Here is a 72,089-nt window from a genome sequence, read left to right on the forward strand (position 1 = left end):
TGGCATCAAGAAAGCTGAATCCTTTCCAGAAGGTTTTGTATTTACTTTGCCCAGATCCATCAGAGGAATCACTATCCATGGAAGCTATAGCCTTATGAAATGTGTTTTTCTTTCTTTCTTTTGTTTTTTTCTCCCCTCCCCCAGCCTGAAGTGTATTTTTGAAATAGTTAAGATTTGAAAGTCAGAATGGCTCCTTGATCCTTGGCTGCAGCATGGATATTTGTTAGCGGGCATGAAAACAATGCTAATCTCTGCATATCTCCCACAGAGCTCTTGGGTAACCTGGTATATTGTCAATGAGCAGTCATATTTTGAAAGGAATTTTTTTCCCCCAAGCAGCAGGTCTCAACAGTGGGCTTAAAATATACAGTAAACCATGCTGTAAACAGATGTGCCATCATCGAGGCTTTGCTGTTGCATTTGTAGAGCTCAGGCAGAGCAGATTTAGCATCAACTTCAGAGTCCTGGGATTTTTGACATGGTTAACGAGCATTGGCTTTAACTGAAAGTTACCAGTTATATTAGCTCTTGACAAGAGAGTCAGCCTGTCGTTTGATGCTTTGAAGCCAGGCATTCAATTCTCCTGTCTAGCTAGGAACGTCCTAGATGGCATCTTCTTCCAATAGAAGGTGGTTTCAATTACACTGAAAGTCTGTTGTCTAGTGTAGATCAGTCATCAAGGATTTTAGCCACACCTTCTGGATAACCTGCTTCAGCTTCCACATCAGCAACTCACTGCCTCACTTTCCACTTACAGGATTTGGAGCCAACTTCTTTCCTTAAACCTTATGAACCAGCCTCTGCCAGCTTCCTGCAGCTTCCACACCTCTCTCAGCCCTCACAGAATTGAAGAGAGTTAGGGCCTTGCTCTGGAACGTGTGTTGGCTTAAGGAAGTGTTGTGACTAATGTGATCTTCTATCCAGATCACTAACACTGTCTCCATATCAGCAATAAGGTTGCTTTGCTTTCTTATCATTTGTGTATTCACTAGAGTAGAATTTTTAAATTTTTTTCAAGAGCTTTTCCTTTGAATCCATAGATTGGCTAACTGGGGCAAGAGGCCCAGCTTTCAGCCTGTCTCAGCTCTTGACAGGCCTTCCTCACTAAGCTTAATTTCTAGAAGTATGACTCCTTCTTTCACTTGAACACATAAAGGCTGTTGTAGAATTATTAATTATTGTGTCTCAAGGAATAAGGAGGCCAGAGGAGAGGGAGAGGGACAAGGTAATGGCTGGTCAGTAGAGCAGTTAGAACACACACAACATTCACTAAGTTCATAGTCTTATATCAACATGATTCATGGTGCCCACAAACACTTAGCAATAGTAACAGCAAAGGCCACTGATCACAGATGACCATAGTGGATATAATAAATAATAAAAAGGTTCAGGCCAGGTGCAGTGGCTCATGCCTGTAATTCCAGCACTTTGGGAGGCCAAGGTGGGCAGATCATGAGGTCAGAAGGTTGAGACCATCCTGGCCAACAGGGTGAAACCGTGTCTCTACTAAAAATACCAAATTAGCTGGATGTGGTGGTACGTGCCTACAATCCCAGCTACTTGGGAGGTTGAGGCAAGAGAATAGCTTGAACCAGGGAAGCTTATGTTGCAGTGACCCAAGATCGCACCACTACACTCCAGCCTGGCAACAGAGCTAGACTCCATCTCAAGGGGGGAAAAGGTTTGAAGTATTATCAAAGTGTGACATAGAGACAAGTGAGCAGAGGCAAGAAGTGAGCAGAGGCTGGTGGGAAAACGCCACTGTTAGACTTTCTAGACACAGGGTTGCCACAAATCTTCAATTCGTAAAAAAAAAATACAGTAACTGTGAAGTGCAATAAAGCAAAGCAGCATAAAACCAGTAACTTTATATATACCTCTATTTCCATCTTATATTCTGAATACAAGGCTGTTTATTGAGAATGTCAAAATACCAAAGTAGTATGTATAATACACTATACAGAAACAGGAAACACTTCTTTGAATAAGCTACATACTTAAAGTATGGTATCTTTAAGACATATTAATTAATTTAATACATTTGCTTGGATGCCTCCTGGGTAAGGCACTCTGCTAGGAGCTATGTGTGCAGTTGAGTAGGCACAGCCCTGCTCCTGAGGAGCTTACAAACTAGCAGGATGTGTAAGACACATGGACACAATGAGAGCTAGAAGCGATTTCTAATGTAAAGAGCAGCGAATGCTTTCTGCATGGAGTGTGAGTTTAGTTGTCTTTGCACAGGCTTCTTTCTTTTCATAATATGTGGCGTCATTCACAAACACGGGGTGCATGGTACAGTCTCTGCCCAGTGGGATCATCTTCCTGTCAAGAGTTAAAAACATGGGATCCCCAGGGTGCAATGGTTTCCAGTCTTGATCCTCAGGAAACAATCAAAATAAATACGTTATATTTGGCTTTTCTCCTTTAAAAATCTATGTCAGACTCTAGACAACTAACAGATTACAGTATTCTACTCTGTTAAAAGAGGCCCTTGAGAGAGACATCGAGATTCAGGCAAGTGGTCTGACTATGCTGACATTGGGGAATGAATTTTGGCAGTACTTTTAAGAGTTCTTGCCGGGTGTGGTGGCTCATGCCTGTAATCCCAGAACTTTGGGAGGCTGGATCACAAGGTCAGAAGTTCAAGACCAGCCTGGCCAAGATAGTGAAACCCTGTCTGTGTTAAAAATACAAAATTAGCCAGGCATGGTGGCAGGTGCCTGTAATCCCAGCTACTTGGGAGACTGAGGCCTAGAATTGCTTGAACCTGGGAGGTAGAGGCTGCAGTGAGCCAAGATCGTGCGACTGCACTCCAGCCTGGGTGACAGAGGGAGACGTTTTAAAAAGCTCTGCAGGTCATTCTTATGTGGCTTGAGTTTGAGAAACACTTCTTGGCTAGTTTGCAGTGGGTTCCAGGCTTTGGGAGGGCATCCCCTCAGTGATTCCAAGGAGCATCCTTACTAAGAACTACCGCTGTTAGGACAAAATCTAGACTCACAACCTGCGTGTTTTCCAGGCTCTGCCATCCGCCATTCACTCCTGCTCTCCATGGACACAGGTATTCTTGCTGTGCCTCAAGTGCTCCAAGTTTGTCCCAGCCTCAAGGCCTTTCACTTGCCTTCTGCAAGGCCGGCTTCTCATCTTCTAGGTTCCAACTTCAGTGTCACCATCTCTGAGATGGCACTTTGTGACCACTCCATCGAATTGGAACCTTTGTTACCCTCTGCTGTATCATTCTGCTTATTTCTTGTATAGCACCCATTACAGTTTGAAATGATTTGGTTTATGTATTATTTATTTATTCATGGTGAGTTCTCCTCACCCATTAGCATGGACGCTGCATGAGGAAACTTCCCTATCTTTTTTTTCCTGTTGCACAGGCTGGAGTACAATGGTGCAGTCTTGGCTCACTGCAACCTCTACCTCCTGAGTTCAAGCGGTTCTCCTGCCTCAGCCTCCTGAGTAGCTGGGATTACAGGTGCCTGCCACCACACCCAGCCAATTTTTTGCATCTTTGGTAGAGACAGGGTTTCACCATGTTAGCCAGGCTGGTCTCAAACTCCTGATCTCATTATCTGCCCACCTTGGCCTCCCAAAGTGCTGGGATTACAAGTGTGAACCACTGCACCCAGCCAACCTTCCCTATCTTGAATCTCAGGGCCCAGAACAAGCTTAGTTGTCATTGAAAAATATTTGTTAGAATACTTGAGTGATCAATCCCTCCTGTAGAATCCTGAGCCATTTCTTATTGTCCATGAAATCAAAGCTCTCCTTCCTCACTTTCAAGACCTCCCGCTGACCTCATTTGCCACTGAGCTCATTCCTCTCACTTCCCAGCCTCCCCAGGATTATTTCTGTAATCCTAAAGAGTATCCTAAAACTTGAAAAATCCTGCTTTAGCCTGTCATGACATCATCACCTTGGCCTCTGTTTCTTGTATTTGGTATTTTTGTCACCAGTGGTGGTTTCTTCCTTTCTCTCCCCCCATCTTTCCCTTTCCTTTAAAACACTGCCTAAGACTCCTTCTTCTTCTTCTTCCTTTTTTTTTTTGAGATGGAATCTCACTTTGTCACCCAGGCTGAAGTGCAATGGCAAAATCTCAGCTCACTGCAACCTCCACCTTCCAGGTTCAGTTGATTCTCCTTCCTCAGCCTCCTGAGTATCTGGGATTACAGGTGCTTACCACCACACCCACCTTCTTTTGTATTTTTAGTACAAATGGGATTTCACAATGTTGGTCAGGCTGATCTCGAACTCCTGACCTCATGATCTGCCCACCTCGGCCTCCCAAAGTGCTGAGATTACAGGTATAATCTCTACTAAAAATACAAAATTAGCTGGGCATGGTGGCACATGCCTGTAATCCCAGCTACTTGAGAGACTGAGGCAGAAGAACTGCTTGAATCCAGGAGGTGGAAGTTGCAGTGAGCTGAGATTGTGTCATTGCACCCCAGCCTGGGCAACAAGAATGAAACTCTGTCTCAAAACAAAAGAAGTATTTATTGAGCTACTGTCTGAGCATCTTCCCTACCCTCAGTGTCTTTGAGAGCATCAAATGAGAGAATGTACACCAAGTGCTGTATGAACTGTAAACTTCTACTCAAAGACACAGCATTATTATTTTCAATATTTAAAAGAAAGAATAAATGTTACCTGCAGATTAGGATGGATGATAGGAGCAATTTCTCCATTTTCATTCCTGGGATAATCCACTTTCTCCATAATTTTATAGACCTCAAGTGCACAGGAAGGAAATTCTTTTCCTATGACAAAAACAATATGTATAAATGCAAAGTAAAAAAATCTCTGGGCCAGGCGCAGTGGCTCACCCCTGTCATCCAAGCACTTCAAAAGGCCAAGGCTGGTGGGTCACCTGAGGTCACGAGTTTGAGATCAGCCTGGCCAACTTGGTGAAACCCCATTTCTACTAAAAATACCCAACCATGGTGATGGGTGCCTGCAGTCCCAGCTACTCAGGAGGCTGAGGCAGAAGAATTTCTTGAACCTGGGAGGTGGAGGTTACAGTGAGCCGAGATCATGCCACTGCACTCCAGCCTGGGCAACAAGAGTGAAACTCCATCTCAAAAAAAAAAAAAAAAAGGAAATCTCTGGAAAAAGGGAAATTGATAATGTAAGGAAGAGACAGTAACAACAGCGGTAACAAAACGAAGAGATTGATGGGGAGAACAAATCACGTTTGGTTAAGGATGTTCACAGGCAACACTCAGCAAAAGATGTTCTTCAGTTATTCCTGTCTGCTCTCTGTCCACAATGGCACTGATGGACAGAGGTAGAAAACAGAATTTAAAAAGCCAGTTTGGGAGAAAAGGAATCTAGGACTGGGAGTCAGAAGACCTGGGCTCTAATCTCCTGGCTCTGTAGTCTCAAACAAGATGCTTAGCTTCTTGAGGCTCACTTTCTTTCTTTTCTTTTCTTTCTTTTTATTTTTTTTAGAGGTGGGGTTTCACCATATTGGCCAGGCTGGTCTCGAACTCCTGACCTCATGATCCACCCATCTGGGCCTCCCAAAATGCTGGGATTACAGGTGTGAGCCACTGCACCTGGCCGAGGCTCACTTTCTTTTCTTTCTTTTTTTTTTTTTTGAGATGGAGTTTCACTTTTGTTACCCAGGCTGGAGTGCAATGGTGCAATCTCGGCTCACTGCAACCTCCACCTCCTGGGTTCAGGCAATTCTCCTGCCTCAGCCTCCTGAGTAGCTGGGATTACAGGCACGTGCCACCATGCCCAGCTAATTTTTTGTATTTTTAGTAGAGATGGGGTTTCACCATGTTGACCAGGATGGTCTCGATGTGATCTCTCGACCTCGTGATCCACCTGCCTCGGCCTCCCAAAGTGCTGGGATTACAGGCATGAGCCACTGCGCCTGGCTGAGGCTCACTTTCTTTATCTGTCAAATGAAAGTATTGGATTGGCTTATCTTGGAGGGCCCTTCCAGTCATGATATTTTATGACTGCATATTTTCAGGAGGAGTTCCAGCAACTTAGGTGACTTCGGACTTGTGCTTTTTTGTTGTTGTTGAGATGGAGTCTCACTCTCTTGCTCAGGCTGGAGTGCAGTGGCGTGATCTTGGCTCACTGCAACCTCCGCCTCCCAGGTTCAAGGGATTCTCCTATCTCAGCCTCTCAAGTAGCTGGGACTACAGGTACATGCTACCATACCCAGCTAATTTTTCTATTTTTAGTAGAGACAGGATTTCACCATGTTGGGCAGGATGGTCTCGATCTCTTGATCTTGTGATCTGCCCGCCTCAGCCTCAAGTGCTGGGATTACAGGTGTGAGCCACCATGCCTGGTCTCTTTTTCTTAACTAAGTACGCTAAACACTGGGACAGCTCCCAAGCAATGAGATCTTGGGATGCAAGCAGGCTGCCAATGGTGGAGACAAACTTTTAAAGATGCAGCAACATCAAACAACCCAATTCCCAGAAACCTGGAAAAAGAGTGGTTTTTATATATACCAGGCTATCTCTGAGCAAACAGAATGAACTTTTGGTCCAATGTAGGGCCCACAGCGTGTTATGGCCACAAGTGAAAGGAAAGGCTTCCTTTGCCATTAGAGCAGAGTTAGAATGGGGATACCCAGTGATCACTTCTCTATCAGTTAGCTTTTGCTGCATAACATACATATGATCCCAGAATTCGGTGGCTTGAAACAATCACCTCTTGATTTAGTTCATGAATCTATGGGTTGGTTGGGAAGTTCCTTTGGTCTACACTGGTTTTGTTGATTTTGTATTGTTTCGTTCATGCCTTGTGGTGAGCTGACAGCTTACCGGGAAGCTGGACCATATGGGATGACCTGACTCTTACGTCTGTCAGCTGGAGTTGCATGACTGTCTGTGAGGATGCCTGAGTTTTCCACTTCATCGGCTTCCATCATCCAGCAGGCCAATGTGGACTGGTGCACATAAAGGTAAATGTATGGGGCTTCCAAGGGCAGGAAGAGAGCAAGCTGCAATGTGCAAGTGCTTTTCAAGCCTTTTCCATGGCACAAAACAAGTCACGTGGCCGAGCCAGACAGTCAAGGAGTGGGAAAATAGACTATCTCTGAACAGAAGGATGTGAAACCTCACACTGCCAGGATGTGGATTCAGGAAAGGGAAGAATTAAAACCTTCCACACCTTCCAAGATGAAGATGGGAACTTACCAGATCTCATGTCTTTAAACCAGAAAGTTTGATAGGAAGAAAGTAAAAACTGATGGAACACAGAGGAGTATGTTTTTGCTACTCAGAGTTAGAAGGAGGCTTGAAAGCCTAACTTCCATCTGTGTTTGAGTATTCTCCATACTGTTCTGGCCACATAGTCATCTTACTTCTGCATGAACAGCCTCACAAAGTGTGGCCTGTTTCATGGCTGCTCAGATTTGTTAACAAGATTTCTGTCTTGCCAGGCACAGTGGTGCTGGCTTGTAACCCCAGTGCTTTAGGAAGCTGAGGTGGGCAGATTGCTTCAGCTCAGGAGTTCAAGACCAGCCTGGGCAACATGGTGAAACCTAATCTCTACAAAAAAAAAACACAAAAATTAGCTGGAGTGGTGTCACTCACATGTAGTCCCAGGAACTCAGGATGCTGGGTGGGAGGACTGCTTGAGCCCAGGGGGTTGAGGCTTCAGTGAGCCATGGTCACACCACTGCACTCCAGCCTGGACAAGAGAGTGAGACCCTGTCTCAAAAACTAAAAAGAAAAAAAGAGAAAAATTTCTGCCTCTAGGTAACTATCTCATTGATTCTCTTCTGCTCTCTGAGTCACAGAAAATATGTCTAATTTATTTCCAATGTAGACTTCTTTCTTCCCTTTTTTTTGAGATTGTCTCACTCTGTCACCCAGGTTGGAGTGTAGTGGCACAATCTTGGCTCACTGCATCCTCCACCTCCTGGGTTCAAGCGATTCTGATGCCTCACCCTCCAGATAGCTGGAACTACAGGCATGCACCACCACACCCAGTTAATTTTTGCATTTTTAGTGGAGATGAGGTTTCCCCATGTTGCTCAGGCTGGTCTTGAACTCCTGACCTCAAGTGATCCACCTGCCTTGGCCTCCCAAAGTGCAGGATTACAGGCATGAGCCAGGAATTATTCTCATCATGGTTTTCAAGCTCTTCAACATTCTCAATGTCTCCTTGGCTAAATTCCTCTTTATAGACATTTCTCTTGGATTATTGATTTACAGTTTTCCAGTGTTGTTTATTCAAGGCAGAAAAAAGACCATTACCTTCCTTACTCTGGGATTTTTTTTTTAACGTAAGAGCAAAACTTTGTCCCTGATGTTGTTAACCTTTAATGTTTGGTTTAAAAGATTGTTAAAGATTGTCAGGACTCCTGGGATCTGCTTTCTCAAGCAGGGTGTTTTCCTGCTACCTTCCTGTGACCTGTCACTCAGGTCACTAACTATAATTCCGAGTAGTACAGAGTCAAGGATGAAGCCTTTTACACACTTTTTGAGACTTTTCACTAGGTGGGTCTGATTCATTTGTCAGCATTCTTTGGATTCTGGTGCTCAGTTGAAAATCCACCAAGCTGTATAGTCTAAATGAATTGTGGTTGACAATTTTTAATTGCAGAATCATTTGCTTAAATGAAATATTACACAGAAGAGCTATGACATACAGAACAACTCGGTTGACTCAGAGATAAGGGGTAAGGTATTCCAGGAACTGCTTTTCTCCACCCTGTGAGAGGATTCTATGGACCATAATCTGAAAATCATGTTTTCCACCCAGATTTATGGCCTTCTATCTGGATGTATCACTTCTTAATATATTGTAGTTCTACACTTACTATTCAGAGGATTTATTGCAAATATGTTGTGATCTTCTTAAAACCAGTTCCATTTAACAGTACAGAACCTGCCCTCAGACAAAGATGGTGAAAATCAAATGTTCAATTTTCATGATTTTGGAGTCCAAGGATTCCCAAGCACAAAAGAAAAGCCTGTGATTGCAGCAGGTTGCACCATCCAAGGCAAAGGAATTTACTCCCCAGAGACACTGAAGTACTAACCAGCTCTGTTACTATCATTACCCATTCCTCAACAGCAATTCCAACTTGGTCTGCTGGAATAATTATTCACATAATGCCTCTTTGATTTTAAGCAATTATTTTCCATCTTAAATTTATTTTTAATAATTAATAGGCAGTTTAGTGCAGTTTTAGATTTACCAAATGAATTACTTAATAAATAAATGAGCAGATAGTACCTAGGGTTGCATATATGCACCTCGTCCACCAGTCTCCATTTAATTTATTTTTAATTACAGAAATAATATATGAATGCATTATTCTTATTGACTATAATGAAGGCAAAATTAGCCCGGGTCTTTCCTCCTCTTCCTGGTAACCACTGTGATCATTTTGGAGTGTTTTCTTCTAGGACTTTTCCTGTGATATGTTAACATATATAGTATCCTAGCAAGTGATTATTATTATAACCATTATTTTAAAGCCAATTAGTGTCCTGAATGTCTTGGTCTAGAGCTTGCTTTCTGCTAATTACCAATGTGTTTTGAAGATTCTTCCATGTTAGTTTATTTATCTGTCCACCAACAGATAGACATTGGTGCTGTTTCCATTCTTTTGCTGTTACACATGATGCAGAATCACAGTCTTTGTAAACAACATGTTGGTTGTGCTTGTTTTTCTCTGAAATGTGGAATTGCTGGGTAATAAGATTGGTGTTTTGTTTTGTTTTGTTTTTGACTCAGAGTTGCCCTTGTCCATCTGGCTGGAGTGCAGTGGCGTGATCTCGTCTCACTGCAACCTCTGCCTCCCAGGCTCAAGCAATTCTGCCTGCCTCAGCCTCCCTAGTAGCTGGGATCACAGGCACCTGCCACCATACCAGGCTAATTTTTGTGTTTTTAGTAGAGATGGGATTTCATCATGTTGACCAGGCTGGTCTCAAACTCCCAACCTCAGGTGATCTGCCTGCCTTGGCCTCCCAAAGTGCTGGGATTACAGGTGTGAGTCACCAAGCCTGGACTAGTGGTGTGTTTTAAGAAATGGATACTGCAAAATTAACCTCTAAAATGTCTTTGCCAATCTGGAAAGATAAGTGATTGCTGTAAAACAAAAAATGTCTTTACCAACTTATATGTTCACCAGCAGGGATTGAGAGTGTCCCCTTTCCTGCACATTTACCAACACTTAATATTGTCAGAATTTAATATTTTCCCAACATAATGGGGGAAATGGTTTCCTACTTTAATTTGCATTTCTCTATAATTACTAGTGATGTTGAACATCTTTTCATATGTTTACTGGGCATTTGTATTTTCTAGCCTTTCTTTTCCTTTTAAAATGGAGATTAATAGGAAATAAGGATTTAATTTGGAGGCTTTATTTGGTAGCTGCTTTTCTTGAATGTGTCTATTCTGGAATGGCTGAAGTAAACAAAAATTTTTTAAAGCACGTAATATCATTAGCATGGCAAATTTGGCCTAGGTTACAACTGTAATTTAAATGTTTGGTGGTTAAATTTTATATATATTACCTTTATTACTTACCTACCTTCATTGAAATGATGTATAAAATCAAGAGCATGTTTAATCATTTTTCTCATTTGATCCAAGATATCAGCTCTCAGAATCCCTTGAGGCTGAGGACCAATTTCTATACCTAGGTACAGAAGGAGAGACAGTCACATTAATACCAGTAATAAAATATATTATAAAACTAAGCATCTTAATGTACCAAGATTTAGAATTATGTTCTTCAAAATTATTAAAAAGGTGAATCATGTACATTACGGAAAATATTTGAGGTGTCATGTTTGGCAAAAGGAAAGCAGAACATTTACACGTGTAAGTTATATGCATAGTGAATAAAGACCAGGAGAGAACATGGATGAAAAATCAGTACTGTTAGACATAGGAAACTCTGTGTTTTTTTCCTTTAAATTTCCTTCAATATTGCAAAATATTTAAAAATCATAACATAGTAGAAGAGGTGAACAAGTTTATGCTGACAAAATAAGAGGTGGACATGAAGAGAAACTGTTAAGGTTTGACATTTAGCTTTGACGGGAGGAAGGACGTCTATTTAGTCACAGAAATCTAGACAAGATGAATCATGGATGTAAGTCAATGTGACAATCTGTGTGACCCTTCAGCAACAATTTTTTTGTGGATGGAGTCTTGCTTTGTTGCCCAGGCTGGAGTGCAATGGCACTATCTTGGCTCACTGCAACCTCTGCCTCCCGGGTTCATGCGATTCTCCTGCCTCAGCCTCCTGAGTAGCTGAATTACAAACATGTGCCACCATGCCCAGCAAATTTTTGTATTTTTAGTAGAGGCAGAGTTTCACCATGTTGGCTAGGTTGGTTTTGAATCCTGACCTGCCTGCCTTGGCCTCCCAAAGTGCTGGGATTACAGGAGTGAGCCACTTCACCTGGCCAAGCAACAATTTTGACCTTAACATAATTATCCATCCTAATACAATAGTGCAATGGTTTTAATTTTTCTTTCTTTCATTTTTTTTTCTTTTCTGAGATGGAGTGTCACTCTTGTCACCCAAGCTGGAGGGAAATGGCGTGATCTTGGCTCACTGCAACCTCTGCCTCCCAGGTTCAGGCACTTCTCCTGCCTCAGCCTCCTGAGTAGCTAGGATTACAGGCAAGGGCCACCATTCCTGGCTTATTTTTGTATTTTTAGTAGAGATGGGCTTTTGCCATGTTGGTGAGGCTGGTCTTGAACTCCTGACCACAGATAATCTGCCCTCCTGGGCCTCCCCAAGTGCTGGGATTACAGACATGAGCCGCCATCATGCCCAGCCTGGTTTTAATTTTACGTAGGAAAAATGTGTATTCATTTCTCATGACTCATATGAAAGGATGCCTGTCCTGTTGGGTCTACTTGGTATGACTGTCAAACATCCATCCTGACACCTACAAAATACTCTTTCTGTAAACTACTTCTGTAGACCTTTCCTTCCTATTCAAGCCTCCCACAAAGCCACCTCCCCAGCCATCACCTTCGCCATTTATCAAACCATTTACCAAATGCACAGCCCTCATTCTCTCCCACCCTATTCATGGACTACATTCTTTTCCACTCCTCCTATTTTCACCCACTTCTGTTATTTCCCAATACACAAAATCCCATCATATCCTCTTGCATCAGTTCTTGTTTGTTGTGCTTAGGTTTCCTGCATAAATGTATGAACATATATTTAAGTATATGGTGTCATAAATGCATGTGTGCATAAATGACTTATGCAAATATGTGAAAAAGTGTGTTTGTAGATATGTCTGTAGGAATACTACAGAATACGGTGTTGTTTGCCTACCCAAAATCCACTTCACCTTCCTCCTTTTTCTAATAGAATCCTGGTTTTAGTTGGGCTTCCAATCTTCAAGGTAGGTAAATTTTTCTCCAGTTGAAGAGTTAATGTTGAACAATTTAAGTCAATCATAGTAATCCCCTAGTCAATGATCTAAGAATGAAGGAATCTTTATTATGCACAAAAGTATCAATACTTGAAGTAAGGAATTGGTGTAAGCTAAATACCCAAATAGAGGCAATTAGCTGAAACACACCAAAGGCTTAGCAATAAGAGATACAGATCCTGTTTCTCTGTGACACCAAATAAAAGCACAAGCTTTCCAAACTTTCAAATATCAGTCTTGGTCTCTGATATTTGCAGGCAATGCTACTCTTACCCAGAACAAACATCTGCTGATATGTTTGGCCCTTATGAGTTGAGCCAAATCTTTAAAATGTTTCAATCTGAGGGAATATTAAGCTCATTGTAAATAATTAGAAATGTTATATGCTCTCCTTTCAACTTTGCGGTTTTATTTGGATGATTTTTATCTCATGCACTCATTGGAAAATAAAGCATGTTTAACATCAGAGAGACAATTTTTCTGAGTCAACATTTTATGACACACTAAGAATATTACTGCATACAGATTTGCTTTAACTTCTAGTTGGCACTTACAAGAACCACCTTTGCATTCTGTTCCCAAGGCAGAAGAAATGTGACAGGATATTCTAGGTAAACCTTATCTTGGAAAGAAGCAGTGTACTGCAGCCAGTCTTAGGATCATGCAGAGACACACACACACACACACACACACACACACACACACACGGAAAGCAACTGGACGCAGCCTACTCCTAATTTTCTCAGATCAACGATGGTCTCATTTGAGACTTAGAAAGTTGTTTGTGTAACCATTATTCATTCAGCTCCACCCCGACTCTGCCATAGCCATAACCTACAATCTAAATATTCTGCTCTGATATGAGATCTTGTAGCGAAAACTTAACTTTTGGTTTGGACAATGTGGTCACCAAAGATGGCCATATAAAGATCCCTTTATTATGCACAAAAGGATCAATACTTGAATATCCAGAATAATTTTAGATTTTTATTTATTTACATTGTTTGCCAACCTGGTTTTAAATTAAATTACTCTTAGCTAAGCCATCTGAGATTTAACAAAACTATTTTAAGTTGTAATTTTAATTGTAGTGTAGTCTGCAGATAACTAATTATGCTAATGGGGCACTCAGGAAAGAGAATGGAATAGATAAGAAAGAGCATCTGTTGGAGAGGGTGCACCAGAGTGTGGGGCTGCACGTTGGAAGTACCAGAAGGTAAAGATGGACTCACAGCCTAGTAACTGGCCGGGTAAACAAGAGAACAGATGACAAACAGTTCATGAAACCTCTATTGCAAAGCAGGTGACAAGAGGGATGTGGAGAGAGGATTCTTCATGGGTCTTTTGCATTTCTGCAAGTCTCGTGAGCAAGACATTAATTTTTTTTTTTTGAAACAGAGTCATGTTCTGTTGCCCAGGCTGGAGTGTAGTGGTGCGATCTTAGCTCACTGCCACCTCTGACTCCTAGGTTCAAGCAATTCTCCTGCCTCAGCTTCCTGAGTAGCTGGGATTATGGGCACCCACCACCATGCCCAGCTAATTTTTGTATTTTTAGTAGAGATGGGGTTTCACCATGTTGGCCAGGATGGTCTTGATCTCCTGACCTCGTGATCCACCTACCTCGGCCTTCCAAAGTGCTGGGATTAGAGGCATGAGCCACTGAGCCTGGCCTGACATAGACTATTTTTGTTCCAGATTATCTTTTCAAGGATGTCTGTACAGTGAACAGCCTTGGAAGTTAGGAATGGGGTTTTCCTTGGGACAAAGGGCACTCATGCTTACTGCCCATTATACAAAATTAAGACTCCTCTGCTGAGTGTTTCTCTCCTAGAATGCAGCCAGTGGCATGTAGAACTGCCTCTGACTTCTTTCATGTCATTCTGTGGGAACTGGAGCTTTGGGAGTGGTGTAAAAGTGCTGACACTCTGCTATTACTACTGTTAGTCACCTGTTTTTGGTCTCTGTTTCAGGAGTCTTGTGTCTTCTACTGGCATCCACACAAAAGTGCCAAGCTCATCGTTAACGTGGAAGTTGGGTAAAATTTCTCAGATCTTTTATAGGTCTTGATAAGGAGAGGCTGGAAAACAACCCGGAGTAGGTCGCTGGCAGCATGAGCACTTCAGAGAAACAGACCCCTTGCCTTTCTGATCCAATCAAATCAGACCACTCTGGACAAGCTCATGAATGTATGTATTACCAAAGTTAGATGGCTAGTATTTTTCGCAGTGACTCACACCTGTCATCCCAGCACTTTGGGAGGCTGAGGCAGGTGAATCACCTGAGGTCAGGAGTTCAAGACCAACCTGGCCAACATGGTGAAACCCCGTCTCTACTAAAAATACAAAAATTAGCTGGGTGTGGTGACACATACCTGTAATCCCAGCAACTAGGGAGCTTGAGGCAGGAGAATCTCTTGAACTGGGGAGGTGGAAGTTGTAATGAGCCGAGAGCATACCACTGTACTCCAGCCTGGGTGACAGAGCAAGACTCTGTTTCAGAAAAAAGAAAAATTTCTCTGAGTTTCAGCTAGGATATATTTTATGGCATTATGTCAACGGGAACTACAACTTACCCACAGGATACTTAGCTATAGAATGAGTGGTTGCATATTTGAGGGAAGGATGCTCAATAAGATACACATAGCAGGGCAATGGAGCCAAGGAAGTCTGAAAAACAGTTAAAACGTCTTTCTCATTATGTTAAAACCATGTGTTTTGTTCTCTTCACTTCAAGAGAGTCAATAATACCTTCAGTACATTTTACTTCATCAAGTAAGACTGGTAAGATAGCTTTATGAAACACTGTAAAACCCAGTGTTTACAGATTTGAAAACAAATAAATTATACAATATAAAATTCACATAAAATTGAATTATGCCATGTCTTTCCAGGTAAAATGTACATTAAATACTTCTCCAGACCCATGATCCAAAAACATGAATTCAATGTTCTTTCTTAATGGCTGCAGTTATTTTTATTTCATCACTGGTTGCACTATATAGCTTGGTATTGGTGTCTTACACAATTCTGTTTCTACTCCTGTGGTCCAGCTCTCTACAGATGTTGGGTGGTTCCCCCTCCTGCTTATCCACACGAGAATTTAAGACAGGCCTCTTGGTTCTTGTAACAAAGTGTCAGTAACACTGCCTCCGTGTCTGGCCACCAAAGCATTCAGCTCTCTCTTCAATAGGCAACAAGGAATAGCTACATCATTTCTCCTATGAGGACCACCACCCAGTTATTATCCAAAGCTTAAGGGAAACAAAAATAACAGTTAATCTTTACTATAGGTTAGGTATTAGGCTAAATGCTTTAAATACTTTATGTCATTGAGTGCCCTCATGGGTAAGTGTTGTTACAATCCCAATTTTATAAAATGAGGGAAGCGGCTGGGTGCGGTGGCTCATGCCTGTAATCCCAGAACTTTGGGAGGCCAGGGTGGGTGGATCATGAGGTCAGGAGATCAACACCATGCTGGCCAACATGGTGAAACCCCGTCTCTACTAAAATTACAAAAATTAGCTGGGTGTGGTGGTGCATGCCTGTAGTCCCAGCTACTTGGGAGGCTGAGGCAGGAGAATTGCTTGAACCTGGGAGGCGGAGTTTGCAGTGAGCCAAGGTCATGCCACTGCACTCCAGCCTGGCACCTGCCAACGGAGTGAGACTCTGTCTCAAAAAAAAAAAAAAAAAAAAAAAAAAAAGAAATGAGGGGAGGAAGGTTTTGGGAATGGTGTGTTCTGTCTAAGGTTAGTGAAGGAGAAAGTGAGGATCTGAACACAGGTTACACTCTTTCCTCCCAATCATACTAGCTGTCAAGAAGGAAGGCTATCTAGTGCACAGAAATAAGCATACAATTCTTTGTGTGTGTTTCTGGTTGGTTGCTGTTTTCTAGCAAATTTTCTCTGAGATTTCTGAACCTTAAAATGATTAACTATATGAAACACTGAAAGATTAGATGTGTTCTGGGGTACCTAGATCAAATGCAGACAAGGGCAGGACTAAAGGGAGGCAATCTTTTTATCACTGTGCTTTAGTCAACATTAAATGACTATTTCTGAAGTTTCCTAAAACCTTGTAATTGAGATAGTTTGACCACACCATTTAAAATTTTAATATTAATTTTACTTGGTTTTAACAAACAGCCCACAGTCTGGTGGCTGTCTGGATAAAATGTGTAATTTTATAGACACAAGAATCCACAAGTGTTTTATTATTTTATTAATTGTGTTTATGATTTTACTTATTTCCTCTTTTTTTCTTTTTTCTTTTGCCACTGCCTCTGTATTTTGGCAGCACCCTTTCCCTGAGCCACCAAACCTGGCTGTGGAATAAATCCCATTTGTCTCACACCTTCCCTTGTAACTGTTTTCTGATTGTCTCACATCTATAATTGACTTAAAAGTACAAGTCCTTTGCTAATTTATAAATTAATAACATTAACATTACCTTAATATAATGAAACATCTGAATTAAAAAGTCATTCCTGGAATCCTCAAGAATAAGAGTGCACCCCATGTTAGAGGTAGTATTGTGAAGGTCAAAAACAATGTCATAGGCATCTTCACTATATTTTGGAACAAATAAATGATTTATTTCTTGAGCTCTTCTCACTTCATATGGCAAATCTTCTGACTTTCTTTTGCTGTTATAAGCAGAAACAAAAAGATTAACAACATCCATGCTGAGATAATATAAATAGAATAAGAACACAGTGTGAAAACGACCAGTTGCCAAATCTTTAATATGAAAAATCTGTATGGGAAGTAAAAACTTACCTGAAATGTTTATAAATGAAAAATTACAAACTTTTTCTTCATTTGATTCATATAACTAATGTTGCATTGGCATGCTTGCAAACTAATCAGTTCATTTATGCCGCTGTTCATGAACAAGGCAGACATATCAAGCAGAATTTATCATTTGATTTCAATCTTAAACAAAACATATCCATTAATTTAATGAACAGTTTCTTAGTAGTTATGGTACACTGGGTTATTTATTATGGGACTAGACAATCAAATGCATTGTCTTCCCCCCACTTTAGCTAACTCTAGTGCACAAATATAGTCACTTAGGGGCTCACAGAATTTAATTAGAGATTTTTTAAATTTTTTGAGACAGGGTCTTGCTCTGCTGCCCAAGCTGGAGTGCAGTGGCTCAATCATGGCTCACTGTACCCTCAAACTCCTGGACTCAAGCAGTCCTCCATCTCAGCCTCCTGAGTAGCTGCGACTACAGGTGCATGCCACCATGCCCAGCTATTCTTATTCTTCTTATCTTTTGTGGAGATGAAGTCTTGCTATGTTGCCATGGCTGGTCTTGAACTAAAATCGCCTTTGCAAACATTGTAATTGAGACAACTGTTTTATTTATTTATTTATTTATTTTTGAGACAGAGTCTCACTCCGTCACCCAGGCTGGAGTGCAGTGGTGTGATATTGGCTCACTGCAACCTCTGCCTCCCGGGCTCAAGCGATTTTCCTGCCTCAGCCTCCTGAGTAGCTGAGACTACAGGCATGTGCAACCACACCCTGCTAATTTTTTGTATTTTTAGTAAAGATAGGGTTTCACTGTGTTAGCCAGGATGGTCTTCATCTCCTGACCTTGTGATCGGTCCACCTCAGCCTCCCAAAGTGCTGGGATTACAGGCATGAGCCACCACGCCTGGCCAACTGAGACAATTATTACAATGTAAGAGATCTAACCTGACTTCATCTTGCTTCTAATCTCCAAGCCATCCTCATTCATGCCTGGGTGTAAGCTGAACTAACTTTGGGAGGAACTTAGTTTATAGTTTAACTTTGAAACAAAGATAACAGCTCTTTCCCAAAATAAACCCCCTTCCTACCTGGAGACTAGACTGCCTTTGTAGGACTAATGAGCCCCAAGATTAGAAATTACGGTGTAAAAGTCATGCAGCTGGAGGCCGCAAGATTCTGAACCTCCTCAAATTGCTCCTGGGGATAACACCACTATTGTAAAACCTAAGATCACTGCTTCAGGTATTTTGCAAACTCTGAACTTGATAGATCAGCTGGCACCACCCAGATGGATAAACTGGCTCCTCTGGTCTTGTGGCCCCCACCCAGGAACTGATCCAGTGCTAGAAGACAGCTCCAGTTCCCTATGAGTTTACCTCCCATCTGACCAAACAGCATTCCTGACTCACTCCCTGTGATTTTACCTCTGATCTAACCCATCATCACTCCTGACTCACTGGCCCTGTAACCACCAAATAATCCTGAAAAATTCTAGTCTCTAAATTTTCAGAAAGACTGATTTGAGTAATAATAAAACTCTGGCCTTCTGTATAGCCAGCTCTTTGTGAATTAAACTCTTTATTGCAATTCCCTTGTCTTGATAAATCAGCTCTGTCTGGGCAGTGGAAAAGGAGAACTTGCTGGGTGGTTACAGAACTCTTGGCCTCAAGCAATCCTCCTGCCTTGGCCTCCCAAAGTGCTGGAATTACAAGCATGAGCAACTACACCTGGCCTACTTAGAGGTTCTTAATTGAGGTTCAGGAACCACCAGAGGTCCAGGGACAAAGTTTCCAGAGTCTGTAACCTCTTCAAAAATGCCAAAAGTTTGTTGGTACACGTACGTGTATTTTTCTGGCACAAGGGCCAATAGTTTTTCTTCCATTCTCAAATGGGCCTCTGTCCTCTCCCTACTTCCCGAAATGGTTAGGGTACATTTTTTTCTATATATAATAGTGTTTTAAATTTACTTTTCCTCATTAAGCCATTCAAGCACATTTTCCTAAAATTCCATCTATTTGTTTTCCTTGGCTATTTTTGCTAGTATCTTCAAGGGACCTACTGCTTACAGCTGGGTAAATCCTGCCTGGAATGCAATCAGGAAGGTGGAGTTGTTATTTCGTGAATTAGAAGCAAGAACCATGGGGACAAAGCTGGCATGTTGAAAGAGTGCAGCGGGAAGATAGAAGGAACCTGTGACATTGACGATATGGTGCGGCTGCTGCACGGGACCGGACTGCTACCTCTGGACTTACTACTTGTGAACAAGAAACCCTTATTTGTTTAAACCACTATTCTCAGGTTCCTATTATATGCAAACAAAACCTGATGGGTATGTATGCATTTTAGAAATTAATTCATGAAATAACCCCCTGAGGTTGCCCTCAACAATTTTGGTTCTATATCATTCTTCTGCATTTGAGTAAATGGAGCTAGTATCTACCTAGTTGCTCAGAGTCAAGTCTTGAAGTTTTGAAGTGATGAACACTTTGAGTTCTCATGCTTGCAGTTCAGCTCCCACTGGAAGAGTCCCAAAAAATGAAAAATAGGGAAAAGTGAGATTCTGAAGGGCGTTAGCCATACTAAGTTGATTAAATCTACTCTGGACACATTTTAAAAAATTTTTCAGCAGGGGAGAGACATGATAAGATTTGCATAGTAGGATGATTTCTAGAGGTATCAGATGGAAAACAGATGGCAGGAAGGGTAAGAGCAAGTCTGGATGCAGAGAGATCTTTTAGGAGGCTATTCTAACTGTCCAGAGAAGAAATAAACTAAGGAAGTAGAAATGGAGAGAAAGGCTGGATTTGTAAAGAACTTGCAAGGAATAATTGGGAGGACTTAGCAACCCACTAGACCTGGGGTACAGAGCCCTGGGAAGGTTCTAGGGTGATTTTCATAGGGAACTTGGTAGGTAATGAAGCTACCACTGAGAGGAGGAATACAGGAAAATGAATAAATTTGGGAGAGGTAAGATGGGAGAAGTTAATTAGTTTATTGATTTTATAATTTTTTAACCACCCTGAGAACAGTGTAGTCTCTGAATACTGTTAACAGTAAGAGGCAGAAAGTGGGTTTAACTGAAGACTGTGCTCACTGAAATGCATACAGCTCATAAACTCGCCCAGTCAATTTCAGACTTATTTTGGGAACTTAACATGCTGACTAAAAGTTACTCTTCAATAAATTCTTACTTGTAATATTGGCCAGGTGTGGTGGCTCACACCTGTAATCCCAGCGCTTTAGGAGGCTAAGGCAGATGGACCACAAAGTCAGAAGGTCAAGATCAGCCTGGCCAATATGTTGAAATCTCGTCTCTACTAAAAATACAAAAATTAGCTGGGTGTGGTGGTGGGCACCTGTAGTCCCAGCTACTCAGGAGGCTGAGACCCAGAGAATTGCTTGAACCCAGGAGGCAGAGGTTGCAGTGAGCTGACATTGTGCCACTGCACTCCAGCCTGGTGACAGAGTGAGATTCTGAGATTCCATCTCCAAAAAAAAAAAAAAACAAAGTCAGTTAACAGCTATCTTAGATTAATATAAGCATGAATTGTGTTGACATGACCTTAGTCATGAAGATAAAGCATTTCTCAAATTAAAATTTACACTAGTAAAAATATGACTTGATACAAACAGGATGACTGTGTAATTGCTCTAAATAACATCTATTCCATAAAGCGGGGCATATTTCTATTGAGAATAGTGTCCATTTTTTGATCTGTGGTGAGACTAAACCTGAGGAATTGTCTAACTCAAATTAGAGTTGATCAGAAAACAAGCTCATAGAACAGTGCCCCAAGTTGTGCCTGTGCGTGTCTTCTATCTTAGCTAGTTGTCCACTGACTCCTTGAGGGGTAGAAACCATGTTGTATAGAGCTTTGTACTCCCTCAGTACCTGGCACAGTTTCCTGAGAAAAACAGATGTTTCACAATATTTTTTAGTCAAAGAAAGTGGCTGGGTGTGGTGGCTCATGCCTATACTCCTAACACTTTGGGAAGCTGAGTAGGGTGGATCACCTGAGGCCAGGAGTTCAAGACCAGCCTGGCCAACATGGCAAAACCCTGTCTCTAATAAAAAACATAAAACATTACCCAGACATGGTGGCAGGTGCATGTAATCCCAGCTACTCAGGAGGCTGAGGCAGGAGAATCACTTTAACCCAGAAGGCAGAGGCTGCAGTGAGATGAGATTGCACCAATGCACTCCAGCCTGGGCAACAAGAGTGAAACTCTGTCTCAAAAAAAAAAAAAAAAAAAAAAAAGAAAGAAAGAAAAAGGAAAAAAAAAAGAAAGAAGTGGTAAAAAGCAAATTGTGGAGGCATATTATATCCACAGTGGTAGCTATTATGATGTAATCAAAGGCAAAAATAATTAATAAGGACCTAACCTAACATGTTATGATGACATACAGTGTATGCAATATATTGCATCCAGCAAAATTTGAATTCTGAAAATTCAGGTGAAATGTCTTTAGTTCTCATCTCTGGCATCCCACCTAAGACAATCCACCACTGAGGTTAAGCACGTCTATTACTTCAGATCACAGGGTAGTCTGATATCTTTTGGCAAAAGGTATTTAATCACTCTTTCCTTCAGCAAACATTACTTGAAACATTACATTTTTCTGAACTAGAACTTTATGCATATTATAAGCATAGTTGCTTGAAACCATAGTAGTGAATTTCCTAAGAAGCTAACAATAATGTATACAAGTATATCAGCCAAACACTAACTCAGTGCAAAGGATTATTATATCTTTTTCTCTAAAGAGATGATTTAAAAACAAAACTATTTTCTATTTATTGTCTCAGTCTGTATACATTTGAAAACTTAATCATTAATGCGGTGCTTAAGAACGTTTAGAAAAGAGCATGTGAATGCTTAGTTTAGATAATTGTGTAATTCACAATGCAGTGTAACTAAAAGTGAAAGTGATCTTATTCAACATAGTGACTGCATGTACTGACATGAATTATATGCATATACATATATGTGTTCTCTTTCACATGCCTACCACTTTTCACACACAAATACATACATACATACACAATACAAAACATAGTCTTACCCAAGATTTTCAAGGTCAAAAATGTGATTCAGGTCACAGTCAATATATCTGGTACACGTCTTCACTGCTCTTGGGTTAGTAATATATGATTTTACCTCCAGCCCTGTTCTCTGAACTTCAGCGCCATTCTTTAGCCAATGCTTAACCCGAAATACTCCAGTTAGCTCATTCCCATGGGTTCCTCCAAAGATAGCGACCTTTTTAATAGGTTCTTCAGCAATGTGACAAGACGTCATTTTACCAAGTAGTTTTTTATCTGATTTCTGCAATTCAGAGGAGAGATCAAAAGAAATTCAATTTCTTAAGAAAGCTTTAGAAATTCAAATCTAAATGAGACTTTAACCAAAGGGCAAAGTACAGAGTTCCCTTGAGAGGAGTATATTTTAACTTTTTGTTACAAGTTCTGAGCCCCATTTATGGACACTCTCTTTTTTATCCCTGCCTTTTTCCATAAAAATATGCAAAGATCAACTACAGATACAGCTGTTTACTTTAACTTCTAACTCCCTCAGATGGCCAGTAGATCTAAATACAGTAATAAATTAGCATTTCATACTAATACAAAAATTCTGTTCTTTTCCTCAGCTAGAGTGTCATCCAGTGAGGCTTTCACAATTACTTGTAATAATAAAACTTGTTTATACATTTCTAATCTCAAAAAAAGTGGCCCACTCAGTATTTCCATTGGCATTTAAAAACATTTCTACTCTGAAATGAGTTCAAGCACTTTTCATGATTGGAGGGCATCTGAATCTCACCTCTCTAAGCAGCCAAAGGCTGACCCTCAGAGACTTCTTCTTGAACTGACACCCATTCTTTCAGAATGCTTTTTCACAGTCAGAAACAGATGGGCCAATTCAATGATCACTGGGACTTGAAAAACTACTCTGAAACATCCCTTAATTTCTTTCTCATGAAGTTTTTGGTAATTCTCTGTTAACTTCCTTATGAATCTTCCTCATATTTTTGCCTAAATACCAAAAAAAAAAAAAAGACAACTGTTAGTAATTTTCAAGTCTTTATGATGCCTGGAAATATCTTGGGATATCCTCCATTACTAACCACATCATGTGAACTTACACACACAGCCTAACTCACTGTCAGCAGGGACTCTCCACTGAACTGTGTTATTCAAAAGGGGATCTTATTAGGGGAAGTTATCCAGAATACCAAGATGATTACATCCCTTTGGAGAAATGACTCTGAGCCAATCTGATTTGATTTCATGCTTAATCACCCAGAAAGACAAATATGTTCAAGTACTGAAAATACCACGTACTAGTAATGCCAGGTTTGATAGAGGGTACGATAAGAGTAATTTATTACCATTGCACAGTATCTTAATCTATAATGTTCCTCCACTCAGTTTACTCATACATCAATTTTATAAGGTAGGGTGGGTTAGGTATTGAGATCCCCACTGCAGGGGTAAATAAAAGAGAGGTTAAGTAACCCAATTAAGGTTCTGCAGGGACATAGGAGAAACTAGGCCTGGGACCCGTGTTTCTCATTCCAAGTCTGGTGTTTTTCGCAGGACAATAGGGTGCCTCTGTTATTTTTGGTTTTCTTCATGGTTCAGTTCTAGTTTTACTCTTTCCCAATTCATATAAAGAGCCATTACAGAGTGCTCGGGAAACCAACATGTATATAAAAAAATACATGGTGGAAAAATAAAATATGAATGCTTTCTAATATTTAATAAACCAAATTAGATGTTCTTCCTTTAAGAGCTTTAATGCAAAGATAGAGAAAGCAAAATCACCAAATCAAATCTATACATGAAAACTACTGTTCTAATATTTTTAAAAAACTCCTGTAGCCTTTGACTCTCTATTGGCGTCCATGTACACTGAACACTTCATTCAGATGGTGTAGAGATGATGAAAACACACATAAACGGACACGGATGGCAGTTGTTTAGTTGCTCTGGTTTTAAGAGCAGTAACTATGGTGAATTATTAACACTCTACTATGCTTGGTTTCTTTTCTGCGGATTTGTAGTTTGTTCCATCCTTTGCCCTAGTCTCTCTAGAAATGCTGCTTCAGTTATTTACTTGTATCTGGCACAAATGACTTACATTCTGAAGCTTGTTTTATGGAATTTTAACAGATCAGCACTTTGAGGCACATTATCACATTCATAAATAAAGTTTCCCTTACATGTCAGAATGAATAATTTTTTTGAGAGTTAGTGAATTGCAGTAATTATTTCCCATACTTACCTTGTTGATTGTGCACAAAGTTTGTCTTCTGTGGGAAGCTTTATTAGGAAAAAGGAGAGCATTTCCTTAAACTAGAGCAAGAGGCTTTTCATACTCTTATACCAAGTTAACTTCTGAAAGGTTTTTAATTCCCTGTTTCCCAAAGCGTACTTGATTTTTGGGACCCACAAAAACCACACATTTTTATTAGCTCACTTCTTTTTTGAGAGTTCTGATAGTATACAGAGAGAGAGAACTGATAGTATACAATGTGAAACCCTTTTTAGTTGTCACTATCTCATTATTAAGTTGAATATACAATGTTCTGAAGTACTCAAAAGAGTAAGCATAACTTCCAGCATTACAAATGTTTTGTGGGATGGAGTTGCCTAATTTAATAGTAAAATAATGTAATTTAAAACAAAAGAAGGCTGGACGTGGTGGCTCAGGCTTATAATCCCAGCATTCTGGGAGGCTAAGGTGGGTGGACCCCCCCCCGAGGTCAGGAGTTCAAGACAGCCTGGCCAACATGGTGAAACCCCGTCTCTATTAAAAATACAAAATTAGCCAGGTGTGGTGGCAGTGCCTGTAATCCCAGCTACTCAGGAGGCTGAGGCAGGAGCATCACTTGAACCCGGAAGCGGAGGTTGCAGTGAGCTGAGATTGTGCCATGCACTCCAATCTGGGCAATGAGAGCAAAACTCCGTCTCAAAAACAAAACAAAAAGAGAGCAAAGTTTTACTTCACAGTCGTGGCTGTCCAGTAGAAGAGAATTATTTTTTTTCTTTTTAGACAGAGTTTCACTCTTGTTGCCCAGGCTGGAGTGCAATGGGGCGATCTCGGCTCACCACAACTTCTGCCTCCTGGGTTCAAGTGATTCTCCTGCCTCAACCTCCCAAGTAGCTGGGATTACAGGCATGTGGCACCACACCCAGCTATTTTTTTTTTTTTTTGTATTTTTAGTAGAGATGAGGTTTCACCCTGTTGGACAGGCTGGTCTCGAACTCCCAACCTCAGGTGATCCACCTGCCTTGGCCTCCCAAAGTGCTGGGATTACAGGTGGGAACCACCATGCCTGGCCTTGTAGGAGACAAATTTAAGGTGGGTTGCTTCGTAAATAGTATGATTTGGGGATAAGAAGGGTTTCTTGTTAAAAATTATACATAAGATGGCTCGTATATAATGTGATGTTCAATAGTTATGTAACCAAAACTACTTTTACTACTTCAATTTTCTCCTTCCCTGTGGCCCATCCTGACCAACTGTCCAGGTGGAAATAAATAACAAAAACAAGACAAGGATAAAATAGATTAAGTTTGTAAACTGTTAGCAAAGATTCTATATTGCTCATGTCTGCAGTCCTTACAGATGTAATTGGCTTCAGGTGTTTTTTTTTTAATGAAAAATCTATTTTTGGGGTGGGTAGGTGTGTGTTGTAAATGTATGTATATATGTATGTAGATGTCAAGTCAAAATCTGCTTCTCTGAAGCTTCCATTCATGTTTTGGGTAACTCCTCTCTGGAACCATGATAAATAACAAGTTTTATTTTTATTGTTCCAAGTCTTCTTCTTCCCAAAATACAAGATGACCCTATTTCTTGAAAGCTATTCCTTACTCTGGCATTCAAGGTCTGCTATTATCTGGTCCCAGACTACATCTAATATTATTTCCTGTTTCCTAATAAATTATCTCTTTTTGAGATAATTTTCAAAGAAACTACTAAAATGTCTATGTCTTCTATTCCTAGGGCTTTACTGACAATCTTCCTTTCATCTCTGAGCCCTTTCCACCATCTTCAAATGGTTAGAAGATATGGTAACAACAAAACATGGTCTTTGAACTCAGAGCTAGAATCCACTACCTGGCCCACAGTAAGATCCGAATAAATGGCAGCTACTGTTATTAATATTAATTAAGGGCTAACATTTACTGCGTGCCAGATTGTCTATTTCATCTTTCAATACTTTTTTTTAGGGCGATTGTTGTTATTGCTCTTTTACTGAGGAAGTAAAAGTAGGTCTAGAAGGCGTTCAATAAACAACCAAGGTCACAGGGCCAGGAATCAGTCTTCTTTGCCAGGAGGCCTGCAGCTCAACGCCCAGGGTCGCACACCACGCAGCTTCCCCCCGCAGACCGTCTCTGTGGCTCACAGGTGCCTTCCGTTTGATAAGCTCCTGCAGCCCTGGGCCCTGCCTCACTGACCGCTCTCCGCCTTCCATGGCTGCCACCCGAACCCGGGCTTCAGCTCTGTCCCCAGCCTCCTGGGGACTCAGATTCCCTGACCCTGATCCAACCCAGAAATTCAGCCAGATACCTTGGGTGGCCTTCGAGGCACCCTCTGGGTGGCCACCGGCATCTAACAAACAGATGTCTGGGCCCTAAGACATGGCCAGGGGGTGTGGAGAAGCAGGGCACACTTTTTTGAGGATGCTGGGGCTGATGCCAGTTGGGCAGGAGATCTACCCCTGCCTCTCTAGTCACAGGACAGTCTCCTCTCCTCTCCGGGCAAAACTCTAAAGGGTTGGTGCCATCTTTGCACCAACAGCGTGAGAACTTCACAGTGGGAGATCTCCAAAGCGGTGCGTTAACATTAACGCTCCCAGCCAAAGGAGGATAGGCGGGCCAGGAAAACGCCATTGCTCCGAGGAGGCGGCCTCTGCGCATGTGCGGTCCACGGCGCCTACGCAGTGCACGGCGCTTACGCTCGGCGGATTCCCCTACTTTCGTCGCAGAGGGGAAGGGCGGCGGTTGGTGACCGGGCTGCCTGGACGACCGTTGTCTGAGGCGAGGGAAACTGAGGACTGAAGTTGTGTGTTGGGTTGTCAGGAAGGTCTAGAAGGGAAAGACTAGGCATTGACCCCCAATACCAAACTGCCCCATCCGTGGGCGGGTCGGGAGAGGCCTTTGGAAGAGCATCTCTGCTCTGACTGGAGCCTCTTCTCTCACGCCCCTACCAGGAGCCAAAACGGGCCGCCGTTTGAGGCCGCGGCATTTGTGGGTGGCATGTGTGTGCGCTCACATGCTCAATCTGCAAACTTTTTGAACACCAATGCTACCAACCCTCTTACTAAGGCCACTTAGGTCCATTCAGAAGCCAGGGTTGGGGGCTTCTGCCCTCAAGATGAGTGGCATATTGGGGTCCCTGCTCATCTTGGGGTCCCCGCTCATCTTGGGGTCCCCACTTATCTTGGAGTCCCTGCCCTTAGGATCAGTATCCCTGTGGGGAGAATGTTACACTTGAAAACATTTTTGTTGGCCGGGCGTGGTGGCTCACACCTGTAATCATAGCACTTTGGGAGGCCGAGGTAGGCAGATCATGAAATCAGGAGCTCGAGACCAGCCTGGCAAACATGGTGAAACCCCATCTCTACTAAAATAGAAAAATCAGCCAGGCGTGGGGGCACGCACCTGTAATCCCAGCTACTCGGGAGGCTGAGGCAGGAGAATCGCTTGAACCTGGGAGGCAGAGGTTGCAGTGACCCGATATCAAGCCATTGCACTCCAGCCTGGGTGACAGAGGGAGACTCCATCTCAAAAATAAAAAAGAAAATTTTTGATGCTGTTTATTGTTTGTTTGATACTAAAAAACATCTTAGCCTTTGTAAGTCCCTCTAAATATAGGATGTGAGTTGCGCTGGTAGAGAATGTAGCAGAATCTCTTTCCTGGCTCCTAGGATGGCACAAGAATATTTTCTAAAGGGTCTGTCTCGGCCCAGCTTCAAGCCCAAGATATTGGAACAAAGCAGAGGCAGCACCTGACCTAGTGTTTCCCAAGTTTTATTTTTACACACGATAGTGGAAAATGCATACCTCGGCCTGACTCGCATGTTGCTTAGTTGTTTATGTGTCTGTCTGTCTCATTGGGTCGTGAATTTGGAACAGATGTTAGTTACCTGGTTTGGGTTTGTATCTTGCCTCTTCATGCGATGGGCAAGTGTTTGTTGAATTAGATTGGGGTTGAAATGTATTAGGGCGAAACATGCAAAATTACAAGAGAACTTCTATTGTAAAAGAAGAAAACTAAGGAAAAACTTGTTTGACTTGTTGAAGTTGTGGAAATGGAGTCGCAACTTATCATTACAATTATTCTGGATATGAAAGGAGGAGTTAGTCTTTTTTTTTTTTTTTTTTTAAGACGGAGTCTGGCTCTTACCGCCCAGGCTGGAGTGCAGTGGTGGAATCTCGGCCCACTGCAACTTCTGTCGGTCTCCCAGATTCAAGCAATTCTCCTGCCTTGGCCTCCTGAATGGCTGGGACTACAGGTGCCCACCACCATGCCTGGCTAATTTTTGTATCTGTTTTTTAATTTAAAAAAAAAATTTGTATTTTTAGTGGAGATGGAGTTTCACCATGTTGGTCAGGCTGGTTGTGAGCTCCTGACCTTAGAGGATCTACCTGCCTCGGCTTCCCAAAGTACTGGGATTATGGATGCCCACCACCTCACCTGGCTAATTTTGTGTTTTTAGTAGAGACGGGGTTTCACATGTTGGCCAGGCTGGTCTTGAAGTCCTGATCTCAGGAGGATTTAGTCTTTGGTATTATATAACCCAGGCAGTTCAAACTGATGCCAAAGCAGATAACCTGCACAGTGTCCTAAAGTGGGGCATGGAGGATGTTCCCAGTGGCTAAATACTGTGTTTCCTTCCTAGTCTTGGAAGCATATATATTTGCCAGTGCTGTCATCCATTTTCCTCTTTGTATTTCTGGTTCAAAATTCTCTTTGTGGGTGTTGGATTCTAAAATAAATTACATATACTGTGTGAAAAAATCTGCATATGTTTCAGAAGCAAGGTTACAGCTGCTCTAGTCATAACTTAATTTGAACAGGGTTGGAGAAGTGGATTATGTTGTAAACTCCTGGAAAGCAAGGGACTCCCTAAAGTATTTACATGATCAGGTTTGAAAGTGGTTTGAAACCATAATTTCAGTAATTACTGGGCTGAGGATTTGGTTTTGTGGTGAGACAATATGAGTTATAAATTTCTTTGCAGGTTTAGTGGGACCACGTCATAAATTTGGAATGCTGAAGGGAAAATTATAGATTTTGATACTGAAGGAAATGAAGCGAAGTCTAAATGAAAATTCAGCTCGAAGTACAGCAGGTATTGAACAACTTTTATATTACAGTTTTCTATATATCATATAAAGCTTGTATAGTTTATAGATGTAACATTTGGAGATAACTTTAAAATAGATTGAACAGTTAGTCTAGCCTCTTTACTTTTTAGGCCCAAGGAAGTGAAATAACTTACTCAAGACAAAACATTTAGTGGTAGATACGGGAGTAAGATCAAACCTCTTGGATTTATTTTGGTGTTTTTTCCTACAAATTCGACCTGCTTGAGTTATTCTATGCTTTTAAACTGGAAACAAAGAAATGGATCTGTTTTTGTTTGTATTTGTGACTGACTTGCTAAAATTGTTTTCAGAAGCACTTCTGTCTTTCTAATAGCTTCTCCTATCACTTTTGCTTTCCCAATTCATTAGAGTAAAGACAGAGGGCAAGGATGAGAACCAGGGAAATGATGATGCATAACGAAGATAATAGTAACTGTTATTTATGGTGGATTAACTGTATTCAAGACATTAATTATATATATTTATTTAATCCTTACACCAATCCTCTGAGATAGGTTATTATAATCATTTCTGTTCTTCAGATGAGAAAAACAAGGCTGAAAGAGGTTAAATAAGTAATCTGTGATGTAGCAGAATCAGCATTTGAACCTAGGAATCTGGCTCTTAGTCCATGCTCTTAATCATTATGCTGTCAGTATATGTCATACTGGCACAAAGAATTTAGGGAAATTGCTCAAGGTCATACTCTGAAGTTGTAATTCAAACATACTTTGAAGTCGTAATTCGGAACCAGGTGGTCTGACGCCAGAGTCCATAATTCTCCCAGCCTTCAATCAGAGAGTTTTCAGAGAGTCTGTATTTGCCTGTAATACAACTGATGATGACCAGTTAGAGAATGGTACAGTGGCAAGAGATCTGAACTGATATTTAAGAATCTTGGGTCCCATCTAGATTCTTCTACTGACTTGCTTTATAACAATGCACAAGCATTTTGAACTTGTTTCCCCTTCAAGTTCCCTAAGTTTTAAAGTTTATATTTTGTGACTTTTAGCCTGACTTGAGGTCCTAGATCTGCTATCTGGAGGAATTGGTAGTAGCATTTATTCTTATTTGGACCAGATATTTATTACTCTCTCTCAGGCATTCTCAAAATGATCCACAAAGAAATATAATTACAGACACCTGTACTTGTTAAAATTGCAGAGTTTTGAGTTCCAGGTTAACTCTATTGAAATAAAATCTGTGAGAAGTGGAGTCCAGGAACTTGCATATTAATCATTCCAGATGAATCTTAGTCCAATGAAGCTTTGAGAACCAAGGCCCAAAAGCATATGGCACTGTTGTTCAAAGCATGGTTCAGAGCTTGGTTCTTCCTCACCTCCATTGTACTCCAAAGGTCCCCTGCAGTGGATATGGTAATAGGCAAGCACAGGACACAGATAAGGAAGACAAAAAGTGGATTCGGAAAGGTTGGGGGATGAGAGAGGAGATGGGAATTAATTCCATATGTGAGGAATTAAAACAGTGTTAGTGTAGAATAAGAAAAAGGACTATAAATCATTCTACTATAAGGACACATGCACACGAATGTTCATTGCAGCACTGTTTACAATAGCAAAGACCTGGAACCAACCCAAATGCCCATCGATGATAGACTGGACTGGGGAAATGTGGCACATATACACCATGGAATATTATGCAGCAATCAAAAACGATGAGTTTGTATCCTTTGTAGGGACATAGATGAATCTGGAGAACATCATTCTCAGCAAACTGACACAAGAACAGAAAATCAAACACCGCATGTTCTCACTCATAGGCGGGTGATGAACAATGAGAACACATGGACACAGGGAGGGGAGCACTACACACTGGGGTCTATTGGGGGAAATAGGGGAGGGAAAGTGGTGGGGGGGATCTGGGGAGGGATAGCATGGGGAGAAATGCCAGATGTGAGTGAAGGGGAGGAAGGCAGCAAATCACACTGCCACGTGTGTACCTATGCAACTATCTTGCATGTTCTGCACATGTACCCCAAAACCTAAAATGCAATTAAAAAAAAGGTTTTCTAAGAGACAAATGAGGCTATTCAGGATCTTAAAAAGAATAAAAATCCAAAGATATAGAAATGTAGAAGTATATCAGCATATAGAAGTAGACAAATTTAGAATGTATATTATATGCTAGTTATTTTACAACTAGATCTGCTTACGTGTCTATTATATACTAATTTATTGGTACATTCAATTTAGGCTGTTTGCCTGTTCCATTGTTCAATCAGAAAAAGAGGAACCGACAGCCATTAACTTCCAATCCACTTAAAGATGATCCATGTATCAGTACTGCTTCTGACAATTTTGATTTTCCTCCTCTACCTGCAGGTAAGAAAATTAATAAGGTAAAAATTTTCACGAAATACAAACTAGGATTATAGAAAATTGTATTTTCTATTTTATTATCATGAAAACGGAGGGTTTATTTTTTCTTCTTTCCATTATCCACATAGAGAAATTACATGGCTCTTTCTGAACATTCCAGGTCAGGAGTTTGAGTTTCCTTATCTACAATGGTGGCTTAGCATTTAAATGGAGTATCTTAGATTTGGAACCTTTGTTCTAATAAAGTAGTAACATATATTGTAAAAAATATTTTTTCATTCTAAAATATAGCTTATACATTTGGTGGATAATATAGCTTATACATTTGGTGGTAAAGAATGGAAACACATGAATTGTCCCAAGAGTGGGGATAAGTGTGCATGGGAACACAGGAGAAATGAAAAAAAAAAAAGATAGATTTTAGGAAATGCAAACGCCTGGAAATGCCTGGTACCTGGCCGTAGTCTTTTTCTCTTCTTAGGGCATTTTGCCTCATTCATTTGTTGGCTGTTTACTCCGTGGTCTCAGTGTATCCCCCCCGCTCCCCAAATTCATGCACTGAAACTTAACTGCTGGTGTGATAGTATTGAGATGTGGGGCCTTTAGGAGGTAATTAAGGGTTCTGCCCTCTTGAATAAGATTAGTGACTTTATAAAAGGTGTGAGGGAGCTGTGTGATCCTTTTGTCATGTGAGGACACAGTAAAAAGCCTTGACTTCCCAGCCTCCAAAACTGAGAAATAAATGTACCATATTTATCAATTACCCATTCTAAAGTATTTTTTGTTGTAGTAGTTCAAACGGACTAAGACACACCTTCGTCCAGTGGGCTTCTTTATAGCTTCAACTGGCACATGAACTAAGTTGCCCTTACTGGGAGTTTACATAACCTTTTAGTTCTAGTTCTCAGTGGTCATTGGTAGGCTGTCCTCTGTATCTCATGATGTGTGTCCTCCTGAAGTACTTCAGGCTCTGACCAGGGTTACTATTTGTCAGAAATAGTAATTTTCCTGTATTGGACAAGAGAGAGGACTACATCAGTGTTTTTGTTTTTTGTTTTTTAAAAAAAATGTTGTCTTGATCCATTAGTTGGGCTGGGATATAATTGATCTTTAAAAAGAAGAACTAGAAGAGAATAAAGTAGAGTAGAATAGAAACTGCAGCCATGCATTGCATAACAATGTTTTGGTCAGTGATGGACTACCTGTGTGATGGTGGTGCCATAACAATTATAATGGAGCTAAAAAATTTCTATCTTCTAGTGACATAGCAGCTGGGATGATGTCATAGCATACTTTATTATGGTTTTTACAAATTAGTATAGTCTAAATATGTGGTGTGTTTAGTCTACAGTAGTGTATAGTTATGTCCTAGGCCTTCATATTCACTCACCACTTAATCACTAACTCACCCAGAGCAACTTTAAGTCCTGCAAGCTTCATTTATGGTAAGTGCCCTCTTGAGTGTATTGGTTTTTATCTTTTGTATTATATTTTTACTGTATCTTTTCTATGTTTAGATATGTGTAGATACACAAATACTATTATATTACAGTTGCCTGTATTGAGTGAAGTAACATGTTGCACAAGTTTGCAGCCTAGGAGCAATAGGCTATAACTACACCCTAGGTGTGTAGCAAGCTATACTCTCCAGGTTTTCGTAAGCATGCTCTCTGATGTTTGCACAACAACAAAATCACCTAACAATGCATTTCTTAGAATGTATCCCTGTCATTAAGTGACACATGACTGTGTCAGTGTATCACACGTATTAAGGATAAGATTTGATGGTGAAGTTTTATATTCTTTTTCCTCCTTTCTCTATCTCTCTGTCTCTGTCTCACACACACATCATGTGTATATATGTTCTGAGTTACGATGTATTTCTTTCTGTTGGTGGGATTTAAAAAGTTCAAGAAACATTGGATTAAATGAAATTCATGTTACAAAGTTTGAGATACTATACTAGAACTGATTGTAGAAAAGATACAGATTAAATTATCTTTGCTTAAAATATAATGGATAACAAAGACATCTATAAAAATTAATACAGCAGGCTATGACAAATTTTCCAACAGTACTGTTGAAGAAGTTTGTATATGCAATTTCTTTTCAAGTTTTTAAACCCCCCAAATTAAATAAGTATGAAGTTATTATTTTGAAAAATACTACCTATCTTACTTTTATCTATGTTACTTATGTCTTTTGAGATTGGGCCTGGGAAGCTATGAATCCAGAGTTGGCTCCTGTAATAAAAACAATGGACAGTGGGTATGTAAAGAAATATAAACCAATGGATGTGTGTCTGTTACTGACTGATGTTATTCTTCCATGTATATCTTAGTTTCTCAATTTGAAAGCAAACTATTAATATTTAACAAGACATATTTCCTTGAAAGGCAAATACCACATTCAGTTTCTCATCCTCTGAGAAGTCAAGATTCTGTCTTTAACTCTGTTCAGTCAAAATCTGAAAGAAGCCAGAGTGGTTGGAGGTGAGTCTATTTAAAATTTCTTTGTTTTCTATTCCTTCTCATTTTCCTGTCTTTCTCTTCATCTTTCCTTCTTCCTTTACTTCTTCATTTCTTAAATAGAATTACATTTAGAAAATTTCTATAAATAGTAACTACAGCAGTATTAATCATGTTTTATAAAAGAACTTAAGAACATGCATGGAAAACTTTAAAAATATGTAAATTTGACAGTGATTATGCTTCACAAGATTCTTAATGTGATAACGAAATTTCTATCAATATTTATGGCCATGAATTTATGGTTTTGCTTATGGGTTATTAATGATTTAATTGACAATAGATAGGAATCATATCTTAGTATTGGTTATATTTAGGAATTGAGAACCAGTTAGAGTGCTCATTCTTATCCTGTAAGACAGTCAGCTTCGAGGTAAACAGAATGGAAGAAGAAAGAAAAATGGAGGCTGAGATGCATATGCATCTGCAACAGTAGGGGCTCAAGGAGTGAATAAGATGTTCGAAAGATGGTGAGGGTTCTTGCCATAAGGACCAAAGTTTAATGTTTAAATAGCAAGAAAAAATTGATAGAAAAAGAAATGGATTTTTTTGGTTGGACTTTAATAGCCTTGGATAAATGGCAATATTGAAGGAAATAACTCTGGATACAAAGTGCTGGGACACCACCACCAAATACATATGTCAGTCATTGTTAAGTGCTTTGATATATTATTTCAGTAATCCCTGCAACAGCCATATGAAGTGAATACTATTCTTATTTTTATTAGATAAAGATACTGTATTTTTTAAAAGGAGGAGCTTTTTATATAGTTGTTAATAAATACATTGAAATAATATCTTTATTTCATGCCTGTAATCCCAGCACTTTGGGAGGCCGAGGTGGGTGGATTACAAGGTCAAGAGATTGAGACCATCCTGCCCAACATGGTGAAATCCTGTCTCTACTAAAAATACAAAAATTAGCTGGGTGTGATGGTGCACACCTGTAGTCCTAACTACTCGGGAGGCTGATGCAGGAGAATCACTTGAACTGGGGAGGCGGAGGTTGCAGTGAGCCAAGATAGTGCCACCGTACTCCAGCCAGGTTGACAGAGTGAGACTCTGTCTCAAAAAAAAAAACAAAAAAAGAGTTTTGATTTTATTATTCATGCTAGTTTCCTCAGGACCAGTCCATTAGTTTCTTCACAACAAGGCCTTAAAACTGGGCCTGTTCAGTGGTTTGGGATGGTTCTTAGAGACATTGTTCCAACGTCAGGTGCTAGAAGAAAATCCATTTTCACAAGCCCTAGACAGAAAACTAGGTAAAAGATTTTAATCTGGACAGGTAGCCATTATTGGATATTACAACTTGAATTAATACATGATCTGTCAGACTGTTGGAATACAACAGAAAATCCAGAAAGAGAGAACATTTAAAAATCCATTCAGGCTGTTGGTAATCTATTGAAGATCTTTTGAACCAGTTAAAGATTTAATCCTCAGGTTTAGAGAGCAGGCTAGCGTCGCCAGATTTAGCAAATAAAAATAAAGGATTCCCAGTTAAATTTGAATTTCAGGTAATCAGTAACTTTTTAGTATGTGTTACAGCCAATATTTGGGACATTCTTATATCAAAAATTTGTTGCTTATTTGAAATTCAAATTTAACTGGGCATCCTGTATTTTTTTCTGGCAGCCTAGTCTAGACTTCCTTGGGACATCGAGTTTTCAAGAACAAAGTACACTCCAATGTTAGACACATTGTCAATATAGATTTCATTCACCAGAATTAGGATATGGGTAATTAGTAAGATTAGTAAAGATGGGTAGATTAGTAAAATTGTAAATTAGTAATATTTACAATTAGTAAAATTGTAGCCAAAGCTCCTACAATTGGCTTGAGACTCTGAGGAGAAATTGAGCTTGCACTTACTTAGTAGTTAAGAAATCTCAGTTGAGGAATTGAAGTGATATGAAGACTTTTAAAATTTGAAAATTTTTAATCATTTTTTTTTTAGACTGGATCTCGCCCTGTTGCCCAGGCTGCCATGCAGTGGCATGATGGCAACCTCGAACTCCTGGGCTTAAGCAATCCTCCCACTTCAGCCTCCTGAGTAGCTGGGACTGACTATAGGTGTGCACCACCATGCCTGGCTAATTTTTAAATTTTTAGTAGACATGAGGTCTCGCTATGGTCCCCAGGTTGGTCTTGGACTCCTGGGCTCAAGGATTCCCTCACCTCAGCCTCCCAAAGTGCTGGGATTACAGGCATAAGCTATTGTGCTCAGTGAGATGAAGGCTTTAGAATCAGAGAACTGAACACAAACTGGCAAACAGGATCAGGTAAATCCATACATTTTAAAGGAATACTGGGATATTGTTTTTTTCTAAAATAACTTACTATTCTCATTATAAAAATAATAGAATAATTCTAGAAAAAAGGTAAAAAGAAAATTATTCATAGTTGCACTGATCCAGAGTTAACCATTTATTTATTTTTCAACAGAAAAAAAGCCATTTCACCTTTTTTGAGTCTTACATCTTTATCCATGGGAAAAAAGTTGAACTAGATGATATCTAAGGTTCCTTCAGTGCTCAGTATATATTGTGGATAAAACATACAGTTTTGATGTATTTATGTAAGTTTGTGCTGTCTTGTCTATCACCACCAAGAAAACCATCGATTAAGGATTTTACAAATACACAAATATATTTAACATGTTTGTATGTGGTGGAATACTTAGAATGCCTATTGCGCTGATTCACCCAGTACTGTTTTCTTATTGCACAGAATATCTTTCAACCATTCTTGTTACACAGATCTATTGTAAAAGTTCAATAATCTAAAATGATATATAACTTGTCAGTAATTCATAAAAGGAGGTGGCAGAGCCCCAATACCCATATAACTAAATTTTTAATCTTTTAAATCTCCTTCAACTTGCTCAAGATGGCCAAAGATATGAGAAATATTTTTTGGACTCTTATTTGCCTCTGGAACACTCTCTTGACACTCTCATCCTTGTTATAGTTCTGACTGCAGTTAAATATTTATTGTACTTCTATTATGTTAAAAAATTTTAATTACAGTGGCTCACACTTGTAATCCCAGCACTTTCGGAGGCTGAGGTGGGCAGATGGTTTGAGGTTGAGAGCTTGAGACCAGCCTGGCCAACATGGTGAAACCCTGTCTCTACCAAAAGATACAAAAATTAGCCAGGTGTGGTGGCACATGCCTGTAATTCCAGCTACTCAGAAGGCTGAGGCAGGAGAATCACTGGAACCTAGGAGGTGGAGTTTGCAGTGAGCTGAAATCCTGCCACTGCTCTCTAGCCTGGGAGACAGAGTGAGACCTTGTTTCAGAAAGTTTTTTTTTAATTAAAACTATATGTATTTAAGTTGTACAACCTGATACTTTAATATGCATATACATAGTGACCTGATTATTTCAGTCAAGCCAGTTAACATATACATCTCTTCACATAATTACCATTTTTTTACTTGTAGTGTGAACACTTAAGATCTACTCTCTAAGCGAATTTCATCTGTATAGCACAGTATTATTAACTGTAGTTCTCATGCTGTACATTAGATCTCTCGATTTTATTCATCCTATATAACTTTGTACCCTTTGACTGACATCCTCTTATTCTCTAACCTCTTCACCCCTGGAAACCATTATTCTCCTGTCTACTTCTGTGAGTCTGAATTGTAAAGATCTCACATATAAGTAGGCACATTCAGTACTTTTATTTCTGTGTCTGACTTATTTCACTTAGCATACATCCTCTAGGTTCATCCATATTGTCACAAATAGCAGGATTTTCTTCCTTTGAATGTCTAAATAGTATTCTGTTACTTCTTCATGACATATTTTTTAGTCTATTTATCTGTCACTTAGATTGTTTATATATCTTGGATTTTTTTTTTTTGAGGTGAAGTTTTGCTCTTGTTGCCCAGGCAATGGTGACAAGACAATGTAAGTGTGATGATGTGATCTCGGCTCACCGCAACCTCCACCTCCCAGGTTCAAGTGATTCTCCTATCTCAGCCTCCTGAGTAGCTGGGATTATAGGCATGCACCACTATGCCCAACTAATTTTGTATTTTTAGTAGAGATAGGGTTTCACCATGTCGGCCAGGCTGGTCTCGAACTCCTGACCTCAGGTGATCCACCTGCCTTGGCCTCCCAGAGTGCTGGGACGACAGACATAAGTCACTGCGCCTGGCCCTCTTGGCTATTCTGAATAATACTGCAATGAATCTGAAAATGCAGATATCTCTTTGAGATACTAATTTCATTTCCTTTGGATATATATCCAAAAGTGGGATTGTGAGATTATATAGTAGTTCTGTTTTTAGTTTTTTTGAGGAACTTCCATACTGTTTTTCATAATGGCTGTACCAAGTTACATTCCCATCAAGAATGTACAAGGATTGCCTTTTAAATTTTTGATGACAGCTATCCTGACAAGTGTGAATTGATACTATATCATGGTAGTTCTGATTCACATTTTCCTGATTAGTGATGTTGAGCACCTTTTTATATACCTTTTGGCCATCTGTGTATCTTCTTTAGAAAAATGTCTATTTAGGTTCTTTGCCCATTTTAAAATTGTGTTACTTGTTTTTGTTACTGAGTTCTGTGAATTCCTTAAATATTTTGGATATTAACTCCTTATCAGATATGTGGTTTGCCAAAATTTTCTCCCATGCTGTAGACTGCCTTTTCACTCTATCGATTATTTCCTTTACTGTACAGAAGCTTTTTAGTTTGATGTAGGTCTCACATGCTGATTTTTGCTTTTGTTGACTGTGTTTTTGGCATCATATTTTAAAAAGTCATTTGCAAGACTCATGTTAAGGAGTTTGTTCGTTATGTTTTTTCCTAAGAGTTTTATGGTTTCACTTCTTACATTTGAGTCTTTAATCTATGTTGAGTTGACTTTTGTATATGGTGTAAGATAAGGGTCCAATTCCATTCTTCTGCTTGTAGATACCCAGTTTTTCCAATACCATTTATGGCAGAGACTATCTTTTCCCCATTATGTGTTGTTCTCACTTTTGTTGAAAATCAATTGCATGTAAATGTGTGGATTTATTTCTGGGCTCTCTACTCTGTTCTGTTAGTCTATGTGGCTGTTTTAATACCAGTACCATACTGTGGCAGTTACTGTAGGTTTCAGGTATAATTTGAAATAAGGAAGTGTGATGGCTGCAGCTTTGTTCTTCTTTCTCAAGATTGTTTTGGCTATTCAAAGTATTTTGTGGTTTAATATTTTAGGATTTTTTTTATTTCTGTGAAAAATATCATTAAATGTTTGATACAGATTGCATTGAATCTGTAGATCATTTTGGGTAGCTTAGACATTTAACAATATTAATTCTTCAAATCCATGATACAGGATTTTTCATTTCTTTTCTCTTCAGTGTCTTTTTGTTAAGTCAGTGTTTTATACTTTTTAGTGTATAGCCGTTTCTCCATGTTGGCTATTTATTTCTAAGTATTTTATTCTTTTTGATGTTATTGTGGTGGGATCATTCTCTTGGTTCTCTTTTGGGATATCTATTATTGATGTAAAGAAATGCTCCTGATGTTTGTAGGTTAATTTTATATCCTGCAACTTTACTAAATTTGTTTTTTAGTTCTAACAGTTTTTTAATGGAGTTTTTAGGGTTTTCTACATACAGGTTCATGTCATCTGCAAACAGACATTTACTTCATCCTTTCCAATTTGCGCTCCTTTTATTTCTTTTTCTCGGCTAATTGATTGGCTAGGACTTTGAAGAAAAGTTGAGAATTCCTTACCTGAAATGTTTGGGATCAGAAATGTTTCCGATTTTTATGGAGTTTGGAATATTTGCAGAATACCTACCAGTTGAGTATCCTAAATCTGAAAATTCAAAATCTGAAATGCCTCAATGAGCATTTCCATAGAGCTTCATGTTGTTGCTCAAAAACTTTCAAATTTTTGGGAATTTCATATTTTGGATTTTCAGATTTAGAATGCCCAGCCAGTAATAGAAGTGGTGAGAGTGGGCATCCTTGCCTTGTACTGTATCTTCGAGAAAAAACTTCCAGTTTTTCCCCATTATGATGTTAGCTGTGGGAATTTTGCAAATGACCTTTATTGTGTTGGAGTATGTTCCTTCTGTACTTACTGTTTTGAGAGTAAACTAAATGGATGTTGAACTTTGTCAGATGCCTTTTCTGCATCTATTTTTAATTCTGCTACTGTGGTGTATAACATTATTGATTTGTGCATATTAAACCACTGTGCATCCCAGAAATAAATCTCAGTTAATCATGGTGTGTAATTTATTAAGAAAAGATTTCAACTTTCGCTTTAAATATAGGGAACACATGTGCAGATTTGTTACATGCGATTATTGTTAATGCTCAGGTTTAAAGTATGAAACCTGTCACCTCACCCATGTAGTGAGCAGAGTACTCATTAGGTAGTTTTTTTGATGTGCTGTTGGATTTGCCTTGCTAGTATTTTATTGAGGGTTTTTGCATCTATGTTTTTTAGTGATATTGGTCTGTAGTTTTCTAGCAGTGTCTTTGTTTGATTTTGATATCAGAGTGATGCTAGCCTCATAAAATGAATTTAGAAGTATTCCCTCTTATTTTATGAAAGAATTTAAGAAAGATTTGTATTAATTTATCTTTGAATGTTTGATATAATTCACTGTGAAGTCATCTGGTCCTGGGTTTTTCTTTGTTGAGAGGTTTTAGATTACTTCTGTAATCTTCTTCTTATTGGTCTATTTAGGCTTTCTACATCTTCTTGATTCAATCTTGGTAGTTTGCAAGTTTCTAGGTATTTATCCGTTTCTTCTGTGTTATCTAATTTGTTGTCATATAATGTTCGTAATAGCCCCTTATGATCTTTTTTATTTCTGAGAAATCCATTTTATGTTTCCTCTTTAATTTATTAAACCTTCTCTCTTTTTTTTTTTTTTAGTCTATGTAAGGGGCTGTTGACTTTATCTTTTCAAAAAATAAGCTCTTAGTTTTGTCTTTTTTTTTTTTTGAGGCAGAATCTCACTCTGTTGGAGGCTGTAGTGCAGTGGTGCAATCTTGGTTCACTGCAACCTCCTCCTCCCAGATTCAAGTGATTCTCCTGCCTCAGCCTCCCGAGTAGGTGGGATTACAGGCACCCACCATCACACCTGGCTAATTTTTGTATTTTTTAGTGGAGATGAGGTTTCACCATGTTTGCCAGGCTGGTCTCAAACTCCTGACCTCAGGTGATCCACCTGCCTCGGCCTCCCAAATGCTGGGATTACAGCATGAGCCACCGTGCCGAGCCTAGTTTTACTTTTTTTTTTCTATTCTCTATTTTATTTCTACTCTAGCCTTCTTATTTCCTTTATCTGCTTATTTTGGGCTTAGTTTGTTACTCTTTTTCTAATTCCTTTAGGTATGAAGGTAGGATGTTTATTTTAGATCTTTTTATTTCCACTTCGGCATTTATTTCTATAAACTTCCCTTAGCACTGCTTTTGCTTTCCCATAAGTTTTGGTATGTTGTGTTTTATTTCTGTCTCAAGACAATTTAAAATTTTTCTTTTTTAATTCCTTCTTTGATCAATGGCTGTTCAAGAGTGTGTTTTTATATTTGTGAATTTTTCCATTTTCTAGCTGTTATTTATTTCTAGTTTTATTATGGTCAGAAAAGATACTTGAAATGATTTTGATCTTCTTAAATTTGTTAAGTCTGATTTTGTGACCTAACATGGGAGTTATCCTGGAGAAAGTTCCATCTGTGCTTGAGAAGAATGTGTAGTCTTCTGCTGTTGGGTGGCAAATTCTATGTTTGTCTTTTGGGTCCATTTGATCCATAGTGTTATTCAAGGTCACTGTTTATTGATTTTTCTGTCTGGATGATTTATCTATTATTAAAAGTAGAGTATTGAGCTTTCTTTCTATTATTATATTGCTGTCAATTTTTCTTTTGGGTTTGTCAATATTTGCTTTATATACTTAGGAGCTCCGATATTGGATGTGTATATATTTACAATTTTTATACCTTCCTATTGAATTTACCCATTTTCATTATATAATGACCTTCTTTGTCTTTAGAGACAACTTTTAACTTAGTCTATTTTGTCTGACATAAGCTCAGCCACCCCTGTTTACTTTTGGTTGCCGTTTACATGGAATATCTTTTTCATCCCTTTATTCTAAGCTTTTATGTGTCTTGTGAATCTAAACTGAGTTGATTGTAGACAGCATATAGTTGGATCTCTGTTCCAGTCAAATCCTCTTTATGTAGGCCTATCTCGTTATATTGCACTTTATTGCACTTCACAGATTTGCATTTTTACAAGTTGCAGGTTTGTGGTAACCCTGCATTGAGCAAGTCTATTGGTGCTATTTTTCCAACAGCATGTGCTCACTTCATGATTCTATGTCACATTTTGGTATTTCTTGCAATATTTCAAACTTTTTCATTATTATTATATCTGTTATGATCTGTGATCAGTGATCTTTGATATTACTACAAATGTACTGTTCCCAATAGAGAGTTGTAAAGCTGAAATAAATTTTTCTAGACCATGAATAATAAACATAATTTCTATAACGGTGAGAGAGAGGAAAGACGAAACTGTTTCTGTTCTCTTTATTGAAAATAAAATTACAAAATTGTTGGGTGTGGTGGTACATGTCTGTAGTACCAGCTGTTCCAGAGGTTGAGGCAGGAGAATCACTTATGCCCATGAGTTTGAGACTGACATGGGCAACATAATGAGATCATGAATCCAAAAAATATTATAAAATTATTGTCATATGAAGAAGTGATCAATGTAGGAAAACTTTCTATAAAAGGGTATCAGGCAGTTAATTTAATAATAATTCTAATAATATTTTTTCTGAGTATTGTGATGTTTGTGGTGTTTATAACTTAAATTGTTGTAATTTTGCTTTCTTATTATTTTATACTAACTTTGTACCCAATTAACAGTGTTTCCTAAATTACACAAGCTTCAGGCCTCATAAAATTTGAATTTGTTCCTGCTCAGTAGTATACCTGGACCTCTTTTGGATTATTTACCTAAATAAAGGGTGGGTTGTATTGGTCACCCTCTTGTGACACTTGTATTTCCAGGAAAATTATTGAGAATTAAGAATTTGTGGGCTGGAAATGGTGGCTTATACCTGTAGTCCCAGCACTTTGGGAGGCCAGGAGGTGGATCACTTGAGCCCAGGAGTTTGAGACAAGCTTGGGCAACATGGTGAAATGCTGTCTGTATGAAAAAATAACAAAACTTAGCTGGGCATAGTGGCACTCACCTGTTCCAGCTACTCAGGAGGCTGAGGCAAGAGGATCACTTGAGCCTGGGAGATTGAAGCTAGAGTGAGCTGTGTTCTCGCCATTTCACGCCAGCCCGGGTGACAGGTGTCTCTGAGAAAAAAACAAACAAAAAAAGGATTTGTGACTTGGACTAGTTTTATTTCCTGTGAAACTCCTAACTAGGCTGCTCAGAAATTATGCTTTTGATTTTGGCCTCATTCGCATCTAACATAATGTTCTTGTCAGTTGATATAACATACTTAATGTTGCTGGCAAATGCTGCACTTAATTCATTATAGGGCTTTTAAGCTACGTAGTAAAAGCACAAAATTTCAAATCAAGTATCAACAACTATCCATCCTGCCTGTTTGTATTCTCCTTGTGATTTAAAATCATTGATAAGCCACAGTTTAACTTCTTAAAATTTTACTTTGTAGAAAATTTTAAAATTTTGAATATATAAAGAAGTATGCAAATGTCCTCAAAATCTTACCACTTGGGTGGTAAGAAGGATGCTATTATTTAAAAATATACTTTGTAGTACTAGACTCTGAGTTGGGAGATCTTGCATTTTCCGGGCTCTAGACTTGTGAGTAGTTTGCTGTATGACTTTGGGCAAGTTAATTCCTCATGAAGGATCAGTCTTCTCATCTAGAAAGAGAGATAATAATATTTTGTAGGGTTGTTGTGATGGATTTGGAATTTCTAAGTAGTAGTTATAAAGTGCTTTCTAAATAACAAACTGACATGTAAATTAATTTTTTAATTTTTTTGTAATTAAGAAACCTTATAGAAACAAATCCTCTTTTTTTCCCCATTACAGCTACAAAGATGGCAACAAAACTACCAACTTGAAAACTTGGAATAAAAATGATTTTAGGCCTCAGTGTAAACGAACAAACTTAGTGGCAAATGATGGAAAAAATTCCTGTCCAATGAGTTTGGGAGCTCAGCAACAAAAACAGTTAAGAATACCTGAACCTCCTAACTTATCTTGCAACAAAGAAACTGAGCTGCCTAGACAAACACATTCATCAAAAATATCTGGTTCCACAATGAGAGAGCTAGACAAAAACAGTGCATTACAGACATTTAAGCCCAATTTTCAACAAAATCAATATAAGAAACAAATGTTGGATGATTTTCCAGAAGAAAACACTCTGAAGGTAAATGTTTAAATATCAATTAATGACCTATTCACATTTTTTTAAATGTGAGGTAAATATTTAGAAATTTACAGAGATAAGAGCATCTGAAATCAATTCCATGACATACATTACTTGATTAGCATAAATATTTAGTTCCATTGAAGTGGGTGAATGTTAGTTTCCAGAATATTTTCTTAGAGGATATGAGTGGCTGCTCCTTTTCCTTTCAGACTTTAGAGTTTTCTACTGGATTTTTGACTTTCACTTTATACTCATTTTAAAGATAATGATAGTTTATCTACTGTTGGTAAAGTTACTGAGGCTCTTCATATGTCATTCTAAGTATTTTTCAACAGAGGTGAGCAAACATTTTCTTTAAAGGGCCAGTTAGTAAGTATTTTTGGCTTTATGGTCCATACTGTCTCTGTTGCAGCTACTCAATTCTACTCAACTCTGCCACTGTAGCTTGTAAGCATCCATAAACAATACGTAAATGAATGTGCATGGCTGTCCTCCAGCAAGCATTTACACTAACAGATGGCAGGTTAGATTTGCACTGCAGTCCATAGTTCTCTTTATGATCAAGCTATTATGAACTTTGCTTTATGATCTTGTCCTATTCTACCTTTGTAGCCTCATATTTCATATTTTACTAGTTGTCCAATGCTCTAGCCACTTTGGACTCATCACAATTCTCTAAACATAGCATACACTCTGTGCTTTGGTTTATATTCTTCCCTAAAGCTGTATGCCAACTGTACTTCCTCTCTACACTCAGTGCTCTAAATATTCTTTGGAAATGTTATTTATATATTATTTGTGCTGGTTATTCCTCATCTCTGCTCCCTGGCCCCTTGGCCCACTTGATTCTTCACCTGCCCTTCTCTGTTCTGGAAGGCTGAATTGTCCTACAAAGTACATCATCCTGAGATTCTTTACTTGCTGGCTTTTGCTAGAGGTCATCCAGTAGGAGTCACTGGTATGACATCAAAGCGTGTCTTAAATAATCCAGTCTTAAATATTCTATTGCCAGCAGTGGCTGTGTCACTGCATGATGTAGCCTTTTCATGAGTATAGCTTTCCTGGGCTTGATACTTTTATTTTCTCCTCTTGTCCTTTCAGCCTAGGATTGCTTACAGCTCCTTACTGTTGTTAGTTTTTGTGCTGCCTGTATGTCTGAAAAAGCATAAGCCATTGGGGTAAAATCTGTTTTTGTGTGTTTTGTGTTTTTTGGATAAAAGACTAATAAAGCATGTTTCACAGTGGTTCTCAACTTTATGTTTCCTTGCACTCAAGAATTGTATGACATAATCACCTTAGTAACAGGGGTTTACTGTGGCCATAATCATCAACAGGAGGCATGTTAGGATCTTGGTTAAGAGGGGGAAGAGGGAGGAAACTACTTGTATTTTGAAGAAAAGTTTCATCATGTATTCTTCACAACCCTCACCCTCACAAAGGAGAGTGTCCCCCTACCTTTGAAAATTGGTATCTCAACACACTTTATTCTTAGTTGATCTTAAAAAATGCCAAGAACTTTCCATTCTCGGCTTTTGTACTTGCTGTTCCCTCTGTCCTCATTCAACAACTCACTTAAAATAATAACCCCTGTCTCTCTCTCTCCCTTTGCCTTGTGTTTCTTTTATTTAAAAAGTACATTTCCTGACATTCTGTTATATGTTATTTATTTTATAAATCCTCCACTAGACTATAAAATCTTTGAGAGTGGATATCTTGATTGTTTTGTCCATGAATGTTTCCTTAATAGCTATGTTTGTCAGGTAGGAGGTGCCCAATAAACACTTTTGAAACAAGTAAATGAATGAATGAATGTGTCTGGCTCCTTCACTAGAGTGTGAGTGCATTAGGGAAAGGAATGGCTTTACCTATATTTGTCACAGGATCTGGCATATGATGCTTTAAAATATTTGGTGAATGAATGAGTGAACAAGTGCCCATAAAATAATTCTCCTCTTGATTGATTGTCTCCAAGTACACCCTGGTTTCTCCTCCTCCAATAGAGTAATGATGGCATTAATTTAGGGAGGTAACTAAAACTTTCAGTAGTTCTTTTTACACATTTGTCCATTATAAGGACTTAAAATTTTTATATAGAAAATAAATGAGTATGATGAAAAAAAGAAATGTTTTTCTAATGCTGTTTTTTATTTTTTCAAAAGGAAACCTCATTGTATCAGGTACAGCTTAAGGAAAAAGACAATTCTTTAAGAATTATTTCTGCAGTTATTGAAAGCATGAAGTATTGGCGTGAACATGTTCAGAAAACTGTATTTCTTTTTGAAGTATTAGGTAAGTAAAATACTTCAAAAATACTTCAGTAATACTATTTGGACACCAAGTTTTAATATCTCATTAGTCCTTTTTCTTCCAAATAAAACAGTCTGATTTTTGCTACTCCCTAAAGTATATTCAAATAACTGAAGTTTTAATAATAGTCCCTGTGGTAGGTAGAATAATGCCTCCTAAACATGTCTAGATTATAATTACCAAAATTTGTGAATGCTACCTTATATGGCAGACGGGACTTTGCAGATATAATTAAGTTAGGGATCTTGAAATGGGAAGATTATCTTGTATTACTTGGGTGGGCTCAGTGTAATCACAAGGGTCCTTTATACAAGAAAGCATCAAGGTCAGAGTCAGAGATTGAAAGACGCTACCTTGCTGGCTTAGAAGATGGTGGAAGGGGCCATGAGCCAACGAATGCAGGCATCTTCTAGAAGCTGGAAAAATTAAGGGAACAGATGCTACTCTAGAGCCTCCAAAAGGAACATAGCTTTGATGACTCATTACAGACTTCCGACCTCCATAACTATTAAAATAATGCTTTTGTGTTGTTTTAAGCCAGCCACTAAGTTTGTGGTAATTTGTTATAGCAGCAACAGGAAAGATACAGCCTCCCTCCCCTTACATTTATATATAAATGTAAATATAAATGTGTATATATAAGGAGTAGTGGTCAGTTAGCTGCAGTTGCCCTCTAAAGGCAGCTGATGACCATCCCTAGCCCACTCAAATCACTGTACTAAGTGTATAAGTGTATTTCATCTATCCATCACTGAGTCAAGGTCTGCCCAACAGACCTCAGCAAGTAGTGATCAGTGTCTCAGATTTCCATCAATGCATTCATTTCACATGCTTAACTTTCACCTAAAAATGATTCCAGTTTCTCTCTTGTTACCAATAAGGAAAAAGCTTTATTATGTGAAGTGACATTGGATTCAATAGAGACTCAGACTCTGAGTAGACACACTATATTAGTTTTCAATTGCTGCTTAACAAATTAATGGAAACTTAGCAGCTAACAACCACACCCACTTCTTAACTCAAGTTTTGTAGATCAGAAGTCCATGTGGGCCGACTGCGTTCTATTCTCAGGATATCACAGTGCCAAAATCAAGGTGTTGGCCAGGCTGGTTTTGTTCAGTTTTCACTTTTGGCTTTTTGGAGGTTTCCATGCCTCTGGCTTCTGGAACTCCCATATACCTCAGGGATTCTTCATCAAGTCCTACTCATTTTGCCTGAAGCATATTTCTGAGCTGATTGGTATGGCTGTTACTACTCTACATTGAAGCTTGTCTTAGCTCTTATTTTGTTCAGTTCTTACGGGTAGCTATACAACTGCGATAGTAGATGGTATTCTGTTTCATGTCTGTTTTCTGTCAGAACTAGAATACTGTTGGAGGTAGAACGTCTATTTCAAATATCTTAAACCCTGTTGGACTTCCCACTAAATTGCTTTTTCCTATGTGAAGGATGCCTTTGGCTTTCACCTCATTTGCAGAATAGAAATATTAGAAATAGCCTGAGCCTATTAAAAGGATGTGCTAATTCCATTAATTTTCCCATGTTCTCTATGGTGAATTGTTCAGGTTCACTCCAGAATAATCCTTTTAAAAATATCACAATACCCAATATAGACAGCAGTAGACATTCTTACCAGGAAATGAAGGGGTTCCATGCTTTTATATGTGTTGGTTAGCTTTCATAGTGCTTTAATAATCCTGAGTTCTAGGCTAGACTCTAAACTTACCTAAGGTAGATACTTCCTTTTTGTTAGACTTTAATGTCTAGCACACTGCACAGTATATAGGAAGTCCTTTTCATTTGCAAGCCCCCTCACCTCCCCCCCCAAAAACTTTAGTGGCTTTTAAACAATGATAGAGAATTATTCATGAAACTAAAAAGCAGCTGGGATTTTGACTTTAGGCAAAGCTTGAAGCTGCTCAAGAGATGGCAGAGTGATTTCTCTCCATTTTTCTGGGCAGCCATAGTGTTGGCTTCATCTTAGGCTCCACACTATAGTCTCTCCAGAAGCTTCTGACTCTCCCCTCATGGTAGCAAGTTGATTATTAAATTTCTGTAGACTATGCATTCTTTATGCCACACTATCACATTCTTAGGTTTTTCTTCTGGTTGCCCTTTCCTAGAAACTAACAAATGAGTCTTTGCATATAATCATTTCTGAATGTAACACACCCAGTATAGAAACCCTGAACTGTGTAGTTGAGTAATAAAATATGCTGATTGAATTAAGTCACTCACAGTTCACTCCTGGATCTGAGGATGGGGACAAATCCTATCCAGATAATGTGGCTAAAAATGGAATTTTACTAAAGGATAACTGGGTCTTTTTTAGAACAAATGGAGGCCAGCCTCAAAATAACTCAGTAGATGGTTATTAAATAAATGAATAATGCTGTCATTTGATAATAGTTTCTTGAGGTAAACATGAATTACAATTTGCATTTTATAGGTGAAGAAACAGAATTGAAAGTGGTTAAGCAATTTACTCAAGGAGGAGGGAATAGGGAGACGTAGGTCAAATGGTGCAAACTTGCAGTTATGTAGGATGAATAAGCCTAGAGACTCAATGCGCGGAGGAGGTCTATAGTTATATTACTGTATTGTATATTAAAAGTTTGCTACGAGAGTAGTTTCAGGTGCTCTTACCACACACAAAAACATACCTATGGACACTGGTGGGTATGTTAATTTTCTTGCTGTAGGACTGATGTTATATATATATACATATATGTATATATATGAAAATATGTTTTATACCTTAAATGTGTATAATGAAAATAAATTAAAAACTCAGTTTGCCAAAGTCACAAAATATTAGTAAGTTGAAGGACTTGGGACTTCAACACCTGACTCCTGATTCTCATTCAATGTTTCTTTTTTCATTAAATTATGATGCTTATTTGTTATACCTGTGCATTTTATTATTATAATATTGTAGACTCTTCTGGGGATTTAACCACTCTATACTGCACATTCTAAGGAAAGAGTTTCAGATGGCCATTTATTGTCAATTGTATGAGCTTGGCATATGATCTGTTCCTAAGTTGGAGAGAGTCAGAAGTTTTGTTTTCCTTCATATAAAACTGTCTGAGAAATATCTTCACTTCTTAAAATGTCTTCTTTATTATTACTGTATAAAAACTATAGATCATATGAATAGTTATTTAAATATCAACTTTGTTAAATTTTATTTGCAATTTACCAACATTTATTTTTTCCCCCATTTCAATATTGCTTAGCTGTTCTTGATTCGGCTGTTACACCTGGCCCATATTATTCAAAGAATTTTCTCCTGAGGGATGGGAAAAATACTCTGCCTTGTGTATTTTATGAAATTGTGAGTATTTTTAAAGTATTCTTCACAAAGCCTATGTCAACAAAATATAAAAGTGCAGGCTACAATTCAGTTGAAATAGAAATTCTGTTAACAATATAGTACTTTCAACACTTTGGTTTTAGTTCTGATATGAAAGTTGTTTATTTGTATAATATGAAGAGCCTTCTATGTGCCAGGTACTGTGCTGGATATGAGGGATACAAAGCGGGATATAAATGGCAAATGGCTCTCTCTCCCAAAGAGTTTGTAATCCCAGGTAGAATGGTACAGAACTGTTACATTGTGGTATGGTAAATAGCATGGTGGAGCTAGGTATGTGCAGGGTGCTGAAGAAGTAGGTAGGAAAGGTGGGACAGATCAGGGAAATATTTTTAAAGAAGGTGGTAACTTATCCTAGATCTTTAAGGACTAGTAAGAATCAACTCAGCCAGATGTGCTGGGGAAGGAAAGAAGGATGTAGTCTAACGTGAGGAAGCAGCATATGCAAAGACATGAAGCAAAGAGAGAGCTTCACTTGTTTAGGGAACTGGAAGTAGTTGGCTTGCTGACACAGAAGTCTGGAAATTGCAAAGGAGGCTGTAGACCTACATACATTGAGGCTGTATAGAGCTACATACTTTGTAAAAGTTTAACCTTAGTTCTGAAATTGTCCTCAATTCTGAAATCAGACTTGGATTCTAGCATTTACTCCAGCATTTACTAGTTTTATGACCTTAAGTAACCTGCTTAAATTATTTGAATTTCAGATTTTTAAAAAAATCTATAAGATGGGGAAACAAACTCCTGTTTTAAAAGGGTGTTATGCAGATTAAATGATGAAACATGAATATACAGTGCGTGACACATAGTAGGTGATCAAGAAATAATTGTCATGTCAATTCCTATAATATTTTGAATGAGTATTATTTTTAGTCTGATTTTTTTTGAAAAAAAACTGCTATTGAAGTATAACATTTACAGAAAAGAATAAAAATCTTAACTGTACAGTTCTAGGAAGTATCACAAAGTGAATGCTACCGAGGTTAAGAAATAGAATATTGCCATCACCCCCAAACCTCTTTTGCCTCTTCCTATTCACTATATCTTGTCTTCTGCCTACAAGTAACCACTAGCCTGGCTTTTAATGTCATCAATTCTGTTTTTGAACTTTATAGAAATAATATCATACAGTATGTTTTTTAAAATATTTGATTTCCTTGACTTGACAAAGTTTGTAGAATTCATCTATGATGTATCTAGCTGTAGTTCACTCATTTATATTGCTATGTATAATATTATGTTGCATGAATATACCACAGCTTTCTATTTCACTGTTGGTGGGGATTTGGGTTTCTGGATTTTTTCTGTTACACATAATGTTCTATGAACATTCTTATCTATGTCTTTTATGCATTTGCATGTATTTTTGTTTGATATATACCAAGAAGTAAAATTGCTGGGTCATAAGATCATGTGTATGTTCAAATATAGTAGTTACTGCCAAAGAATCTTTCAGAGGATTTTGTCAATTTAAATACTCACAGGCAATGTAAGAGAGTTGTGGTTTCTCTGTATTCTTACCAACGCTTAGTATTGTCAGTCTTTTTTATTATAATCATTCTGGTGAGTAAGTTCAGTGTTATTTCTTTATAATTCTCTGGGGAGTAATGAGATTTAATACCTTTTCATATGCTATTTGGATATCTTCTTTTGTAAAGTCTGTTTGGGCATCTTGCTGTTTTTTCTATTGAGTTATTTGTCATTTTCTTACTGATTCTAGGAATTTTTTAACTATTCTGAGAATAAGTTTTCTGTCCATAATGTGCATTGCAAATATTTTCTCATACACATGGTTCGCTTTTTCACATTTAATGATGGCTTTTGATAAACAGAAGTTTTTCATTTTAATACAATCCTTTTATCAATCATCAGTCTTTTCCCTTATAATTAGTGCTTTTTGTGACTATTTAATGAAAGCAATTCAGAAGGCTTTAATTTTATTCATAATTGAGAGGATTTGGAGATTGCTCATCTTTTTCTGATTTACTTGTCTCTAAAGACATAGCACTTTTGAGTACCAACTGTAAGCCTTGGGTCAGAGTTGGCGTGGTTACTGGAATCTCTTTTTTTGGGGGGCCTCAGACTTGTTTCCCACATATACAAGTCTGAAAGCTCTGCTCAGTTTCTTAGAATCTCAGCTGCCTTTCTGTAATCTGCAGATATCACAGGGAGAAAGCACCCCCCAAATCAGGTTTCATCTGAGACTCCCATACTCTTCTAGATGGGGAGGGAGTCTCTGTAATTCCTCACTGTTTTGATATCTCTCTGATGCTTATGAGGATTTTTTTAAAATGGAGTCTTGCTCTGTTGCCAGGCTGGAGTGCAGTGGCACAATCTTGCCTCACTGCAACCTCCACCTCCCAGGTTCAAGTGATTCTTCTGCCTCAGCCTCCCAAGTAGCTGGGATTACAGGTGGGCACTACCACACCTAGCTAATTTTTGTATTTTTAGTAGAGATGGGGTTTCACCAGGTTGGCCAGGATGGTCTTGATCTCCTGACCTCATGATCCACCCACCTTGGCCTTCCAAAGTGCTGGGATTATAGGTGTAAGCCACCATGCCTGGCCACAAGGAGATTTTTTTTTGAGACATAATCTCGCTCTGTTGCCAAGCTGGAGTGCAGTGGCACAATCTCGGCTCACTGCAACCTCCACCTCCTGGGTTCAAGAGATTCTTCTGTCTCAGCCTCCCAAGTAGCTGGGACCAGAGGCGTGTGCCACCATGCCCAGCTAATTTTTGTGTTTTTAGTAGAGATGGGGTTTCACCATGTTGGCCAGGATGGTCTCGATCTCTTGACCTCATGATCCACCCACCTCAGCCTCCCAAAGTCCTGGGATTACAGGCATCAGCCACCACACCCAGCCAGGAGATTTTCAACAAAACATTTCATCCAGTTATTCTAATTGCTCTTATCCAGTGAGCTGTTTTGAATCACCCAGTCTGCTGCCTACTGAAAGTGGAACTCTGAGAATCTGATATAAGAGTGGGTAATTAATGTGTCGTTACCCTGGGAATTATTCAGTCTCTGAAGAAGCAACAACTTGCTAGCTTGTAAAAGTCCTACCAAGTGAGGGTCTCCTCTGCTACAGGGCACCAATATGAGAATAACTATCATAGTCTTGTCAACAGTAGGGCCCTGACCTACGTGAAAGAATTGTAGCATTTTAAGGTGATACATGTTTAGTTGATTGTATCAATATTTTAAAAAATTGAAATTCAAAGGAAGTAATTAAGTTTTTTGATATTTATTTTTTGAAAAACAGGATCGTGAACTTCCAAGACTGATTAGAGGCCGAGTTCATAGATGTGTTGGCAACTATGACCAGAAAAAGAACATTTTCAAATGTGTTTCTGTCAGACCCGCATCTGTTTCTGAACAAAAAACTTTCCAGGCATTTGTCAAAATTGCAGATGTTGAGATGCAGTATTATGTTAATGTAATGAATGAAACTTAAGTAGGGATAAAAGGAAGTTTAAATAGCATAAATTATAGCAGTTTTCTGTTATTGCTTAATTTACCGTCTCCATAGTTTTATAGCTACTGTTTTCCTGTATTTCACTTGTTGAATTAAAGTACTTGAATCCTTTTAAATGTGGAGTTTTTGAAGCATAATTTTAATGTTTTTATTAAAATTATATATTTGCTAAAATTTTACCACCATCCTAGGTAACAGTGCTCACTATAACAGGAATAGATCATGCTTATTTAATATGGGATAATAATACATCTGAGTTAGCTTAAAAGCCAGTATCAGGCTTAAGGGGGAAATACTAGAGGTATTTGCACTATCAGGAAAAAGACAAGTCTGCCCACTGTCAGTACTGTTACTAAGCATTGTTCTGGAACTGCTAGTCTGTGTGGTTCACTGAATTCAAATATTTAATGAAAATCTGCTTTGTGCCAGGCATTGTTGCAAATGTTAGAGACAAAGCAGTTCACAAAGTAACAAAAATTAGGGGTACCAGAAAGGTAGGTGTGCTTTGAACCAGGAGCCCATACATTTCTCCCATATGTTTCTCCCATAGCCATGATTCATGAGTCTGGAAATCGGAATGGTAGCAGGGCTGACATTCCTCATTATTAGACCAAGTAACGTACCCACAGAACTTTTGCTTCCTACCCCCACAATTTTGGGCTCTGTTGATTTACAGATCTTACTTTCTGCCATAGCTTTACTTACCCAAAAAGTAGAGACAGAAAAAGTCTTACTTGTAAGTAGTTTATTTGAGAATTTTAGTTCACATGAAGTAAGCAATAGTGGGGGTGTTAAGTAGGGAAGGAGGAAGACCAGTTACTAGGATGGCTTAATGAGTTGGCAGCCACTAGGAGGACTTAAGGCATATATGCATAAGCTCCCAGCACCTGTACTTAAGGGGTGACAAACACAGCAACAACTCTCTTCCACTTTCTGGTTGGGTATGTATGAGTATTGGGCTGGTTTTCCATGATATTCCACCCCATGGGGTCAGAGAAACCATATGGCAGGACACAAGCAGATGGACCAGGCCTGAGGTAATACTGTCAGACTGAATCTGTGTGAAGCTGGTCAAAGTCTATGCAGAATTGGTTACTGCAGCTGTGGCTGGAATAAGAGGATGGCTGAGAGAATCTGAAGTCGTGCACAGGAAGTGTCTGTTATGATTCTAAAGGGAGGAATGCTTTTACAAGAAGTGCTTGGTTGGTTCCATTCTACTGAAAGTTGAGACTGCCATTTGGCAATTTTGGTTCCTTATGTTTCTGAATCAATAGGCAGAAAGGGGGTTACTCTACTGCCTGTGGTACTTCAATCCCAGTTAACAATGGAAAATTGTGTTTCTCTGCATAATGAGGAAATGGAAGACCATATCTGTTATGCAGAGGATTCTTTTGGATGTCAGTAAAGGTTAATGAAACACTATTACAGCAACCCAAGAAAAGCAATAACACTGAGGATGCAGGTTTACAAGGAAGGAAGGGTGAACCTAGCCGCAGTTAAGAAAAAGGGAACATGGACTAGGTGTGGAAGAAGGAGTTGTAAATGTCAGTTGTGGTCTTGTGATCAATTGTAGGATAAGGAAAAGCTAGTACAAGGAGGTAACTTGACATGTGGAGAGTGGTTGGGATAATGATGGTGTCTGGTTATTAAGGTTTTCCTAGAAAGGTAAGGAGCTAGAAGTAACTCAAAGGGCTGCAGATCTGGATTTGCTTTTCCGTATTGGCCCGAGGAAGAATTGAATGTGATCAGAGAGTTCATATTTTCTCTTACTCCTGTCCTTTCTCTGTATCTGTATATGGTTGAGTCATGAAAGTCTGATCCTTGTTGGTTACAGTTTTTCTCTCTCCTAGGGCCTATTTGTATAGTGAGAGATTCTGCCACCTGGAAATATTTCCAAAACATATGTCCTTCCACAGTTGTCTTCTATTCAAAGACCACTAATGGCTTGTTGTCTACAGGATAAAGCTTAAACTCTTAACACCCTTCAGATATTTTAGGACATTTATGGACTGGTCCCTGCTTACTTTTACAACTTCTCCAACCATTTTTATTCACTTCTCATGTTGTAGGCCTCAGCTTCACAGGCGTACTCTCCATTCCCTAAGCACGCAATGATTAAGCACCCATCCCTGAGCTCTCCATTCTCATGATCCCCCAAAGTGTAGTAAGATGTGATCAGCAACTGTAATCAGTCACTGTTGCAAGACTCTAAGATAATTTGTTCTAGAGAGGCCCTGTGTAATTGCTTTGTTTGTAATGAGTTCTTCCAGGATCTGGACTCTTCTGGGATGTACAGTCCCCTAGGTCCAGGGATAGGTAGGAAGGGAGATGTGAGAAGGGTGGCTACAGACACAGGCGATGACTATAAAGGCAATTACATCATATGCCTCCAACGAATAAAGGGGTGGAGGATGTTGGATCAGGGCCCTGGAGTTAACCTCAGACACAGTAAGTTGGGCAGGAGGGTAAATAGGCTGGTACCTTAGTGTCCCTACAACCTGAGAGTCTTCATTTCCCAAGTTGTATGATCTATAGGATAGTTTTTCAGATATGATAACTTTCCTTTTCTGCCTTTCACCTCTCTGCCTTTCAAGACTTTCCTACATTCCAGAAATTCTTTGATTTTAATGTTCACAACTTAGTATTTTTTCATTAATGATAGCATCCATTAATACTATGCAATGTACTCTCTTACAGGATTGTATCATTTCAACATAATGACATATCTGTGAGATAGGCATTTAATACAGAGATTTCAATCCCTCAGCTATGTATTTGAATTACTTAAGGAGCTTACTTAAAGCCCCCTCCCTGAGATTCTGATTACATGTATTGGGAAATGGTGCTGTAATCTGCATTTTTAAAATGTATTATATGTCCTTACTACTCAGTGTGGTCCACAGAACAGCAGAATTGGTGTCACCAAATGTACAATTTTAACTTTCAAAATGTTAATTAGGCCTTACACCAGGCCCACTGAATCAAATCAGCATTTAACAAGAACACCGAGGGGGACTCAAGATGGCGCGGTGAGAACAACCCAGGATTGAAGCTCTCGGTGAACGCATGGAGGGTGAGTCAGAACCGCATTTCCAGACGGATCTTTGTTGCCCACAGAACGGGGAAATTCCCAGGTATAAAAGAGACATGGGACACCAGGCAGAGGTTTTGGCTGGTGCAGCCGGCAGCCGGTGCTGTAGCGCACTGGTGCTCCACAGCGCTCCACACAAAGCACACTGGTCCGGATGCCCTGTTGAACCAGCAATCTGAGACTTGAGAGGGCAGATTGGCATATCTATCTGACTGAACGAGACTTGGACAGTGAGCCAGGCCAGGAGATTCCAGGGAAATGTCGTTTTGGGTAGTGCAGTGGGACAAACAAAATGGCGATTCCAAATGCTCCGGGTGGAGAGTTTCACTGCGGGCACAGCTGAACCCAGGATGGTGCAGCTCGGTGGGAAAGGGGCATCTGCCATTACTGAGGCAATCCACCCCTACTGAGGTACACGCTGATTGCTGATGCAGCCTGCCATTGCTGAGGCAACCCGCCACAACAGAGGGACTCCACCGCAGGGCATAGCTTGAGGCAGCAGGGCAGAGACCGCAGCAGCAGGGCAGAGCCTGCAGCAACAGGGCGAACCTCACACCAGCAGGGCAGAGCCTCGGCAGGCAAATAGTGACTAGACTGCCTCCTAGCTGGGCAGGACAGCACAACGGACACTCACAAGGAAAGCCCCAACCCCCCGAGACAGAGCATCTGAGAAAAAAAGGATTTTTTTTTATGAGTTTTGTAAACGTAGGAGCCTAACAGCCCTGAATTAACAACAGAGCTCACAGCTCAGCACTTGAGCTCCTATAAAGTACAGACTGTCTCCTCAAGCAGCTCCCTGACCCCTCTATATCCAAAAGACTGACATTTGACAGGCATCATTCTGGGACAAAGATAGTAGAAAAAGAAACTGGTAGCATCCCTCACTGTTCTGCAGCTGCTATAGGTGCACCCCAGACAAGCAGGGCCTGGAGTGGACCTCAGCAGTCGTACAGTGGAGGGGCTAGACTGGTAGAGGGAAAACCAAGTAACAGAAATACTTCATCATCAACAATCTGGGCGTCCACTCAGAGACCCAATCGAAAAGTCAGCAACTACTCAGACGACAGGTGGATAAATCCACAAAGATGGAAAGAAACCAGTGCAAAAAGGAGGAAAACACCTGAAACCAGAACACCTCACCTCCTAGAAAGGACCAAAGCTCCTCACCAGCAAGGGAACAAAGCTGGATGGAGAATGACTGATGAAATGATGGAATTAGACTTCAGAAGGTGGATAATGAGAAACTTTTGTAAGCTAAAAGAACATATTTTAAATCAATGCAAAGAAACTAAGAACCTTGAAAAAAGATTTGAGGAAATGATAACAAGAATGGATAACTTAGAGAGGAATATGAATGAATTAAAGGAGCTGAAAAACACAATACGAGAACTTCGCAAAGCATGCACAAGTTTCAACAGCCAAATTGACCAAACAGAAAAAAGAATATCAGAAGTCGAAGATCAACTCAATGAAATAAAATGAGAAACCAAGATCAGAGAAAAAAGCGCAAAAAGGAATGAACAAAGTCTCCAAGAAATGTGGGACTATGTGAAGAGACCTAACCTACGTTTGATAGGTGTACCAGAAGGGGACAAAGAGAATGAATCCAAGCTGGAAAATAATCTTCAGGACATTATCCAGGAAAATTTCCCCCACCTAGCAAGACAGGCCAACACTCAAATGCAGGAAATACAGAGAACATCACAAAGATATTTCGCAAGAAGAGCAACCCCAAGGCACATAATCATCAGATTCAACAAGGTTGAAATAAAGGAGAAAATACTAAGGGCAGCCAGAGAGAAAGGTTGGGTCACCCACAAAGGGAAGCCCATCAGACTCACAGCAGATCTCTCGGCAGAAACTCTACAAGCCAGAAGAGAGTGGGGGCGAATATTCAACATCCTTAAAGAAAAGAACTTTCAACCCAGAATTTCATATCCAGCCAAATTGAGCTTCATAACTGAAGGAAAAATAAAATCCTTTGCGAACAAGCAAGTACTCAGAGATTCTGTCACCACCAGGCCTGCTTTACAAGAGCTCCTGAAAGAGGCACTACACATAGAAAGGAACAACCAGTACCAGCCATTCCAAAATCACACTAAATGCTAAAGAGCATCAACATAATGAAGAATCTACAACAACTAACGGGCAAAACAGCCAGCTAGCATCAAAATGGCAGTATCAAATTCACATATTAACCCTAAGTGTAAATGGACTAAATGCACCAATCAAAAGACACAGACTGGCAAATTGGATAAAAATCCAAAACCCATCAGTGTGCTGTATCCAGAAAACCCATCTCACATGCAAGGATACACAAAAGCTCAAAATAAAGGGATGGAGGAAGATTTACCAAGCAAATGGAGAGCAAAAAAAAGCAGGAGTTGCAATTCTCATCTCTGATAAAATAGACTTTAAAGCAACAAAGATCAAAAGAGACAAAGAAGGCCATTACATACTGGTAAAAGGATCGATACAACAAGAAGAGCTAATGATCCTAAACATATATGGACTCAATACAGGAGCACCCAGATACATAGGCAAGTTCTTAATGACTTACAAACAGACTTAGACTCCCACACAATAATAGTGGGAGACTTTAACACTCCACTGTCAATATTAGACAGATCAACCAGACAGAAAATTAACAAGGATATCCAGGGCTTGAACTTAGACCTAAAACAAGCAAACCTGATAGACATTTACAGAACTCTCCACCCCAAATCCACAGAATATACATTCTTCTCAGCACCACATCACACCTACTCTAAAATTGACCACATAATTGGAAGTAAAGCACTCCTCAGCAAATGCAAAACATTGGAAATCATAACAAACAGTCTCTCAGACCATAGTGCAATCAAGTTAGAACTCAGAATTCAGAAACCAACCCAGAACTGCACAGCTTCATGGAAACTGAACAACTGGCTCTTGAATGTTGACTGGATAAACAATGAAATGAAGGCAGAAATAAAGAAGTTCTTCAAAACCAATGAGAATGAAGACACAACATGCCAGAATCTCTGGGACACAATTAAAGCAGTCTCTAGAGGAAAATATATAGCAATAAGTGCCCATAGGAGGAGAATGGAGAGACCCAAAATTGACACCCTATCATCAAAATTGAAAGAGCTAGAGGAGCAAGGTAAAAAAAACTCAAAACCCAACAGAAGACAAGAAATAATTAAGATCAGAGCTGAACTGAGGGAGAGCTGAACACGAAAAACCCTTCAAAAAGTTAATAAATCCAAGAGCTGGTTTTTTGAAAAGATCAACAAATGACAGACCACTAGCCAGATTGATTAAAAAGAAAAGAGAGAACAACCAAATAGATGCAATAAAAAATGATAAAGGGGAAATCACCACAGACTCCACAGAAATTCAAACCATCATCAGAGAATATTACAAACAACTCTATGCACATAAACTAGTAAACCTGGAAGAAATGGATAAATTCCTGGACTCCTGTGTCCTCCCAAGCCTAAACCAGGAGGAAGCTGAAACTATGAATAGACCAATAACAAGGTCAGAAGTTGAGGCAGCAATTAAGAGCCTACCACACAAAAAAAGCCCAGGTCCAGATGGGTTCACAGCTGAATTCTACCAGACACACAAAGAGGAGCTGGTACCATTCCTTCTGAAACTATTCCAAAGAATCCAAAAAGAGGGAATCCTTCCCAAATCATTTTATGAGACCCATATCATCCTGATACCAAAACCTGGCAGAGACCCAACAAGAAAAGAAGACTTCAGGCCAATATCCATGATGAACATAGATGCAAAAATCTTCAATAAAATATTGGCAAGCCAATTGCAACAGCAAATCAAAAAACTTATCCATCATGATCAAGTAGGATTCATCCCGGGGATGCAAGGCTGGTTCAACATACGCAAGTCTATAAACATAATTCACCACATAAACAGAACCAAAAACAAAAACCACATGATTATCTCAATTGATGCAGAGAAGGCCTTTGACAAAATTCAACAGCATTTTATGCTAAAAACCCTAGATAAACTCGGTATCGATGGAACGTATCTCAAAGTAATAAAAGCTATTTACGACAAACCAACAGCCAATATCATACTGAATGAGCAAAAACTGGAAGCATTCCCTTTGAAATCCGGCACTAGACAAGGATGCCCTCTTTCACCACTCCTACTCAATATAGTACTGGAAGTTCTAGCCAGAGCAATCATGCAAGAAAAAGAAATAAAGAGTATTCAAATAGGAAAGGTGGAAGCCAAATTTTCTCTATTTGCAGATGACATGATAGTATACCTAGAAGACCCGATTGCCTCAGCCCAAAAACTCCTGAAACTGATAAGCAACTTCAGCAAAGTCTCAGGATATAAAATCAATGTGCAAAAATCACAAGCATTCCTCTACACCAATAACAGACTTAAATAGAGCCAAATCAAGAACGAACTGCCATTCACAATTGCTACAAAAAGAATAAAATAACTAGGAATACAACTCACAAGGAACGTAAGGGACCTCTTCAAGTAAAACTACAAACCACTGCTCAATGAAATAAGAGAGGACACAAACAGATGGAGAAACATTCCCTGTTCATGGTTAGGAAGAATTAATATCGTGAAAATGGCTATACCGCCCAAAGTAATTTACAGAATCAATGCTATCCCCATCAAGCTACCACTGACTTTCTTCAGAGAACTGGAAAAAACCACCATGAACTTCATATGGAACTGAAAGAGAGCCCGCATAGCCAAGTCAATTCTAAGCAAAAAGAACACAGCGGGGGGCATCACACTACCGGATTTCAAAGTATACTACAAGGCTACAGTAATCAAAACAGCATGGTACTGGTACCAAAACAGAGATATAGACCAATGGCACAAAACAGAGGCATTGGAGGCAACCCAACATATCTACAACCATACAATCTTTGATAAACCTGACAAAAACAAGCAATGAGGAAAGGATTTTCTGTTTAATAAATGGTGTTGTGATAACTGGGTAGCCATGTGCAGAAAGCAGAAACTGGACCCCTTCCTGACACCTTACACTAAAATTAACTCCAGATGGATTAAAGACTTAAACATAAGACTTGGCACCATAAAAACCCTAGAAGGAAATCTAGGCAAAACCATCCAGCACATAGGAGTAGGCAAGGACTTCATGAACAAAACACCAAAAGCATTGGCAACAAAAGCCAAAATAGACAAATGAGACCTAATCAAACTCCACAGCTTCTGCACGGCAAAAGAAACAGTCATTAGAGTGAATCGGCAATCAACAGAATGGGAAAAACATTTTGCAGTTTACCCATCTGACAAAGGGCTGATATCTAGAATTTACAAAGAACTAAAACAGATTTACAGTATAAAAACAAACAAGCCCATTCAAAAATGGGCAAAGGATATGAACAGACACTTTATGAAAGAAGACATATATGAGGCCAACAATCATATGAAAAAATGCTCATCATCACTGGTCATCAGAGAGATGCAAATCAAAACTACATTGAGATACCATCTCACGCCAGTTAGAATGGTGATCATTAAAAAATCTGGAGACAACAGATGCTGGAGAGGATGTGGAGAAAAAGGAACACTTTTACACTGTTGGTGGGAGTGTAAATTAGTTCAACCATTGTGGGAGACAGTATGGCAATTCCTCAAGGCCTTAGAAATAGAAATTCCATTTGACCCAGCAATCCCATTACTGGTATATATCCAAAGGACTATAAATCGTTCTACTATAAGGACACATGCACACGAATGTTCATTGCAGCACTGTTTACAATAGCAAAGACCTGGAATCAACCCAAATGCCCATCGATAATAGACTGGATTGGGAAAATGTGGCACATATACACCATGGAATATTATGCAGCAATCAGAAATGATGAGTTCATGTCATTTGTAGGGACATGGATGAATCTGGAGAACATCATTCTCAGCAAACTGACACAAGAACAGAAAATGAAACACTGCATATTCTCACTCATAGGAGGGTGATGAAAAATGAGAACACATGGACACAGGGAGGGGAGTACTAAACACTGGGGTCTATTAGGGGGAAAAGGGAAGGGCCAGGGGTGGGGGGGAGCTAGGGAGGGATAGCCTGGGGGGAAATGCCAAATGTGGGCAAAGGGGAGAAAGGAAGCCAAACACACTGCCATGTGTGTATCTATGCAACTGTCTTGCATGTTCTGCACATGTACCCCCAAACCTAAAATGCAACAAGAAATTTTAAAAAAAAGAACAGGTGGTTTGTATGTAAATTAAAATTTTAGAAGCAGTGACCTTTGTGGTTCTTCTTTGCAGTCCAGACAGACCATAGATTTACCAGGTGAAGAAGATGAGAGGCATTATTGAGGGAGCTGCTGAAATTAATATTTTCAATCAGCAGCAGTATTTGTGAATGATGTCTCTCTGGTTTGAAATTTCTAATAAGATCCTTGACACCAGAGATTGGTCCCACTCATTTCCCAAGGAGGCAGACTTCTGAGAATACAGGCATAGGAAACTTCACTTGATGCCATTTTCCTGCTACAGTACTAACACATTATGTCCAAATGTGAAAAACTATTAATGTGGCTAGATTAAGCATTGGCAGAGTGAAAATCCCAGCAGTTAGACTCAGCTACATTTCTTTCAGGAAGGAACTTCTCATATACCTTAACACCCTTCAGCTTTCTTAGCTCAGAGGCATTTTAAGGTATGGATATCTGGAGAGGATGTACAGTGAGGTCACAAGGGTAGGTATATTCATTCCCTTTCTCTCCAAATTATACAAACATTTAGATACAGTTCTTCATGTCAACATAACTGAACCACATAGACATTGACACTAAAACCAAAATGACAGTGTAAACATGCATAATGGGTTGTCTTTTTGTTTTTTGTTTTTGTTGAGACAGAGTCTGCCACCCAGGCTGGAGTGCAGTGGCTTTCTGCACTCTTGGTGCAATCTTGGCTCACTGCAACCTCTGATTCCTGGATTCAAGTGATTCTCCTGCCTCAGCCTCCTGAGTAGCTGGGACTATAGGCATGCATCACCATGCCTGGCTAATTTTTTTTTTTTTTTGTAGTTTTAGTAGAAGCGGGGTTTCACTATGTTGGTCAGCCTGGTCTTGAACTCCTGACCTCAGGATCCACCCACCTTGGCCTCTCAAAGGGCTGGGATTACAGGCGTGAGCCACTGTGCCTGGCCTGGGCTGTCTTTTTAAAATAAAGAGTAGTGTGGTTGGATGGTCTAACATTTTCCATAGGTCTGAAGTTTATCTCAGAATTTTGTAATGAAGTGTCAAAATTAGCACCGAATGGTTAAGGCTAGTGAATTCTTATTCTGGGAGGATTTAATAGGAGTTTAACTACAATGGGAGTTGGCTGCTTTAAAGTTGGAGGAATGTATGTCTCAGCCTGAAGGACAGTCAACAAATATTAGTGAAACATTGGACATATCCAGGCACCATTCCAGGTGCTGGCCTTGCTGCAGTCACAAAGGAGTGTAAATAAACTGGTACCTGAGTGTCCCTACAACCTGAGGGTCTTCATTTCCCCAGTTGTATGATGTTCTATAGGATAGTTTTGAGTATTTGGCTGGTTTTATGGCCTACCTGTATGGAGTTCACAGTTTGGTAGGAAACTGAGCTATAAACAAGCAATCAAAGGCATTGAATGCTGCTGGGTGAGTACTGGATGCTATGGAAACACAGAAGCAGGTCTCACCTGGGGAGACAAAGGAAGATTTAGCTGAGCCAGTGACATGTAATATACATGAAGCAGGGGTGTGCCAAGTAATAGGGAAGATGTTACACAGGACAGCAAGCGTGAACATCTGAAGGCAAGAAATTGTGACTTAGAAGGTCAGCATTTCTGGAGAATGCTGATGCCGCTTCACTGTGGGACCAGATGAGGCAGTGGAGGTAGGCATGGGACAGGTAATAAAATATTTGTGTCCTTGGAAGGTATTTCACCTATATCTTAAGAATAATGAGAATCCATAAGGACTCTGAGCAAGAGAATGATGATCCGATTTTTATCTTAGAATTCCACAGTATGAATGGATTGAAGGCTAGTGAACACAGGAGCAGGGAGATGAGACCATTGCAGTAGTCCAGATGGGATCAGGATGTCAGCCTGTTCTGGATTGTGGCAGTTGGGAAAAGCAGTGGGTGGATCAGAAAGAGAATGAAGTACAGACTCTATATGACTTGCTAGGATAAGATGTTTGTCTTGAGAGAAATAAATGAATGAACGAAAACTCCCAGGTTTCTGACTTGAGCCTGGATTCCTTTTACTGAGATATGAGAGACTGGAGGAGTGAGTGTATTGGGAGAGCGGCAGGGTGAGATCATGAGTTGCCCTTGGGATCTGTTAAGCGGAGAATAGCTTGGGATCTGTTAAGATGGGAGATAATCAGGAAGCAACTGGTTACAAAATACTAATGGTGATATGTTTACCCATAAAGTGTAGATGGTAATGTCACAGGGACAGGTGAACTCTTTCAGGGCTTGGTCTGTAAAATTGGAATAGTTTAGGAAAAATCCCCAGAAAACACCCATACATAAGATACTGTTAGAGAAGAAACGAATCACAGTTGTTAAGAAGGAATGACCAGTATGTGTCAGGCAACTAGTGTGATCACACAGAGGCTAAAAGATTAGAGTGTTTTGGAAGGAAAGGAGTCAGTCGTGTTACACATTATGAAAGGTGAGATCAATCATCGTGAAAAGAAGCGTGCATTTTTTGATGTGGTACATTTCTGATTATAGAGATGGTTGTTAGGGATAATGATGGGGAAACCAACGACTCAAGAAGACCTAATGACCATGTATTATAGAAACGTGTTTATTTTTATTCAGGTTTTTAAGGGACCTGAAAATAGCATGACGGGATGAAATCAAACCAGCACCTCAGAGTTCCTCCTCCTGGGCCTGCCCATCCAGCCAAAACTCCTGGACCTGCCCATCCAGAGTAGCTAAACTGTTCTATGCCCTGTTTTTGGCCATGTATCTTACCACCCTCCTGGGGAACCTCATCATCATCATCCTCATTTGACTGGACTCCCATCTCCACACACTATGTATTTGTTTCTCAGCAACTTGTCCTTCTCTGACCTCTGCTTCTCCTCTGTCACAATGCCCAAATTGCTGCAGAACATGCAGAGCCAAGACCCATCCATCCCCTATGCAAGCTGCCTGACCCAGGTGGACTTCTTCTTGTGTTTTTCAGATCTAGAGAGCTTCCTCCTTGTGGCCATGACCTATGACCGCTACGCGGCCATCTGCTTCCCCCTACACTATGCCACCATCATGAGCCCCATGCTGTCTCTCCCTGGTGGTGCTGCCCTGGGTGCTGACCACCTTCCATGCCATGTTGCACACTTTACTCATGGCCAGGTTGTGTTTTTGTGCAGACAATGCGATCCTCCACTTTTTTTGTGATATGTCTGCTCTGCTGAAGCTGGCCTGCTCTGACACTCAAGTTAATGAATTGGTGATATTTATCATGGGAGGCCTCATTCTTGTCATCTTATTTCTTCTTATCATTGTGTCCTATGCACAAATTGTATTCTCCATTCTCAAGGTCCCTTCTTCTAAGGGTATCTGCAAGGCCGTCTCTACTTGTGGCTCCCACCTCTCTGTGGTGTCACTGTTCTATGGGACTGTTATTGGTCTCTACTTATGCCCATCAGCTAATAATTCTACTCTAAAGTAGACTGTCATGGCTATGATGTACACTGTGGTGGCTCCCATGCTGAACCCCTTCATCTATAGCCTGAGGAACAGAGACATGAAGGGAGCCCTGGAAAGAGTCATTGGTAAAAGGAAAAATCCCTTCCTTCTATGACAGAATACTTGGGAGTCTTACATAATTTTATCTGATAAATATATCGACATTAATATTTCAGTTCTCTTTTTTCTCCATGTGGAATTTTTTGTTTAAATGTAATATTTCATAATTTCTGAATAAGTAAACAGATGTGGGAGGATATATAGTTGAACTAGAAAGTTGTTCTCAGTAATCTGCTACGAAGATTTTCCTCTTTGTTAATCCCAAGTGACCTTAAGGAGGTATAATTTAAAATCTTTGAAAGTTCTGTCTTCACTGTTAAGCCACTAATTTATTGTGCATACTTAAACCCTGTAGGTCTGTTCTAAATGATAGTCTGTCCTCCCGTGTCAATAATAAGACCCAAACATCTCAGTCCCCTTCTTTGCTATAGAAAACTTCAAATTTTGAATAAAATTTTTTACTCATTTTCCTGACCAAGCGTTCACATCGGTCTGTCTTCTAACCTTGTTTTCTTCTTAATTTTTATATTTGTATGTCTTTTGTTCTTACTTGACCCAAATCTAAAACAAACTTTCTATTTGCTTTGCTACCATAGTTTAGTTTATCTATATCTGAGAATTAAGTCATACCTGAGGCTCTAAAAAGGACTTCTCAAGTGTGGGTAAGGGGACCAAAGACTGCTTAAGAACCTCACTCATTGTTCAGAATTCATTTATATCAGTTATTTTAAATTTTTTTAATTGATGCATAATAATTCTACATATTTATTGGGCACAGTGTGATATTTTGATACATATACACAACGTACAATGATCAGATCAGGAAAATTAGCATTTCTATCGCCTCAAACTTTTCTTAGTATTGAGAACATTCAAAATTCTCTCTTCTAGTTATTTGAAAAATGCAATAAATTGTTTACCAGGGTCATCCTACAGTGCTATAGACTAGAACTTACTCCTCCTGTCCTGTAATATTTTATTCACTAACTTCTATAACCCACTTCGTCCTCTGCTCGGCCTCTAGTGGCCAATATTCTACTCTATACTTCTATACTGGCAACTTTTTAAGTTTCCACACATGAGTGAGAATATGTGGTATTTACTATTCTGCGCCTGACTTATTAAACAAAATATCCTTCAGACTCACCCATGTTGCCATGAATGACAAGATTGAAGACTTTTTAATGATTGAATAGTATTTCATTGCGTATATATACACCATATTTTTTTATCTGCTGCTGGCCACTTAGGTTAATTCTATATCCTGGGTAACATAAATAGTGATAGGAGTACAGATGTCTCTTGGACATACCAATTTTCTCTCTTTTGCATACATACCCAGTTGTGGGATTGCTGGATCATTTAGTAGTGTTCTATTTTTAGCTTTTTTGAGAACTTCCATACCACGTTTTCTAATGGCCATACTAATCTACATTCCCACTAACAACGGTATATAAGAATTGCCCTTCACATCTTTGACAGCACTTTTTATTTTTAGTCTTCTTGATGATACTCATATTAGCTGGGGCAAGATGAGGTCTCATTTTGGTTTTGATCTGAATTTCCCTGATAATTAGTGATGTTGGGCATTTTTTCATACACTTGTTGGCCATTCGTATGGCTTTTTTTTTTTTGAGAAATGTTTATTCAGATCCATTGCCCGTTGTTTACTTAGTATTTGTTGTTGTTGTTGTTGAGTTAAATTCCTTGTATATCTTGGATATTAAAATCTTACCAAATGAATAGTTTGCAAAGGTGTTCTCCTATTCTGCAGGTTTTCTGTTCACTTTGTTGATGCTTTTCTTTGCTGTGCAGAAGCTTTTTAGTTTAACATAATCCAATTTGTCTATTTTTTATTTTGTTGGCTATGCTTTTGAGGTCTTATCCATAAAACCTTTGCCCAAAGTAAGGTGCTGAAATTTTTTCTCTATGTTGTCTTCCAGTAGTTGTACAGTGTTGGGTCTTACATTTAAGTCTTTAATCAATTTTGGGTTAATCTTTGTATATAGTGAGAGATAGGGGCCTACTTTCATTCTTCTGCATGTAGATATTCAGTTTTCACAGCACCATTTATTAAAGTGACTGACTTTCCCAGTGTTATGTTCTTTGTGCTTTTGTCAAAAATCAGTTGGCTTTAAATACATGGATTTATTTCTGGATTCTCTATTGTATTCCATTGGTCTATTTGTCTGTTATACCTGTACCATGCTGTTTTGGTTTCTGTAGTTTTGTAGTGTAGTTTGAAGTCAGGTAGTGTGATGGAGCAAGCTTTGTTCTTTTTGCTTAAGATTGGTTTGGCTATTTGGGGTGTTTTGTGGTTCCATATAAATTTTAAGATTTTTTTTTCTATTTCATGAAAGAATGTCATAGCTACTTGATAGGAATTGCATGGAATTGGTAGATTGCTTTGGGCAGTATGTCATTTAAACAATATTATTTCTTTCTTTTTTTTCTAGTTTTATATAGTATATATAGTGTATATAACATATATATAATATATATATAACACATATATAGAATATATATACTATATATATTTTATTGCACGTTAGGTTCTGGGGTACATGTGAAGAACATGCAGGATTGTTGCATAGGTACATACATGGCAATGTGGTTTGCTGCCTCCATCCTCCTCACCTATATCTGGCATTTCTCCCCATGTTATCCCTCCCCAACTCCCTACCCCCTGCAGTCCCTCCCCTAGTCCCCACCAACAGACCCCAGGGTGTGATGCTCCCCTCCCTGTGTCCATGTGTTCTCATTGTTCAACACTCACCTATGAGTGAGAACATGTGGTGTTTGATTTTCTGTTCTGTGTCAGTTTGCTGAGAATGATGGTTTCCAGCTTCATCCACATCCCTACAAAGAACACAAACTCATCGTTTTTCATGGCTGCATAGTATTCCATGTGCCACACTTTCCCTGTCCAGTCTATCATTGATGGGCATGCAGGTTGGTTCCAGGTCTTTTCTATTGTAAACAGTGTCACAATGAACATACATGTGCATGCATCTTTATAATAGAATGATTTATAATCCTTTGGATATATACCCAGTAATGGGATTGCTGGGTCAAATGGAATTTCTATTTCTAGGTCCTTGAGGAATCACCACACTGTGTTCCACAGTGGTTGAACTAATTTACACTCCCACCAGCAGTGTAAAAGTGTTCCTATTTCACCACATCTTCTCCAGCATCTGTTGTCTCCAGATTTTTTAATGATCGCCATTCTAACTGACGTGAGATGGTATCTCAATGTAGTTTTGATTTGCATTTCTCTAATGACCAGTGATGATGAGCATTTTTTCTTATGTTTGTTGGCCTCATGTATGTCTTCTTTTGAAAAGTGTCTGTTCATATCCTTCACCCACTTTTAAATGAGTTTGTTTTTTTCTTGTAAATCTGTTTTAGTTTTTTGTAGATTCTAGATATTAGCGCATTGTGTGATAAGTAGATTGCAAAAATTTTTTCCAGTTCTGTTGGTTGCCAGTTCACTGTAATAATTGCTTCTTTTGCTGTACAGAAGCTCTAGAATTTAATTAGATCCCATTTGTCTATTTTGGCTTTTGTTGCCAATGCTTTTGGTGTTTTAGTCATAAAGTCCTTGCCTATGCCTATGTCCTAGATGGTTTTGCCTATGTTTTCTTTTAGGGGTTTTATGTTGTTAGGTCTTATGTTTAAGTCTTTAATCCATCTGGAGTTAATTTTAGTGTAAGTTGTCAGGAAGGGGTCCAGTTTCTGCTTTCTGCATACGGCTAGCCTGTTTTCCCAGAACCATTTATTAAATGGGGAATCCTTTCCCCATGGCTAGTTTTTGTCAGGTTTGTCAAAGATCAGATGGTTGTAGATGTGTGGCATTTCCTCAGAGGCCTCTGTTCTGTTCCATTGGTCTATATCTGTTTTGGTGCCAGTACCATGCTGTTTTGATTACTGTAGCCTTGTAGTATAGTTTGAAGTCAGGTAGCGTGATGCCTCCAGCTTTGCTCTTTTTGCTTAGAATTGACTTGGCTATGCGGGCTCTCTTTTGGTTCCATATAAAGTTTAAGGTGTTTTTTTCCAGTTCTGTGAAAAGGGTCATAGGTAGCTTGATGGGGATAGTGTTGAATCTATAAATTAACTTTGGGCAGTATGGCCATTTTCACAATATTGATTCTTCCTAACCATGAGCATGGAATGTTTTTCCATCTGTTTTTGTCCTCTCTTATTTCCCTGAACAGTGGTTTAAAGTTCTCCTTGAAGAGGTCCTTTACATCCTTTGTTAGTTGTATTCCTAGGTATTTTATTCTCTTCGTAGCAATTCTGAATGGCAGTTCGTTCTTGATTTGGCTCTCTGGTCTGTTATTGGTGTATAGGAATTCTTGTGAGCTCTGCACATTGATTTCATATCCTGAGGCTTTGCTGAAGTTGCTTATCAGTTTCAGGAGATTTGGGGCTGAGATGATGGGGTCTTCTAAATATATAATCATGTCTTCTGCAAATAGAGACAATTTGACTTCCTCTTTTCCTAATTGAATACCCTTTATTTCTTTTTCTTGCCTGACTGCTCTGGCTAGAACTTTCAATGCTATATTGAATAGGAGAGGTGAGAGAGGGCATCCTTGTCTGGTGTCAGATTTCAAAGGAAATTCTTCATTTTTTCCCATTCAGTATGATATTGGCTGTGGGTTTGTCATAAATAGCTTTTATTATTTTGAGATACACTCTATTGATACCTAGTTTATAGAGAGTTTTTAGCATAAAGGCTGTTGAATTTTGTCAAATGTCTTCTCTGCATCTATTGAGATAATCATGTGGTTTTTGTCTTTGGTTCTGTTTATGTGGTGGATTATGTTTATAGGCTTGCATATGTTGAACCAGACTTGCATCCCCAAGATGAAGCCTACTTCATTGTGATAGATAAACTTTTTGATCTTCTGCTCCAATTGGCTTGCCAGCATTTTATTGAAGATTTTTGCATCTATGTTCATCGTGGATATTGGCCTGAAGTTTTCTTTTTTTGTTGAGTCTCTGCTGGGTGTTGGTATCAGGATGATGTTGGTCTCATGAAATGATTTGGGAAGGATTCCCTCTTTTGTATTGTTTGGAATAGTTTCAGAAGGGGTGATACCAGCTCCTCTTTGTACATCTGGTAGAATTCAGCTGTGAACCCTTCTAGACCTGGGGTTTTTTTGGGTGGTAGGATCTTAATTCCTGCCTCAACTTCTGCTCATGTTATTGATCTATTTAGGGTTTCAACTTCTTCCTGGT

The 72,089-nt window shown here is 39.2% G+C and overlaps 2 protein-coding genes and 1 pseudogene across 7 annotated transcripts; 2 read left to right on the forward strand and 1 right to left on the reverse strand.

The window, feature by feature from the left end:
* Positions 1–1,442: 1,442 nt before the first annotated feature.
* Positions 1,443–22,483, reverse strand: LOC100404522 (aspartoacylase). 2 transcript variants are annotated; one of them, XM_078333284.1, is made up of 6 exons: positions 22,226–22,483; positions 16,847–17,042; positions 14,974–15,067; positions 10,526–10,633; positions 4,654–4,763; positions 1,443–2,378 (listed from the first exon to the last, which is right to left on the reverse strand). In XM_078333284.1, exons 1-6 carry the CDS (start codon positions 22,459–22,461, stop codon positions 2,181–2,183), a joined length of 942 nt encoding a protein of 313 aa, XP_078189410.1. In that variant the 5' UTR covers positions 22,462–22,483; the 3' UTR covers positions 1,443–2,180. The 2 variants fall into 2 exon arrangements, 1 of the variants encoding a protein (XP_078189410.1); XR_013520679.1 differs by lacking the exons at positions 1,443–2,378; positions 4,654–4,763; positions 10,526–10,633 and having other exon boundaries at positions 14,774–15,651; positions 16,847–22,400.
* Positions 22,484–26,777: 4,294 nt separating this feature from the next.
* Positions 26,778–54,095, forward strand: LOC128928062 (spermatogenesis-associated protein 22). 5 transcript variants are annotated; one of them, XM_054238565.2, is made up of 9 exons: positions 26,778–27,007; positions 29,420–29,530; positions 31,760–31,888; positions 34,093–34,153; positions 34,282–34,377; positions 44,477–44,819; positions 46,982–47,111; positions 50,369–50,466; positions 53,769–54,095. In XM_054238565.2, exons 2-9 carry the CDS (start codon positions 29,488–29,490, stop codon positions 53,958–53,960), a joined length of 1,092 nt encoding a protein of 363 aa, XP_054094540.2. In that variant the 5' UTR covers positions 26,778–27,007; positions 29,420–29,487; the 3' UTR covers positions 53,961–54,095. The 5 variants fall into 5 exon arrangements, with proteins under 5 accessions (XP_054094540.2, XP_054094543.2, XP_054094539.2 ...); XM_054238568.2 differs by lacking the exon at positions 26,778–27,007 and adding an exon at positions 27,138–27,733; XM_054238564.2 differs by lacking the exon at positions 26,778–27,007 and adding an exon at positions 27,138–27,237.
* Positions 54,096–65,933: 11,838 nt separating this feature from the next.
* On the forward strand, positions 65,934–67,327 carry LOC108590314 (olfactory receptor 1E5-like; annotated as a pseudogene).
* Positions 67,328–72,089: the final 4,762 nt, after the last annotated feature.

Source organism: Callithrix jacchus, chromosome 1 (assembly GCF_049354715.1).
Source record: "Callithrix jacchus isolate 240 chromosome 1, calJac240_pri, whole genome shotgun sequence".
Lineage (NCBI taxonomy): Eukaryota > Metazoa > Chordata > Mammalia > Primates > Cebidae > Callithrix > Callithrix jacchus.

What these genes read in the sequence shown, in the direction of transcription:
- LOC100404522 (XM_078333284.1), bottom strand. Translation starts at nt 22,461, where the DNA reads ATGACGTCTTGTCACATTGCTGAAGAACCTATTAAAAAGGTCGCTATC. An exon ending in AGATGTTTCATTATATTAAG is followed by an intron (nt 15,068 to 16,846) that starts GTAATGTTAATG and finishes ACTGTTTTTCAG; the next exon opens with ACTTCCTTGGCTCCATTGCC. An exon ending in TATAGCTAAGTATCCTGTGG is followed by an intron (nt 10,634 to 14,973) that starts GTAAGTTGTAGT and finishes TTCTGTACCTAG; the next exon opens with GTATAGAAATTGGTCCTCAG.
- LOC128928062 (XM_054238565.2), top strand. Translation starts at nt 29,488, where the DNA reads ATGAAGCGAAGTCTAAATGAAAATTCAGCTCGAAGTACAGCAG. An exon ending in TTTTCCTCCTCTACCTGCAG is followed by an intron (nt 31,889 to 34,092) that starts GTAAGAAAATTA and finishes ATGTCTTTTGAG; the next exon opens with ATTGGGCCTGGGAAGCTATG. An exon ending in CTTGTGTATTTTATGAAATT is followed by an intron (nt 50,467 to 53,768) that starts GTGAGTATTTTT and finishes TTTGAAAAACAG; the next exon opens with GATCGTGAACTTCCAAGACT.